This window comes from Bufo bufo, chromosome 1 (assembly GCF_905171765.1).
Source record: "Bufo bufo chromosome 1, aBufBuf1.1, whole genome shotgun sequence".
Lineage (NCBI taxonomy): Eukaryota > Metazoa > Chordata > Amphibia > Anura > Bufonidae > Bufo > Bufo bufo.
Window position 1 is genome coordinate 55,465,879 of NC_053389.1, and position 72,089 is coordinate 55,537,967.

The 72,089-nt window shown below is 43.0% G+C and overlaps 1 protein-coding gene across 1 annotated transcript; it reads left to right on the plus strand.

Annotated features, from left to right (window-relative positions):
- Positions 1–12,282: 12,282 nt before the first annotated feature.
- On the plus strand, positions 12,283–56,849 carry SHISA7 (shisa family member 7). Its single transcript, XM_040415535.1, has 5 exons — positions 12,283–12,842; positions 24,582–24,736; positions 47,600–47,659; positions 52,783–52,938; positions 56,263–56,849. The coding sequence occupies exons 1-5, from the start codon at positions 12,283–12,285 to the stop codon at positions 56,847–56,849; spliced, it is 1,518 nt and encodes a 505-aa protein (XP_040271469.1).
- The last annotated feature ends 15,240 nt before the right edge of the window (positions 56,850–72,089 follow it).

Consider the following 72,089-nt stretch of genomic DNA (forward strand, 5'->3'; position numbering starts at 1 on the left):
TAAGTCCCTTTTCTGAATTTCGGACTAACACTCCATTTACTACTATAGGACTGATGGAGTGGTGTGGACTGACATGGACACTACTGCTCCCTCCAGAGAGAAGACTCAGGTACCCCTCATTCTCAGGATTTCTGGGGACCCCAGAGGTTGGTCCTCCCACGAGCCAATATTTATCCCCCTATCCTATGGTTAGTTGATGGTTTACTGAGATAACCAATATCATTATTTGGATTTGCATTATTTAGCATATGTTGGTCTTCCAGACCTGGAAAATTGTATTTGTATACGCTAAATTCGGGACAAAAACGTGATATGAACCCAGCCTTAGTAAAGTCTTCTTACATCTCTTTATGTGTATTTTCTATAGTATTATTGCTATGTGCGTTATTTATAATACCTTCAGTGCGTGGGAGTGCTTTACCAGTGCTTAGCGATCAGCAATCTGGTCCTGATAAGGAAGTGACATATTTTGTTCTTTGCTCTCTGCTTGGTTGTGTAGCGTCAATATTCAGAAAGACCATCTTGGAGTGGGAATAAAGAGGTCTTCCCCAACAGACATCATACTCCAATTTGACTCCCTTGCGTGAGGTGAACGCATTGCACCCGCACTGAATCAGGACCCATTCATTTCTATGGGGCTGTTCACATGAGCGGTGATTTTCACGCATCACTTGTGCGTTGCGTGAAAATCGCAGCAAGCTCTATTTGGTACGTTTTTCACGCAACGCAGGCCCCATAGAAGTGAATGGGGCTGCGTGAAAATCGCAAGCATCCGCAAGCAAGTGCGGATGCGGTGCGATTTTCACGCACGGTTGCTAGGAGACGATCGGGATGGGGACCCGATGTTTATTATTTTCCCTTATAACATGGTTATAAGGGAAAAAAATAGCATTCCTAATACAGAATGCATAGTACAATAGCACTGGAGGGGTTAAAAAAAATAAAAAAAATAATTTAACTCACCTTAATCCACTTGCTCGCACAGCCCGGCTTCTCTTCTGTCTTCTTCTTTGCTGTGTACAGGAAAAGGACCTGTGGTGACGTCACTCCGGTCATCACATGGTCCATCACATGATCCATCACCATGTCAAAAGATCATGTGATGGACCATGTGATGACCGGAGTGACGTCACCACAGGTCCTTTTCCTGTACACAGCAAAGAAGAAGACAGAAGAGAAGCTGGGCTGTGCGAGCAAGTGGATTAAGGTGAGTTAAAAATTATTATTATTATTTTTTTTTTAACCCCTCCAGCGCTATTGTACTATGCATTCTGTATTCAGAATGCTATTATTTTCCCTTATAACCATGTTATAAGGGGAAATAATACAATCTACAGAACACCTAACCCAAGCCCAAACTTCTGTGAAGAAGTTCGGGTTTGGGTACCAAATATGCCGATTTTTCTCACGCGCGTGCAAAACGCATTACAATGTTTTGCACTCGCGCGGAAAAATCGCGCATGTTCCCGCAACGCACCCGCACCTTTTCCCGCAACGCCCGTGTGAAAGAGGCCTAAATGGTTAACTTGCACTGCATTACACAGATCACTGCAGCGCTGCCTCTGCCTGTATGGGTTCCACCGGTTCCGTCATTTGACCAATCACATAGTAAGGGCTCATGAACACAAACGTGTGCCGCCCGTTCCGTGCACACGGGCAATGTCCGTGTGGCTGGGGAAGACGGATGCAGACCGATTCAGCTTGAATGGTTCCGCGTTCCGTCAGCACCGCAAAAAAAATCAAACATGTTCTGATTTTTGGCGGTGCTCAGGCACGGGCCGAAATGCCAAGGAAAGCACTACACAGTGCTTTTGTGACCTTCCGCTCTGTGACTCTGCACCGTATCTTCCAGATTGCGGACCCATTCAAGTGAATGGGTCCGCATCCGTAATAAGGTGCGCACATGGTTGGTGCCCGTCTATTGCAGATCTGCGGTTTGCAGGCCGCAATATGGGCACCGGCCGACAACGGCCGTTTGAATGAGCCCTAGCCAAGAGCCCTGATACATTAACTGGCTTAGCGCTCATGCACACAAATGTATTTTTTGTCCGTGTCCGTTCCCTTTTTATTGCGGCCCATATGCGGGACCATTCACTTCAATGGGTCCGCAAAAAGAAAATGGAAATTACTCCGTGTGCAGTCTGTTTCCGTATGTCCGCATGTCCGTTCTGCAAAAAAATAGAACATGTCCTATTTTTGTCCATTTTGCGGACAAGCATAGGCATTGTTACAATGGATTGGCAAAAAAAATTGATACAATACGGATGTCACACGGACGTCATCCATATTTTTTGCGGATCCGTGGTTCGCAAACCGCAAAATACATATGGTCGTGTGCATGAGCCCTTTAGTGTGAATTCTCATGCTGCATGTTGCAGAAATTTCTGTTACAAAAATAAAATCAGTCCTCTTTTACATGAATGGCGTTGTCTGAGCATAAAGCGCATGGATTTCTCCGCAACCTCCATTCAGTAAATGAGACAGCTGCAGGAATTTTCACAACAAAACTGCAGTGTGCGAATATACCCGTATAATGCTGCTCTTCTAAGTAATATCCTCAATAAAAAAAAGCTAGCAAAACATTAATACCGTTCCCAGCCGGTAAATGAACCTACTGAAAACCTTTTGTGCCAAGTGGTGCGGGGAGAACAGATGCCTTTGTCAGGTCCTGATACTGAAGAGGTGACGGGTGGGTACATGTGCACACGGCTGGATGTGTCATTTAATTAGTTCTGGTGTGCACCATGATATTAGCATTAGGCCTCTTTCACACGACCGTATGGCTTTTTTCAGTGTTTTGCGGTCCGTTTTTCACGCATCCGTTGTTCCGTTTTTTTTGTTTCCGTTTCTGTTCCGTTTTTTCCGTATGACATATACAGTATACAGTAATTACATAGAAAAAATTGGGCTGGGCATAAAATTTTCAATAGATGGCTCCGCAAAAACGGAACGGATACGGAAGACATACGGATGCATTTCCGTATGTGTTCCTTTTTTTTTGCGGACCCATTGACTTGAATGGAGCCACGGAACGTGATTTGCGGGCAATAATAGGACATGTTCTATCTTTTAACGGAACGGAAATACGGAAACGGAATGCATACGGAGTACATTCAGTTTTTTTTTTTCGGAACCATATATGGGACGCAAAAAACGGCCCGTAAACGGGAAAAAAAAAACGTTCGTGTGAAAGAGGCCTTAGGGCTCATGCACACATTTTTTTTTTTTTCTGGTTCTGTTCCGTTTCTTTTTTTTCTTTGCAGCCCATTTGAGGAACCATTCACTTTAATAGTGCTGCAAAAAAACGGAAATTACGTGTCCATATGTCATGGCCGTTCCACAAAAAAATACATGTCCTGTTATTGTCAGCCTTACGGACAAGGATAGTACTGTTCTATTAGGGGCTGTCTGTTCCGTTCCGCAAAATGGGGAATGCACATGGACTGTATTTTTTGTGGATCCTTTTTTTTGCGGCCGTGTGCGTGAGCCCTTAAAGGGGCCTTCCCAGATTTTTCTGTCCCCCCTCCCTATGGGTATAGTGATGTATTTTCAGTCTCCATTACTGTTTGGCAATTAGATCATGTGACCACGGATGAGACCTGGGGGATCCCACAGCATCTGCCACGTGGACAGGAAGTCAGTTTCTCTATTCATCCCATAGAGTTGCTGTCATAGAAATGAACAGAGAAACTGACTTCCTGTCCACACCCTGGATGCTGTTGGATCCCGCGGGTCTCATCAGTGGTCACGTGATCAAACTGTCAAAAGTAATGGAGGCCGAAAACACATCAATAAATCCGTAGGTAAGGTTTTTAAACAATTTATATATTCCAGCACATTTACAAATAAGGGGGTACCAAAACACTTTTTGGAAGTATGGTAAACGGCATAATGGAAAAAAGTTGACATTTACCCTATTTAACTTCTCTTGGACCATATCTACAGTTTTCCGGCCCACTTCTCCTGTGTATAACCATACCAGAAACATGTACTTTGCCCAACCTAAATCCCCGCTATAATGCCCGAGAACAAGGCTATTGTGGCCTTAGGGTATATGTGGGCTCTGTAAATGGACACAACGCACCTGGGTACATTGGGTTCAGTTAGGAGCAAAATGTCCTATGCCATATTTTTTTGCCATCCTCAAAAAGTGGCATGGCTTAGTGAGAAAAGAGCTAAAGGCCTAGAATGTGACTTTTTGCATCAAAATGCTCTAAAATTTTTAGACAGGTAGTGTATAGATGTGCCAGATTTATAACACACCAGCTACCATGATAACGGTAACCTATTGGGGACATTTATCGAGATTGGCATCCCCACCCCCGCAGTCTTGATCTCTGTGCGCTGGAGTGAGATGCACCTAATTTATGAAGAGGCAGAAGAGTCATGAAGAGTCGCATCTCTGGCAGTCTGTGCACCAGAAACTGAAGTCTACTCCAGCTAGGCTGGCCCACAAGAGTACCAGAGGATCCTCTGGTGGGCCCCCAGGCTCTGATACCATAATGGGCCCCAGTGGTCCAAGGGAAAAAAAAATATTTGGAGCTGGCTTTGGAACTAATCACTTGCCTCTAGTCTATGACTTTGTTTCAGCACTTATTAGACTTTATTGATAATACGTGGTTTGGGTCCCGCGAAAAAACGCTTATGTACACAGACAAATTGAAATGAATGGGTCAGGATTCAGTGCGGGTGCTATACGTTTAGGGACCTAACTCCACTCAGGGTAATATGTTATCAGAGAATTGTTTAAATTATATTTAAATTTTCCATGACTATCTATATATATATATATTTTTAATTATCTGGCCACTAGGTCTACTAATATGCTGAGACTTCCTGTTCTGTTCAGGTAACTTTTCAGTAGCTATCACATTAGCATCACCGGCAGAATTACAATGACAAGTATCACCTTTGTATGGATAACCCAGGATACACCATTCACAATAGGTGATATTGCAGCTTATCTTCTCCCTCCTGACCTCTGCACAGGTCACAGATCAAGTCTAGAAAACTCTGCCATAGAAGTCAATGGGGTCCCCTCCTTTCCATTGTGTCTATAGCCAGGGGCGGATTGGTAACTAAAAGTCGCCCTGGATCAAAAATGGTAAAAGTGGCCCCATGTTGTAGGTAGGTCCAAACTGACAGAAGGTGGGACAACATAATTAGGCAGGGCCAGCAATACCATAGTGCACAGCAATATACCGCCCCAGCTGAACCAAATACCACAGTGCAGCACAAAATACGGCCACCTGCTGAACAGTTTTAAACTGTATCGCTGTCCTGAGGACATAGATACAGTTGAATTCAGGATGACACCTGCGGCTGCTGGCCAGGTGCATAGGAGAGAATCAGATCATTATGTACCCGGCTGATGGCCATGAGGGGGCTTGGGTGTCCCCCAAGGGATCGACCCCCAAGGAAATTTCCCTGTAGGGTCTATGGGCAATCTGCCCCTGGATTAGGATTAGAATTATTTTTTAAATATAGATAGGGACATTAAACATTTAAACAAAAATTAGAAAAAAAATGTTTCATAAAAAACTTGAATTAAACAATGAGTCATTTTCTGATGACACTTTGCCGTTACATTCCAGCATCACGTTTGGCCTTACACTATTGGAGACCTGTCCAATTTATCTTCCTATACCTCAGTCCAAAAGTACCCTGATCCTTTTCCTATAACCACAGAATACTTAGCTTTGCGCACTTTCTTATTTGCATTTTAATTCACACCTTTGCACACATGCTTTTCCTCTACGTTCTGTTTTCTCACATCGGTTCAGTTCTCGGTACACCATAGTCACATCGCTACACACTGTTTTGTTTTTTAAAGACATTTATTAACATGTTTTTATAGTTAAAGGGGTTGTCCAGCTTTTTTTAAACTGTTTTAAATTTCAACCCCAGCCTGCTGTAACTTAAAAAAACAAACTGCAAATGAACAAAGATGAGGGAAGGTCATACAGTTCACCACTAGGGATGAACGAACCTGAACCTCACCGAGTTGAGGGTAGTGAAGGACTTCCGTTAAGAGTCATTCCGTTTTGATCCGTCATAATAGAAGTCTATGGCCAAGCATAACGGATCGTTTTGGTTTCCGTTATGCAGGAAGGAAAACAAAGTCCTGCATAGAAGAAACCAGACGGATCCATTCTGCTTGGTCATAAACTTCTATTATGACAGATCAAAACGGAATGACTTAAAGGCTTCCGTTTTGCATTCCGTCATCGAATTCCATTATAACGGAATCCATAATGAAATTCTTTGACTACCCGAAGCCGGTGAGGATCGGGTTCGCTCATCCCTACTCACCACTAAACTACTCTGCAAGGTCCAAATCCTGGGAAGTCGACTTATTGTCCGCTGAGGCATGGCATCCCACTCTTCTTGAAGGGCATCCCTCAGGTCATTGAGGTTCTGGGGTACAGAGTTACGAGCCTCTACATGGCGACTCAGCTGATCCCATAGGTTTTCAATGGGATTCAAGTCTGGAGAAAGTGCAGGCCACCCCATTTGAGGTACCCCAGTCTCCAGCAGCCGTTCTCTAATGATGCAACCTCGATGAGCTGGCGCATTGTCGTCCATGAAGATGAAATTAGTCCTGTGTTGTTCATGCCGAGGCACAATGACTGGATTAATGATGTTATTCAAGTAGTCTGGGCTTGTCACTGCACCATTCAGTGTACCAAAGTGTAGGGCCGTTCTGTATTGACTAGACACACCTGCCCACACTGTAACACCACCACCACCACCACCACCAAAGGCAAACAGTGGCTGATGCATTGCACTCTCCTTGACTTCTCCAACATCGTTCATGGCCATCATTTCTGACCAGCGTGAATCGACTTTCATCAGTGAACAGCACTGAGGCCTACTGGTCCCTTGTCCAGAGTAGATGCTCCCTGGACCATGAAAGATGATGATGACGCCTGTGCCTGGTGGTTTGGTCAGGTACCGTTTCAGATCATCTAGCAAGCAGACCATTCTAATGTAAACGGTTTTGAATGGTCTGACGTGACACGTGGGTGCCTCTCACCTCCTTTAAATGTGCCTGGAGTTGTGTGGCATTCATCATCCGTTTCCACGGGGTATTGTTCACAATGAAACGGTCATCAGTGTGGGATGTGGCCAAAGGACATCCACTTCTATGCCTTTCAGTGAGTCTTCTAGTCTCTTTCTCTGTTGCAACCTGCTGTCACGGCGGGGAGTGGGGGAAACCCCCCACCGCGCGGTGTCAAAGGGTAAAGGGGATCAGCCTGGCCAAAAGGAGTAATAAGGGAGCAGGTCACCTCCTACCGTGTCCCTAATCCTCTCCCTGACTCCTCACTGTATGAGCGGACCCCGATGGTAGGACGACTCATACTCAGAATTCCTAGAAACCCTAAGTCGCCCTGGTAATCCCTCACTTAGGAGCAGGGGAGAGACAACCTGTTCATCCCAGTCATGGAGGAACAGGAGTCTCTATCTGAGGCCAGGCTGCAAGGAGAGGGGAACACATACAGCTATAGAGATGGCAGGTAAGCGAGACCAGTAACACATTTACCTGCCACAGACACACTGACTGGAACCCGTGCACAAGTGCTAGTGCCCACACCAACATTAAAAGGACACAGCACACACCACAAACCACACAGGAACCCAGGACATCCATAGCTGCAATAAACATGAGACACCATAAGAACATCAAACATCTATGACCACAAGGGTGGCCCTCACTGGACAGATGGAATATGAAGACCAGGAGGATAGCTCCAGCATACACCATGGTTGGAGTACCCCTCAGCTTCAGGCATCTAGCAGAGGCTAAATAGCCCAAGCAGCCTCACCCACACACACATAAACCCAGTGTTAACAAAAAACTAGGAAGGGAGTTAACCCTTCCAACACCAGACAAGGGAAGGAAGCCACTTAAAGGGGAAGTGCACACACAAGCATTGAAAGCTACACGTTGCCGCAGGCAACAACATGCGTGGCAACCATGTCACGGCAATCACCCAGAAGGCCGAGACACTTCCACTGCATGCACAAACAGCAACACGTTGCCGCGGGCAAGCGCAAGTGTAGCAACAGTGTCACAGCGCACACCATAGGCCGTGACACCTGCTTATGACAATCTGTGACAATCTAAGCTCAGTGGCGACTTCTGTCTGAGAACATCCAACTTGAAGCCTCGCAATGGCGAGGTAATGTTGATCATTTGTTATATGTTGTCTTGGTCTCATGATGTAAAAATCTGAGCATCATGATGAGGAGGACTGTTTAAATACTAATCGTAATTGAACCAGGAAATTTATTGGGCGATTACTGGATCAAATACCTGTTGTTAAGCTCCTTGTTAGAGAACAGCAAGTTGTGCAATGTATAGTCTTGTCAAAGGGCTTCCCACTGAAAAAAATTGCTAAAAAATGTGGTCTTTGGTTAGATAAGATTGCGGTCTGCTTATAGAGGGGCAGCTTCCATAGAGTTTAATGAAGGGTGGGAGTGGTAGTCTTCTTGAGAGGTTGGACTATTACAGCTAGAAAACATGTCATATGGTAGATGTTGGGGGGAGAGGAGGATTAATCAGGGTAGATTTCAACATGGTCAACAATTTGTACCCTTGGGAGATTAGCCACTGGCAGAGGACTGACAGAAATATGCACAGTCGGGTAATTGGGTATGCTTATGGTGGAGTTATAGTGAGATATAGCAGGCAGACAAAAGTTATTTCATGTGAATGGCCAGATGATTATCAGCTGTAGATAGATACTAGATGGTTTTATAGAAACATAAGAGACAAGGCCCAAACCAGGTACAATCATTTATAGTGCTTAATGGGTTACTAACTTTTTGAAAAAACTTTTGATATGTCATAGAGACATATCAAAAGTTTTGATCAGTTGGTTTTGAGTGCTGAGACCCCCACAGATGACTAGAACGAGGAGTCATTCTTATCCCAGGTGAGGACGGAATTGAGAAGGGCCTGTGGACTTCTAGGGAGCTCATCTCCTACAGCAAGAAAAGAAAGCACGATATGCAAGAGTTTCTTTCTCCTCATCCCAGCCATCGTGGGGGTCTCAGCACTCAAACCTCCACTGATCAAAACTTTTGATATGACTCTATAACATTTCAAAAGTTTTTTCAAAAGTTAGTGATGTTATAACTGCTTGCAATACTAACCTGCACTGAATGAACTAACATGTAATCCGTTAATCAGGCGCACATACACTGTGTTTAGGGTTTAGTATTAATGAAAAGTACATTAATTAACATATAATCAACCTGTATAGAGGATAGACACGGGGATGAGGTCTGTTCAGTTATGAACTCAGTTTAACCCCTTCACGACATCTGCTATACATGTATGGGTCTTGCTATAGGCACCCCTACTAATTAGCTGACTAAAATTTGCATGGCACGTCAATAATGTGTTCTATCTTCATACACGTTCACACAGTGTGCAGTCTGATATTCAGCATAAACCAGTCCTGTCTTCCAAATAAGAGGACTGTTTTCTGTAGTCTAACTTGTTTATTGGTCAACAGGATTGTGAATGGGTAAAACTACAAGAATACAAGAACTTGTATAAGTATAAGGCATAACAGGTATCAGCAGAAAGCATAGAACAGCATGTATTATAACATTACATTAACAGAGAAAGCACATGTCCAAAATGGCTGCCTATACATAAGATTGCATAGCTAACAAACAGTTACAACTCCTTCCCTGAGTAACACTACAACTACTTGAACAGCTCTGCATAACATACTGTCCCTGAAACAAAGGTATATGTCTTACCAGATATACTTGCAAAAGGATGGTGGAGTTTAAGGAGAAGATATGCAGGAGACAGCTCTGCTGATGTCCTGTAACATGGAGACTGGGCTTCTTTCCCAGAATGCTCTACACTCCCACAATGCCTTGCCCTTTCCAACAATACAATAATCTTTATTAACAGACAAACAAAGTGTAGTACATTTTTAAGACCGCTAGATGGTGCTATTACCAAACTAATAACTACAGCAATACAGCAGATGTCATCTGTAATGATACTGAAATTAATCTCCCTGTGCTGGGGCAGAACACCATGTCCCCTTCATTGTTTACCAGGCACTGCTTAGTAGTGGCTGTGCCTTGTACATACATACTTGCCAAAATTTTAGTTGGTAAAATTGGGTCGTATAAGTTCCACCACGGGAACGACAAACCTCATCAGTGACTGCTCATTTATGTGTGTGGTTTGCATTAGTGCCACCGTTTTTCAGCCTAGGACAGACTAAATTTGCCAGGACTACCTCTGAAAATCAGGACAGTTGGCAACTATGCTTTTATTGTAGCTTGCTGCAACTCCATTTCATTGAATTGAATGGGCCTGAGCTGCAATACCAGGCACATCCACTATGAAAAATATGGTGCTGTGGAGAGCAATGGACTCTTCAATCATCTGATCGGCGGAGTGCTGGACCCCGACCAATCTGATGTTGATGGTTTACGCTAAGGTTCGGCTATCAGTATTTTAGCACCTGAAAAAACACTTTTAGGTAAGCTGTGGAAAGTATTTTATATGGGTGTGCATCTAGTCCCTGAGGAGCTGGTGCAGAGGATGGGAGTAGTAGTGGCCCTGATTAGATGTTGTGTTACAGTGTACTCCTTCAGGTTATTACTCCCTCCGGATCAGTGCAATGGAGATGTAGTTTGAAGAATCAGGCCAGAAGTAAACATATAACAGTCTCTTTTTACTTAAAGGGGTTGTCTTACTTCAGCAAATGGCATTTATCATGTAGACAAAGTTAATACAAGGCACTTACTAATGTATTGTGATTGTCCATAGATTGATTCATTTTTCCATCACATTATACACTATTCATATCTATGGGTTACGACCACCCTGCGATCCAGCAGCAGTGGCCGTGCTTGCACACTATAAGAAAAAGCGCCTATGCGCACTCCAGAAATCTTGTCGCTTTTTCCTATATTGTGCAAGCACGACCACCGCTGCTGGAATGTAGGCCCCAGTCCTGGATACAAGCAGTGTATAATGCGATTAAAAAATTAATCAAGCCAGCAAAGGAGACAATATGGACAATCACAATACATTAGTAAATGCCTGGCATTAACTTTCTCTATTTGATAAATGCCATTTGCTGAAGTGAGACAACCTATTTAAAGCAAAATATAACTTTCTGTACATCCAGTGGCTCCACATACAAAGTGCAGTTTCTGGCACCAGTTGAGGAGGCATGGTGGCAGCTTGGATGACTGTATATTGACACTTGAGGGTATGTGTCCACTGTAAGGTTCAAACTTGAGCTTTACCTGGCCTAGTGGTGGTTTTGGTGATGGGTGTCTGAGCTGTAGTCCCTCACCTTGCAGCAGTGTCTGTAAAGTAGTATTTTGCTGATCATTCTGCAGTCTTGTATCTCTTCTGCTTTCTTGAGACTGAATTTTGTTAATCTCTCTGGAGAATCAAATGTCATTCCCAGGAGTAGGAGCTATGGTGCGTGCTTCCTCGTTGTTTTCTCTGTAGCTAGACAGGAACTCCACCTCTTGGCAAGAAGTCGGACTAGCCCACTACTAAGAACAGGGGAGGAATAGGGTTGTTTGCCCAGTTCCTGCCAAACTTTACCATCCATACTTCATCCATACCTCATCAAGTAACATGAAATACATATCATAACAGTACAAAACAATATACAATTCCAGATACCCCCAAGTCTGCGGTACTGCAGGTGAACCTAGAACAAATCTGTATGCAGGTTCCTCTTACTTGTGGCATTGGCAGACAGTCTAATCCTAGAAGAATATCCTAAAAATATTTTTTTGGTCATTCTACGCTATGGAAAATGATTTTTGCTCTTTAAAAACTTTCACTGTTGAAGAATGTAATTAGTAGATTTATTTCATCAACCTATTGTATTTCACCTCAGAAATATCAATTGACTCAAGATGTAAAATATGGGAACTGGTTTCACATAAATTTTAACAATATAAAAGGGTTTTTCCATCCAAAATTGCACTGGAAAGTTGAAACCCAAGAAAATCCATCTTGTCGTAATGTCTAATCTTTGCTTTTTGTCTTTTAGGTTTTCTTCAGAGCCATTTTTTGTAATGAAGACAACTTTTTATAAAGTTTACTAAAGCAAACTAAAAAGTCGAAAGCGAGTTCAATGTACATGGTCCTCCATCATTCGTCGTTTGAAGACTTCGAAAGCACTGCAGCCGAACAGCGAAGGCTCTTCTTCCACCCATCAAAAGAAAACTATATTTGTTACTGCCTCAGATTGCCATAACTTCTCATCTGCCATGTATCATCTGTTAACGGTGTTAATCAGTATTACTTTAGATGCTCTTGGGGTGCACTCAGCTCTCAGCCTCGGCGCTGACCAGAGTCGGAAGCAGATGAACCAAACACAAGCATTGCCGATGCTGCTTGCTCTTATGAAGCGTCCCCAGGCATCCCAGAATGCCTCTTCTTTGGCATTGAGCCTGAACATACCAGACATGTGTTATGGATACTATGATGTGATGGGGCAATACGATGCCACCTTTAATTGTACCACAGGTACATATCGTTACTGTTGTGGCACCTGCCATTATCGCTTTTGTTGTGAGCATCGTCACAAGCGCTTGGACCAAGACAGTTGTAAAAACTATAACAGCCCTTTCTGGGCACACACAACCCAGCCTATTACCACCAGTGCTAACAGCAAGCTGAACGATCACGGACTTGCAGACCAGACCAATAGCACCGTCTATGTCATCTGTGGTGTCATTAGTTTCACCCTAGCCGTGGGCATCGGAGCCAAGATTGCCTTTAACAAGGCATCCCGGCGCCCACGGGGGAGAGAGATTAATGTCCCCAGGTGAGTTCGGTAGAATTGTTTTCATCAACTAAGTACAAAATGTCAATCCAATGTTGGTTTATGGTTTGTAGCAGTATAATATTTGCCATATGTGAATTTACTCCAATGGGATTGTTGTATTAACGCAGAGTTAGGTATTGACCAGCTGAAGTTTTTTTTATCAGGCAGTGATATAAAAGTCACATATGTGGCCTCTAAACTGTAATTTAAATTCAGTAGCATATGCAAATGAGGGCTCGCAAGTACCCAGGGGCGGCGTTAACTTCGTAGGTGCCCAGGCAGCTCTGCCTTATCGTCGCTTCCCCCCACCCATTCTTTCCCTCTGACTGCCCATCTACTTACTTCTTGTCTCGCCGAGATCCCGCGCCTGGTACGGCATCACAGTAATTAATGCGCATGCGCCGGCTAACGGCGAGTTAGCCGGCGCATGCGCATTAATTACTGTGATGCCGCACCAGGAATGGGCATCGCAGTGCGCATGCGCCGGCCGACGGACTCAGCGCACAGGCGCGGGATCTCGGCGAGACAAGAAGTAAGTAGATGGGCGGTCAGAGGGAAAGAATGGGTGGGGGGAAGCGACGATAAGGCAGAGCTGCCTGGGCACCTACGAGGTTAACGCCGCCCCTGGACACTTGCGAGCCCTCATTTGCATATGCTACTGAGATGATTTTTGACGGTTTTGTAAGTCCACGATTGCTCATAAAGGTAACGTTTTTATCAACTGTAAGGATGCTAGAAAGCTATGGGAAGGGTTAAAAAGGTGAAACTGTGATGACAGACTCCCTTTAACTATAATAGGGTCCGGCCGAGGCCCGGGAGCAACCCTGCAAATATGCTGTGAATTAGCTGGACAAATATCTCTGCGAGCAGTGCTTTTTGTCTGGCCGATTCCCGGCTTTCTATGCCGGAACAGTCTGCCAGAAGGCTGTAACGGTAGTGTGAAACTAGCCTATCTTATTTTTCTTGGCTTGTAATACAGTCCTGATCAAAAGTTTAAGACTACTTGAAAAAAGGCAAAAAATCATATTTAGCATGGCTGGATCTTAACAAGGTTCCAAGTAGAGCTTCAACATGCAACAAGAAGAAATGGGAGTGAGATAAAACATTTTTTGAGCATTCAATTTAATGAAAACAACGAATAAACTGAAACAGGCTGTTTTTCAGCTGATCAAAAGTTTAGGACCACACCTCCAAAAAAAAAACTAAACCCCCCCAAAACAGAAATCCAACTTCCAAACATGAACTCAGTAATGAGTAGCTCCACCGTTATTGTTTATCACTTCAAGAATTCGTTTCGGCATGCTTGATGCAAGCGTTTCCATGAGGTGAGTGGGAACATTTCTCCAAATGGTGAAGACGGCCGCACGAAGGCCATCTACTGTCTGGAACTGTTGTCCATTTTTGTAAACTTCCCTTGCCATCCATCCCCAAAGGTTCTCAATTGGATTTAGATCAAGGGAACACGCAGGATGGGCCAAAAGAGTGATGTTATTCTCCAGGAAGAAGTCCCTTGTCCTGCGGGCATTGTGTACTGTAGCGTTGTCCTGTTGAAAAACCCAGTCGTTACCACACAGACGAGGGCCCTCAGTCATGAGGAATGCTCTCTGCAACATCTGGACATAGCCAGCGGCCGTTTGACGCTCCTGCACTTCCTGAAGCTCCATTGTTCCAATGAAGGAAAAAGCACCCCAGACCATTATGGCGCCCCCTCCACTGTGGCGCGTAGAAAACATCTCAGGTGGGATCTGCTTGTCATGCCAGTAACGTTGGAAACCATCAGGACCATCAAGGTAAAAAAAATTCTCATCAGAAAATAAAACTTTCTTCCACCTTTGAATGTCCCATGTTTGGTGCTCTCTTGCAAAGTCCAAATGAGCTGTTCTGTGGCGTTCAAGGAGACGAGGTCTTTGAAGACATTTTTTGTTTTTGAAGCCCTTCAGTCTCAGATGCTGTCCGATGGTTTTGGGGCTGCAGTCAGCACCAGTAAGGGCCTTAATTTGGGTCGAGGATCGTCCAGTGTCTTGATGGACAGCCAATTGGATCCTCCGGCTCAGTGCTAATGAAAGTTTTTTGGGTCTTCCACTTGACTTTTTTGTTCCATAACCCTCAGGATCATTTAAGAAATTCCAAATGACTGTCTTACTGCGTCCCACCTCAGCAGCGATGGCGCGCTGTGAGAGACCCTGCTTATGCAGTTCAACAACACGACCACGTTCAAAAAGGGAGAGTTTTTTTGCCTTTGCCATCACAACGTGTGACTACCTGACAGAAAATGACAATGAATCCACATCTTTGCACAGATTTGGCCTTTTAAAGGCATGTGGTCTTAAAATTTGGATCAGCTGAAAAACAGCCTGTTTCAGTTTAATCGTTATTTTCAATTAATTAAATGCTCAAAAAATGTTTTGTCTCACTCCCATCTCTTCTTGTTGCATGTTGAAGCTCTACTTGGAACCTTGTTAAGATCCAACAATGTAAAATATGATTTTTTGCCATTTTTCAAGTGGTCTTAAACTTTTGATCAGGACTGTATCTAGAGATGAGTAGGCAAGATATACTTTACATACAGATACCTTCTATGGCTAGCTTCATACTAGCGTTCACAGATCCGGAAGGCTGTACCGGTAGTGTGAAACAAGCCTATCTTCCCTTTCTTCTCGGCTTGCAATATCTAGAGATGAGTAGGCGAGATGCCCAACAAAGTTAGGGCACTGTTACACCGTTGAGGATCAGGCTAAGTATCAGAAACCAACGTTATACCTAGCCCATGTAAAACGTGCACACAATCACTTGACAGATGAGGAAAATCATTTGTAAAGTGATTGGATCTTGGATGTGACACCTAAAATAGTTGTTTGTTTTTAATGATTGTATTAATACAAGAAACTTGCTCATGTATTGTGATTGTCCATGTTGCCTCCTTTGCTGGCTGGATTAATTTTTCCATCACATTATACACTGCTTACTTCCATGGTTACAACCAACCTATGATCCAACAGTGACGATCATGCTTGCACACTATAGAAAAAAGCACTGGCCTCTCTGGTGACCGGGACCACAGTAGCGCACATAGGCTGGCTATTTTTCCTATATTATGCAAGCACGACCACCGCTCCTGGATTGCAGGGTGGTCATAACCCCGGGAAACAAGCAGTGTATAATGTGATGGAAAAATTAATGAAGCCAGCAAACGAGGCAATATGGACAATCGCAATACATTAGCATTTGCTGAAGTGAGGCAACCCCTTTAAGTCAAAGAACAAGTGTGCAGTCAGACAGGTCCAAAAACAATATATTGACCTAAGTTTCAAAATTATCAAAACTCCCTCAGCCTTCCCCACACAAATTTCAGACCATTCCGACCGATCTTTATCAATTGACCATTTGCACACACCAATTTAGATGGGCATCCTTAAGGTCCTTTTCTTGTGAGCAGATTTCTGCCCATGAACGAGTGCCGACTGGTGGTATAGCATGTCAGTCGGTGCTTGTTAAAGGTGTGTTCACATGGGCCGATACCCTGCCCTAAACGAGTGCTAATCAACGATATAACAAGTCAATAGGTGCTCATTTAAAGTGCCTTCACACCAGGCAATGCCAACTGAAAGAAGGATGAGACTGTTAATATAGTGATTTCACCCCATGCACATTCCCTCTTCACACGGGAAGGTTTGCTGTCAACCAGCAAGCATTTTTAGGGCATGTTCACATCAGCGCTAGTTATTTCCATTGTTCTTCTCTGTTAGAGGAGCAGAACAACTAAAATAATGTAAATTCTGGCACAGAACTGACAGGAACAGTGCCAAACAGACCCCATTGACCGTAATAGGGTCCATTCGGTTTCTGTTCGGGTGCCCCCCTTTTTGGACGTGAAAAAAAGTCCTGGATGCATGACTTTTTTGTCCACTCTTTTTAGTGGAATCTACGACAGAGGCACCGACTGGAGCTTCCCATGCCCTTGTGCCAGCGTCGGACTGTTGATCCTTGGGCCCACCAGAGGAAATGATTCTAAGGGCCAACCTTCTGCGTATAGACCCTAATAGCAAATGATTAGCCTCAAAGGCAGCTCCAAATGTTTTTTTCTTTATCCTGGACCTTCGGAGCCCATTATGGTATCAGAGCCTGGGAGGATCCTCTGGTGCTCTGGTGGGCCAGTCCGACACTGCCTTATGCCTACACAAAAGAGCCAATGAGTCGACAAACAAATGTCTGATCAGTAAAGTATTTAGCTGGTCCATTGATCAGCTGAACAAACGTTCATCTGAATGTCCATTTTCGATCATAGGCTCATATTAAAGACTCTAGAGTGCCGTATACCTGTGGTGGTCAATGTATGAGGACGAATGTAAACAGGCCCTTAACCTAAGGCTAGTTTCACATCTGCGGCTGTGCTGTCTGACAGGTTACTCAGGCAGAGAATGCTGGGAATCGACTGGACAGAAACTACTGCATGGAGCGTTTTTTGTCTGACCAAATCCCGACGCACTTGCCAGGGAGTGGCTAGATCTCCAAAAGATTCCATTGTAGTCAATGGAGTCCAATGGGCAGGTGGCACTATCCAGGAATGTCATATCAGGAGAACTCCGGCAGAACAGCTTTCTGGAGAGCACAGCCACATATTTGAAACTAGCCTAAGCTTGTTTTTATCAGAGCTGGTCATCTCACGTCACTCATCTCAGGATATCTGAAGCCTAGAGGAAAGGTAAGGGAGGACACAGCCGTATGTCACAAAGTGCCTGTCCTCTATTGTCCCCTTCCCCCTAAACTAGCTAAACATACTGTCAAAAGGTTGACTAAAGATTCATAAGCAGGTTAAATCATCTCGAAAAATGTGGATTCAACCAATATGTACATAAAAGAGGTTATAGAAAATGGTTTTATATACTGGCATGCAACTGTAAGAACTGGACCGATTAGATGGTGCCATACTGTAAGAGCTAGAAGATCTTTCTAGTTCCATCAACTTTTCTAGTATTGTTGTATTTAGTGATGAGCGATGTTTTCAAAAATTCAATTTGGCCGTTTCACCAAACTTAGGCAAGAGATTCGATTAGTTACGAATTACTTCGTAACGAATCGCATTCCATTTTAGGGAGGGGGTGCAATGACGGGGAACGGCGATCACACCGCCCCCGTCATTTTCACCCCTCAGATGCCACGTTCAACGCTGATTGCGGCATCTAAGAGACACATTCAGCCTATTAGAGGGTTAAAACAAAAAAATACATACTCACCTAATCCAATCGATCGCGGATAGGCCGTTGCGGCCATCTTGATTGAAGAAAGCAATGACGTGACGCCTCTCAGCGATTAAATGGATTAGGTGAGTATGTATTTTTTGCTTTTACCGCCATTTCAGAAAACATTGATTCATTAGCACGAAGTGCCAAGAAATTTGGATTCATGGCAAATTAAATTTTTCCTGAAATTTGAATCGAATTCCACTTTGTTAACTTCGATTCGCTCAATACTAGTTGTATTATCTAAAATATGAAACAGGAAGTCAGAAACAATATAGCGGCACTCACCAGCAAGTCAGATGAAATGTGTCCTCACCAAAGACCGCCGTCACCTTGAGCTCTGAGCCTCACGCTTCCTCATTTTATGGATTATTGAAATAAATGGACATTCTAGGGATCGGTGAGTGCCGCTATATTGTTTCTGTCTTCTTGTTTCATAGTCTCAGATCCTGTTTTTTTTTTCTGCTGAGCACCACCTGTAGTTCTTATGGCGGAGCTCCGTTTACATACCTGACTCCACCTGTTTGTTGAATTCTTCTGCGTGATCCTCTTCAAAGGGACTTTCCAGGGCATTTTTTTTTTTAAAAATGTCAAAAGATATTTTATATTATATCATAGACATATTCATAAGGCACCATCTGATCTAAGGAACGCCTCTGATCTACGCATACATGGAAGATATGGTCATTTCATTATGTCATGTGACTACATGGATGAGCTACGACAAGCAAAGCACATGGAAATTGTTGCCTCCATAAAATAGGATGCATTCTGAGGCCTCTTTCACACATCCGTGATGACAACCATGACAAGATGGTCTGTGGTTTATTCGTGAAGATGTCCGTAAATATCTGCGTTTAGTCCATGTGTCCATTTTTTGCCCTCCGTGTATTCCATGGACACCGCTAGAGTAAAAATTTACTTCCAGAGAATCTCCTACTAATGGTCCATGAAACCCACTGACAGAACACGGATGGTATCCATGTTGTGTCGAGGGCTTTTATGGACTCATAGACTTCAATAGGCATGTTTGATCTGCATCACCGATCGTCAGTGGAAAATCACTGATGACTGAATAAACACATTGTATACAATGGGTACATGTGCTGTCAATGGAGAACACGGACAGCACACGTCCATGATTCACTGACATGCGAAAGAGGTCTTCGGGGTAGATATATTGGTACATGTGCAGCGAACCAGGTTCACAGGGGCAACACGTGAGGCTACGGTGGGTCGATGGGGGTAGTAGTTGTTTGTACTCACAATTAGCAGAGCCTCCCTGGGCCGTGATGGGGAAGACAGCACTAAATCCTCCGGGGCACTCTCTATTGCAGGAAACACCAGCCAGATGGAAGTTGAAGTGCCCTTGATGGTATAGGTGTTTAAGGTGCTTTGGTGGCTGGCCCCTGTGTTCATGACGCCAGCACCGTAAGGTGCAAATGTTGAGGGTAGTAGAAAGCATGAGTCAGTTGTAGTAAAACAGTGGAACTTTTACTTGAATCAAATGTCTCAGGACCGTTGGTACAGTTCATCAGTACAGTGCACTTGTATGGCATAAAGGATAATTCAGTAATTAGTTTAGCTGTAATCCTTACAACAGGTCTGGCAATTGTCAGTTGAGGAGTTTTCTTAATGCTGTTACTTTACAGGCAAGACAAAAGTTCTCTTTTTAGATATTTCTACTTTAAGTCCACTCTCTACCACTCAGGTACTGAATATAATGGTTTCCTTACTTTATATTAAGCAATCCAATAAGGGAGTAGGCAAACTCTCTGCTACATTATTTTATGCAGGATGTTCTCCTGAAATATCCAAGTTCACTATGTCCCAGAAGGCATTTAGTGAAAAAGGATTATTCTGCTCACTAATCATCCAGTTGTGTCCAGGTATCTTTAAGTTCCTCCCGGTCACTGGTGCTTGTGAGGTCAGCTCTAATCTTCACTAGATGTACAGTACAGACCAAAAGTTTGGACACACCTTCTTATTCAAAGAGTTTTCTTTATTTTCATGACTATGAAAATTGTAGATCCACACTGAAGGCATCAAAACTATGAATTAACACATGTGGAATTATATACATAACAAACAAGTGTGAAACAACTGAAAATATGTCATATTCTAGGTTCTTTAAAGTAGCCACCTTTTGCTTTGATTACTGCTTTGCACACTCTTGGCATTCTCTTGATGAGCTTCAAGAGGTAGTCCCCTGAAATGGTTTTCACTTCACAGGTGTGCCCTGTCAGGTTTAATAAGTTGGATTTCTTGCCTTATAAATGGGGTTGGGACCATCAGTTGCGTTGAGGAGAAGTCAGGTGGATACACAGCTGATAGTCAGTGGCGTACCTACCATATAGGCAGACCACGCAGCTGCTATGGGGCCGTGAGGAAGGGGGGGCCCTGCAGTGGAGGAGAGTCCCCGCCCCTGTCTATCTTCCTAACTGTCTCCCGTCTGCTGGCCCCGCCTCCTAGCTCCGCCTCCTGCCTGTTAGCTCCGCCCCCGCCTGATTCCTCTGGATTGCCACAACCAGTAATGAAGTAAGTGACGACTTGTAGGTGAGGACAGTGCAGAGGTGTATGTGTGTGGAAGGGGGCAAGGTCACTCAGCTTTCCCAGGCTATTCCTCTGCACATAGGCCATTCAGAACAGGAGGGAAGCTGGGTGTCACTACATTATGTAATGTGACTCAGCTTTCCTGATGTCCTGCATGGCACAAGTGCAGAGGCAGGAGAAGATATGAGGGTTGTGTTACTCAGCTTTCTCATGTCTCTCCACATGTGCCATGCAGGAGAGCAGAAAAGCTGGGTGCTATTACATCATGTAATGTCACTCAGATTTCCTGCTATCCTGCAAGGTATAAAAGCAGATAATAAGAACATGGAAAGGCGGGGGGGGGGGGGGGGGGTCACTCAGCTTTCCCAAAGACTCATGTCTCTGCACATGTGTTATGCAGGATAGCGAGTAATGTCACTGTATCCCAGCTGTCCTGCATGACACAGAGGATGGGGGAAGGGGGACACTCACTTCATCAAACTTTTCTCATGTCTTTTCTCATGTGCATGTGCCATGCTGGACAGCAGGAAAGTTGGGTGGTATTACATCATGTAAGGCCCCAGATTTTTGTCAATATATGCTGAACACTGCTGGAACCTACCGGATCCCATTCACTATAATGGGTCTGTTGGCTTCCAGCGTGAGTACTGCTGCACAAGATGGGGCAGGGGAGAAGTTAGGGAGGGTAGTGAGAGGAGCCAGGGCGCATAGTGGGAGGGACTAGGAACGGGCATGGGGGCCCAATCTAAATTCTTGCTATGGGGCCCAATGATTTCTGTGTACGCCCCTGCTGATAGTCCTACTGAATAGACTGTTAGAATTTGTATTATAGCAAGAAAAAAGAAGATAAGTAAAGAAAAACGAGTGGCCATCATTACTTTAAGAAATTAAGGTCAGTCAGTCAGCCGAAAAATTGGGAAAACTTTGAAAATAAGGGCTATTTGGCCATGAAGGAGAGTGATGGGGTGCTGCGCCAGATGACCTGGCCTCCACAGTCACCGGACCTGAACCCAATCGAGATGGTTTGGGGTGAGCTGGACCGCAGAGTGAAGGCAAAAGGGCCAACAAGTGCTAAGCATATCTGGGAACTCCTTCAAGACTGTTGGAAGACCATTTCAGGGGACTACCTCTTGAAGCTCATCAAAAGAATGCCAAGAGTGTGCAAAGCAGTAATCAAAGCAAAAGGTGGCTACTTTGAAGAACCTAGAATATGACATATTTTCAGTTGTTTCACACTTGTTTGTTATGTATATAATTCCACATGTGTTAATTCATAGTTTTGATGCCTTCATAGTCATGAAAATAAAGAAAACTCTTTGAATGAGAAGGTGTGTCCAAACTTTTGGTCTGTACTGTATATAGACTCACTTGTCTGTGCTGGGCTGCTGTGACTACTTGGTCTGTCCTCTCCAGGCTTGATCAGGGCCCAGAGGAAAGAAAGGCAGCTACATCTTGGACTGAGCCTGCTCTGCTCCTCCATACACTACCTTCCTGTAGCAAACCCCAAGCTATATACATATCATGTGGCGCCAGCACCACCTAGGGGCGAATAGATGTAATGACAATGCCAGCCTGAACTTAGGAATTACAATACATTAAATACATATACAGAAATTTAAGGTGACCACTTATACACACATAAGTGGGACACTGCACATGTTTACTATCCATCTTTTTAACGCATGACATTTTCTGAAGAAGAAAAAAGTAATGGAAAGTCCCTTTAAATATATAACAGATGTTTAACCATATATGCTTTACCTCCTAGTGAAATGTTGCAGATCATGTGGACAGCTGAACATGAGGTTCAAGAGCCTATGTCAGCCTGATCAACCCAATTAAACCAGGCATACTGCCTGGTAGGGCTCATTATGCTGATTAAACAATGCCTTTCCTTTGTCTGTATGTTACAGCTGCAGAAATGTCTGTGCTTTTATACATATGCAGATGAGCACTTGGAGCACCAGGAGGTGGGGCTGAATCTTTGGAGCACTGCTTTTGTAACACTCCCTGTGCTCTGCACACTCCCGCCTCTCCTTGATTGACAGGGCTAGATATCGGCATGCTGAGGGCAATGCTGTGTCCTAGAAGATTTTGACAACTGCAGTGTAAGACAATACCGGCTAAGTAGATGGGATATTTAAAAATCTCATCTTCACAACAGTTATTGACCTGCTGTGCGGATTTTTAAATCCACAGCATGTCAATTGATTGTGCACATTGTCAGCATAGATTTTACCCTTGGCAATGCAGAGAGTGAGATCTAGGGGAAATCCTCAACAAAAAATATAAGAAGTACGTGTGGATTTGGGCGCAGAAATGTAGCGAAATCTGCATGGAAAATCTGCATAAATTAAACTGCCGTGTGCATGTACTCTTATACTTCCATAGTTATTCAATATGTTATTTATTTTGCAAATGTACAACAATTTTTTTAAAGAAACTATGTAAATCTTATGCTGAAACATACATGTTTTAGGGGGTAAAACATGCCGTAAGTGTTTTGAATTATACTGCCATACCTCCTTTCAAATAAAGGAAGGAGGGACATAGGCATTTGGCACACTGAGCATCTTGTGACAATTTTAATGCAGCTTTTCAAGGTGATTCAGCATACTTGTAAAAGCCAAATGGCCCAAATAAAGAGTCCTCACTCAATAACCGTAAATACCACTGCCCGCTCCTATAGGCTGTCACATAATGAAAGTTTTCCTTATACCTTACAATGATAGAGGCCACACATATGTATAATTTTATGCTCCTGACCACCACCAACCGTGAACATCCTCATAATTGTGAACATCAGAACAAATTCCTCTTATTTTGCGGCTGAGGATAATTGGCAAGTATGCTATTACTGTATTATGAATACTGAATTTACTGAGATCCAATAATCCACAGACCCTCAAGAGCAGCAATACAAAAGCAGAATTTTAAGCAGATGTGTTGAGAACAGTCAAAATAGCTCTAGTAAAAAAAGCTACACCTTGGCTGCCATTTTGAGATATTTGTCTAAAAAAAAAAATTGCTAAAGATTAAGATTTGGCTGGAATCTAATTCGATTGATTCACTCATCTCTAGTTGCATTTTTCTCAACTTTTATATTTTAGGTTAAATGTAATTTAATATTCGATTTTTTTTTGCCATTTTTTAAATGAAAATGTTTTTTAAAATGTGTTATCTTTTTTTTACAGGTCATTAGGATTGCTGCAGTTCCATATATCTTATTTTTTACTATTTTTCTAATCAAATTTTTTTTGGGGGGGAGAATTTTATTAAATGTATTACATTTTATTAAACATTATTCCACTTTTTTTTGTCCCCCTAGGCCTGTGATGGCTAAACTACAACTCCCAAAATGCACACTTGCTTGGCTGTTCTCAGAATTCCATAGAAATAAATGGAGCATGCTGGGAGTCGTAGTTTCACCACAGCTGGAGTGTTGGAGGTTAGCTATCACTGCCCTAGGGGATGAGAACCTGTGATCTCCTGATCACTTACCTAATGTTTTGGAATACATACATATAGTACGCACATAGTACTCCAAAACATTATTGCCCAAAACTGACAGTCGAACTACTAGACATGGTCCAATAGGCAGACCTGGAGGCCACAGCTGTCACATAAAACCTATTGGCAGCCTTCGATCATGTTGCAGGATGCCAATGGGTTCATCTTCCTCTGTTATATTGCCATGACTGTGGTTAACAAAGCCAATTGGATATACACTTGCCATTGCAGGCATGGACACTTTGGTGAATAGGCAAACCTATGATGGGCCCTTTGTAAGGTTCAAATAAAGATTTGCAGGACACATATGTGGCACATAACGCAATACAACTTCTAGCAAACTTTCAGCGGTCTCTGAAGGTCGGTGATTCAGGGTAGTGGACGTGATTAAGTAACATTTGTTGTGATTTTTTTTTTATTAATATCATTGTTCCAGAGCTCTAGTGGACATTCTGCGACACCAGTCCATTCAGGGGAGCCACGGAGAGAGAAATAACAGCATTGCTGTGAGTTCAGGAATACATGATAATGGACCATCACGTCCTCCAAAAAACCTCTATAACCCAGTAAAGTCTTCGAAGAGCAACCATGGTGAGCAACCTGTAATATCTTTCCTGTATGGTAAGGGTACGGCCACACGGCAAAGCCATACCACGCTTGGGGAGCATGGCTACATCCTAGACACAACATCTGGCTGTACCCTAATATAGCAGTATACCATAAAAACACAATGGGGCAGATTTACTAATCCTATCTAAAAATACAAAGTATAATCAGAAATGTGGCGCATGGCTAGACACTTCTGTCTAACGTTACACCAACTAGTGGTTGGCTTACTTTGTGCCAAAATTTTATACCAAAATTTTGATGCGAGTAGTCACAATTTTAGCTGTACCCTCTTTCTGGGAAGCCACACGCTCACCCCTACGTAGCCACATCCCCCTGGTTGACCAAGGCACGATGGATTACTCTTTTTGGTGCATTTGCTTCGTAAATAGGTCTAAAACTTGTTGCAACATTATGGGCCAAATTTTAGGAACAATCACATTAGCCAATGCACTACTGAGAAGAAGAAGGCTGAAAGCTCAAAACATTGTAACCCCCTCCTGTCCACCCCACATAAATGAACATACTAATAGCATGGTTCCTGTGCCAGAAGAACTTTTATTTATGTGCTGTCCTTCATGGCATGCAGTGTCATCGCCAGGTTCAAGCTGTCATGCCTGATCTGGTACTGGCTTGTCTGGGGTTCTTAGAGCTATATGTAATCTTAACTCCCTTAATAACCAGGCCTGAAAAGGCTTTAAAGGGTCACTGAATTTTCATAACAATTTTGACATGTCACAGAGATGTAGGAAAGGTTTTGATGGATGAAGACCTGAGTGCTGAGACCCCCAACAATCCCTAGAAGAGACAAGAGAAGCACTCGCATATCATACTGTCTCTCCTCTCTGCAAGAGATGGAAGCGAGACGGGCTCACAGACTTTCTTTTGGATCAGTCTTTCTCTCCAGCAGCTTGGCGAGACAGTCTGATATGTGAGCGCTTCTCTTTCCTTGTTCTAGGGATCGGTGGGGGTCTCAGGACTAAGACCCCCACCTCATGAAAACTTTTCATATGTCTCTATGACATATCAAAATTTATATGAAAACTCTGTGACCCTTTAAAGACCAGACCCTTTTTTCACAATTTAGTGCACTTTTTATTTTTTGGACTACCAAAATAAGTTTTGCAACACTTTTTAGTGTCACCTAGGGCTTTTTATTAATGTTTTTAGATAATTTTCTTTTTGGAAAACTGCAAAAAAAAAATGTTTTTTTTTCAAACTATAGCTCTTTATTCTTTAAATATGTAAACTGACACCAAAACAGGGGCGTAACTACCATAACGGCAGACCATGCAACTGCTTTGGGGCCCAGAGCAAGAGGGGCCCAGTCTTAGTTAGGATTATCTTCTACTGGAGGTGAAAACTTGGTCATGACTCTACCCTTTAGGTAGAACAACTTTTAGCAAATGAGCCAGTGGAAAAATGGCTCAAGGGTGATTGAAAAGGGTTAAGACAGAAACCCTTCTGTCCTGTGTGGGGGGCCTGGTTTGATCCTTGCTATGGGGCCCCTCCTTTTCAATGTATGCCACTGCACCAAAATAAATTATTAAAATGGGTTCCTTATTTTGTGTCGGTCGCTTTGATATGTATAATATGAATCGTTTTGCATGCATGGGTCGATTGTAGTGACGGTTTTAGTAGGCGTGGGCATATTTCTGCTTTATTTTTTTCTATTATTTGTATTCTATTGGCGGATAATAACACTTTTTTTTGTATTTTGTACTTTTTCACAATAACTGAGCCACCCTAAGGAGCTAGAGTTACATGGGAAATTAGGGGGCTTTTTTCACAGGCACAACTGATCAGGGTCTGCTAAGACCCAGCAGCTCTGCTATACCCAAGACACCCACAGCAATCACATGATCTCTGGATTCAAAATATGGCGTGACCCAGCCGCTTCCTCTGTTCACTGAATAGCATTCATTCAGCGCTGCATCAAGCAAAGAAGAAGGCAGAAGCGGTAATAAACCACTTCTGTCTTCTCTTTGAGGTCAGAAACAGCCGGGGACACAACTTTCTTCTGCTAGGTTTAATGAGAAGGCGCTTTAATCCTGCCTGTACATGTACAGTGCTTCAAATTAAAAACCCAGCACCAACAATGTACATGTATGACACTTGGTCATTCTAAGTTTAAAGGGGTTGACCACAGTCTTTTTTTTATATTTTCTCCCCTTCCCACCCAACTGGACCTGTAAAGTGAACTATACTTCCTTGCTCTCTGCTGCTCTGTTCCAGCTCCATGGCTCCAGTGGCACTGCACTTCCAGTCCTAGCATGTAAACGGATGGGGTCACTTGCACCTCTGCAGCCAATGACTGCCCTCAGCGGTGATGTGTCCTCAAGCAACACTTGGGGACACGTCCCCTCTGAGACCAGTCATTGGCTGCAGCAGTTCATGGGACCCCATCCATGTATGAAGTTTACAGTACCTGCGGGGACTGGAAGTGCAGTGACTATAGTACAGGACCCACAGTGACAGAACTATGCGGCTGTTAGCTGGTAAGTATAGTTCCCTTTACAGGTCCCACTGGGGGAGGGGGGGCTGAAAAAAATCATTATACGTTTCAGATTCTTTTTCACAGCATGTGGATGACATTTCTAAAAACGTCTACTTTGCTGCTACGTAAAATGTCATGGATTCGCCATGCACAAATCTGTCCCCTGTGGATGTATCCTAAAAGCAGCAGAACACCCAAACAAAAGCTGCTGCTTTGGTGACCCTGATGTCTAATCATCACTATTTCATTTTTCCAGCTTCCAATACATCAACTTCAAGGACTGATTGTTTGCTGCCTAATACACCCCCCTGCTTGACAGGTGCCATTGTCACGGGAGAATCAGCGCCATTCAGTGCACCCGTCAGTGGTTTTAATCTTATGGCTGATTTCTAGCCTCCTATTTGACGTATCGACGGTACTCGTCAGTTCCCAGCTATTCATATACGGTATATTGTTGTGACACCAGACGGTTTAGATGTAAAAGATCCTTCTGCCCTGACATATTTTACACAATAACGGCAGAATGTGTTCATAGTGGGAAATTTTACAAAACTATGAATGAGCGGCACATAATTGTTTCCGTATGTTCAGGAATTGACAGAAGGTGCGAAGCTTCATATTTTCATAAATCTCAAAAAATGCACATATTATAAGAATGGCTCCTATTGAAAAGTGTGTTATTATTTTGTATAGATTTTGAATTCAATATTCATATCTCCCTTTACATTTTTTATGGTTCATGATCTTATTTGCTTTGGGTGCAGCTGCCTGGCACTGAAGTGATCCATCTACATGCAGTGTTCTTAATATTGAGCTATGTCATTTTTCCTACATGACATAGCTCAATATTGTCTGCAAATATTAGAACTTTTCCTGGAGTTTAATATTGATGGCCTCAGGATAGGTCACCAGTATCAGATTGGTGGGGGTCTGTCTGACTACCGTCACCCCCAGTGATAAGCTGTTTGCTGGCCTCTTTGGAGATTCAACTGAATGGTCCTGGGCTGCAATACCACCTGATTGGTGGGGATGCTGAGTGTCAGACCCCAACCTCACATATTGATCACCTATCCTAAGGATAGGCCACCAGTATCAAACTTCTGGAAAACTCATTTAAGGTGACCATGCACATTAGATGAACATCGGCTGAACCCACCAATTTTGGCAGCACCGGCCAACCATCTAATCTGTACTGGAGGATCCCGGCTGTCGCCGAATGGCTGATATTAAGGGAAAGAAAGGAGAGGCATACTGGATTTCACACCCCTTAAGGACTAGGCAAAAAAAAAATTCGCTTTCTTTTCTACCTTCCTGCCTTGTAAGAGCCATAACGTTTTTACTTTTAAGTTTACATAGCCAAATAAGGGCTTTTCTTACGGGACAGGTAGTATTTTTTAATGCAACCATTTAATTTGCCATATGAAAATAGGTGAAACTAAAAAAAAATACAAGTCTGACATGTTTTTTGGGGGGCTTTGATTGTTAGGGCCTTCACTGTGTACTAAAAATGACATTACGACCCTACTGTGCAGGTCAGTACAATTATAATGATACCAAATTTATATAGTTCTTATCTTTTTTTATCAAGTTTTATTCAACTTTTGGAGGGGGCAAGGTGACCAAAAACAGTGAATTGGGCAATTTTATTTATTTTCCGTTATGGTGTTTAACAGGCAGGATTTAATGCTGCGCTAATTCCAATGACATTTACTTTTTTAGTTCAATTTTTTTAATATAAAATTGGGAAGGGGGAGGAGGTTTAAATTTTTTATATGTTTCTGTTTTTCTTATATTTTTTAAAAACACATTTTGCAATTTTTTTCTACGTTAACTAGTAGTCCCTTTATTTGATCTCTTATAGCATAGACTGCAAGCAATAGTATACGGTACTTTTGCACTCTACGGGATTTCTACTACATTCCCATTAAGTCCTGCTGCAGACAGGCATAACAGGCAGGTTGTTATGACTGGTCTGGGAGCCTTCAAAAAGTCCCAGGCTGCCATAGCAGCCACACATACCCCTGTGATTTTGCACTGGGGTCCAATCGGAGGACAGAGAGAGTCTCCTCCCTCTATCTTACTGCCCATATGCTGCTATTGACCATGGCATCGGAGGGGCTAACTGACCAGGATGGGAGTTATCTCTGATCTTAGTCATTGTGGCTGCATATTAGTTGTATTATACAGCTGACACTGCTGCCTATGAACCACACTCCGCTCTCTAACCCACATATTACCCTGCATACAGATGCCATTTGGTGTTAAGCCGTTAAAGCGGATAAGCTGCCACCAGAAGTGTCTAGCAGCAGTTGATGCCTTCCCTCATTACTGAGCCAACCTGGCATGTTTAGTACTCTGCAGTAGAAATGAGCGAATCGATTCTATACAAATCCAATTCTTTACAAATAAAAAAAAAATCTTCTTACAAATTTGAAGTTTTGGCAATTCGCTTTGGATGAATTGCGCAAAAAGGCACCTGCCATTTTGCTTTTAAAATGCAGTCACTAATCAGGGAAACATTTCAGGGAAAAGCCAGTCAGTCGCCTGCCCTGACCTTAGTCTGTTTCTTGGATTGCCCTACTGCCACCTGCCCTGACTTTGGACTTGTCTCTCAGATACGCTTATATGCTGCCTGCCCGACCTTGGCCTGTCTTCCGACTATGCTTACTATGCAAGGTTAACACACATGCTTTATGAGACATGTTATCTAAACTTAATGCAACTAAATGCGTTGTTTCACGACGGGGAGTGGGGGAAACCCCCCACCGTGCCTCGGCATTCGCTGCAACGCAGGAAAGCAGGGAACAGGGTGCAGGACACCTCCTACCGCGACCCTGAAGATCTCCCTAAACTCCTAATACATGAGCCATCTCAGAAGGTAAGGGGGCTCATGCTCTCCAACCTAGAACCCTAGGTATCCCTGCTATGCCCTAAGCCTGAACACAGGGCAGAGACCACCCATTCATCCAGCACAACAGATGAATGGTGTCTCCAGAAGCCCAGCAGCTGGCCACCAACTAGACAGGGTTCACAGCCGAACGACAGGTAAGTAACAAAAGGCAACAGACAACCTAGGTTACCAGAACTTACCTGCCACCGACGAGATGGACCGGAAACGCACTGTCTAGATGTTTGCTTAAACCCCTCCGGGAAAGCAGCCCCCTTTCGGAGGAAACACACTACAACACAATAACCTCCATGCAAGGCCCACACCATAACAACATACACCAGGTGGGAGAGGGAAAACAGAAACACGCCAGAGGGGACACACAGACAGAGCAAGGGAAACAATATAATAAATAAGGGTGGCTCACACAGACTAAGACATTCAGCCAGGGAGCAGAGCTCCTACACAGACTGACAAAATCAAACTGACCACAGGCTCCAACACACCAACATATAAGGAGGCCTGAGGTCACACCCACTACACCTTAACCCCGTGCACACCAAAGCAGGGAAAGGAAACATCCTTAAAGGGAAAGCGCACACACATACATATCAACAAGGTGCCACAAGCAACCAGCGAAAGTGTCACGGCACACACCACGGGCCGTGACATTAAGCAATTGCTTTTCAATGGCTTTTGTTTCAAGATAACGCGATTAGTTAAGAAATTTGAGTTAAGAGTGTGTGTGTTACCCCTGCTACATCTGTACCTCTGTGGGTCAGCCACCAACAAAACCAGTACTATCTCAAGAGGTAGCGGTCTGGTGGCTCCTCTGCAGCGAAGTCCAGATCCCTGTATAGGGGTTAAAGGGTGAATACCCAAGGACAGCCAGGATAACGCCTTTAGGGTTAGCTCCATGTTTTTAACCCCTTTAAGACCAGGCCTATTTTCATTTATACATTTTTGATTTTTCCTCCTCATGTTCCAAAAGCCATAGCTTTTTTATTTTTCCATTCACATAGCTATATGAGGGCTTATTTTTTGCAAGACAAGATGCATTTTTTAATCCCACCATCTAATTTACCATGTCTTGTATTAGAAAAAAGGAAAACAATTATTTGTGTCAAAATTGAAAAAAAAAAGGAATTCCACCAAGGTTTTGGGGGTTTTGACATCACAGCGTTCACTATGCACTAAAAATGACCTGACGTTCTTATTTTGCGGCTCAATACGAATGCGGCGATACCAAACTTGAACTGTTTTTTGTTTTACTACTTTAAAAAAAATTAAAACCTTTAGAAAAATCTACATTTTCTTTGCATCGCTATATTCTGACAGCCATAACTTTTTTATATTTGGGTCTAAAGAGCTTTATAAGGGCTTGTTTTTTGTGTAACGAACTGTAGTTTTCATTGATGCCATTTTTGTAGTATATACAACATTTTGATCACCGTAATTACATTTTTTGGGGGGACAAAATGACAAATCGCATGTTTTAATTTTTTTGTCTGTTACTGCATTCACCGCACAATAAGTTTTTAAAAATATTTTAATAGTTCAGACATTTTCGGCCGCGGTGATACCCAATATGTTTATTTTTTTTATTGTTTATGTATTTTTATATGTAAAATTGGGAAAGAGGGGTGATTCAAACTTTTAATATATTGGTGTTTTTTTACTTTTTTTTTACATCAGTTAGTCCCCATAGGGGCCTTATACATAGGGTCTTTTGATCCCCTCTCCTATTCACCATAATAGAGATCTATTATGGTGAATAGGATTTTTACACACTCCATTCTGCGCTATGCCTCGTGCATAGCTCAGTATGGAGAAAGCCATGGCAGGCCTGGATCGCTTCAGCAGCATCCAGGTTGCCATGGCAACCGATTGGAGCCCCGCGATTTCACTGCGGGGGCTCCGATCGGAAGGAAGATGAAGCCGCATCACTTCACAGGTGCCTTGATCGAGGCACCTGAGGGGTTAAATGGCAGGGGCGGCGCGATCGCCGTTTCCTGTCAGTGCGGCCGGATGCTGGCTGTAGCATACAGCTGGCAGATCGCACGTATGGAGCGGGCTCACTGCAGAGGCTCCCTCCATACATCCCCTGGCACGCAATGGAGTAACTGAAAGGGTTAAACATGCTGTTTGTTAACACCATCAGCCATGCCTTTACCCATAGCTACATATTTTACTGTCACTCTGACACTATTAAAGAGATTGAAAGGGGAGAGAAAGAGAAAGTGCAGAAAAAAAAAATACAAGAGCGAAAAAACTTTATCCTAGGAGACTTCCTAGTGTCATATACCAATTTATAGGCCAGCTGGAGCACTTTTGATTCAGGTACAATTGATTTGGACACCAATTTAATATTCTGACTGATTCATTAATCTCTTAATCTCTGTACGCCCCGTGTAGTTCCAATCACCGCCGTGCGGCGGGCGGTAATCGGAACAAGGTGCCTGCTCAAATCAATCAGCAGGCACCTTGGTACAATGCCCAGGGGGGACCTGTGAACCCCCCATGTCGGCGATCGCAGCTAACCGCAGGTCAATTGCTGCGTTTCCGGGTTATTCGGGTCTCTGGTGACCCGATAACCCGGAATAAGACGGTGATCGGTGGTGTGATAATACACCACCAATCACCATCCTTAGATCCTGAGAGGTGGCAGTCACGTCACCTCTCAGGATCGCTTCTGATTGGCTGGATGGGCAGGTGGGCGGGCGGGCGGAGCGGCAGATTTGAATTGCCGGAGCTCCTCTCCCCGCTCATAAACGTCTGTGGAGCAGGGAGAGAGAGGAGCCTCCGGCTGCAAAACCCATCAAGTAGGTTTTTTGTGCCAACAGGCACAAAACAGCATATTAGGGACAGTGAGGGAGAGGTAGATTAGGCAGGGAGAGTTAGGGGAATTTTTTTTATTTTATTGTGGTTTAGCACCCGGATCGGGTGTCTGGGGTCCACAGCACTCAGCTGTGTGACCCTAGACCCCCCAGGGGTGCTGCAGCTTGCCCCCCCCCTGCCCCACACACAAATATTTTGGGGTGCAAGTGTTTTTTTTTTGCATGCGCTGACTGTGGACGGCACTTGTAGCGTCTGGCCACTGTTAGCGCATCGCCCACCCCACCGCTGATCAGCTTTGTACCGCTGATCAGCGCGTTTGAATATTTTTATTTATTTTTTTACACTTTTTGGGGCTTTCAATTTTTTTAGTTATCTTTATATATGTTTTTCTGTTAGGTGTAGGGCAAAGTATGCGAACACCCATCCCCCACACACACGCACACTGAATAAAGCTTTCCACTCACGCACACACACACACACACACACTCCCCTATGACCCGCCAGAAGTTTATCGGCCAAGGAGGCATATACCCAGCTTGCCTCCGACTCCGAGAGCCCCAGTGAGGACGAGGATGACCCAACTTTCCTCTTGTCATCTGCGTCCTCCTCCTCATCATCTAGTGATGATGAGGAGCCCCCAAGGAGGCGGAGACGCCACCAGGCGGAGCAAGGAGACCGCCATGCCAAGGTCCCTGTGGCCCACACTAGTACGAGCAGCTCTCGGGCTCGTACCAGTTTTCCGGCCCACCAAATAAGTCCAACTGAGCCCCCTACCAGTGAACTTGTCTGGTGTACCCCCAGAGGATTTTGAGCCCGTGATTCCTGATTTTGTTGGCCAAGCAGGAATCCAGATTCCCACAGTGGACTTCACTGAATATGACCACTTTGTGAATCTGATGGTGGAGCAAACGAACTTGTACGCCCAACAGTTCATTGCTCAACACCCGGGCTCTTTTTTGGCTAGGGCCGGTGGCTGGACTCCGGTCAGTGCAGCCGAGATGAGGACGTTTTGGGGACTCGTGCTGCACATGGGCCTAGTCAAAAAACCCAGTGTCAGGCATTACTGGAGTGGGGACGTCCTCTACCAGACCCCACTTTACAGTATGGCCATGACACGTACCCGGTTTGAGGCCATTCGGAAATGCCTGCATTATGCAGATAATGCAGCATTTCCCCCCTTCCTCGAGGTGATCCTGCCTATGGCCGCCTGTACAAAATCAGGCCGGTCATCGATCTCTTCGGAGCCAAATTTTTGGAGACCTATGTACCTGGAAGGGAGGTCGCGGTTGATGAGTCTCTCATTGCTTTCAAGGGGAGACTCATTTTCCACCAGTATTTTCCCTCTAAGCTGGAGAGGTATGGTGTGAAGCTGTACAAACTTTGTGAGAGTACATTACAAGTTTTGTGTGTACGAGGGGTGAGATTCCCGTACTGAAACCCCAGAATATCCCCCCACTCCGGGTGTTAGCGGGAAACTTGTGTGGGACCTTATGCACCCACTGCTAGATAAGGGTAACCACCTGTACGTGGATAACTTTTATACTAGTATCCCCTTGTTCCAGTCCCTCACCGCCAGATCCATGTCCGCTTGTGGGACCGTGTGGAAAAATCAACGCGGCCTCCCTACTGACCCCCTCCAGGTACCTATCCCCAGGGGTGAGACCCGAGCCCTAACCAGTGGAAACCTGTTGCTGGTCAGATATAAGGACAAGAGGGATGTCCTTGTACTGTCTACAATTCACGGTAACGGCATCACCCCTGTCCCTGTGCGAGGTACCGCGGCAACGGTCCTCAAGCCCGATTGTATAGTCGGCTACAATCGGAATATGGGAGGAGTTGATCTCTCTGATCAAGTCTTCAAGCCATATAACGCCATGCGCAAAACCCGGGCATGGTATAAAAAAGTTGTGGTCTACTTGGTGCAGGTTGCCATGTACAACTCTTTTGTATTGTTCCAGTGCGCTGGCAACACAGGGAAATTCCTGCAGTTCTATGAGGCAGTCCTCAAGACCCTGATCTTTTCTGACCGGGAAAGAGCAGGCCGGAGTACCTCGGGAACTGGAGTGCAGAGTGTGTCACAGAAAGGGGATACGGAAGGACACCACCACTCAGTGTGACACGTGCCCCGATCATCCGGGCCTCTACAGTCGTGGCCAAAAGTTTTGAGAATGACACAAATATTAGTTTTCACAAAGTTTGCTGCTAAACTGCTTTTAGATCTTTGTTTCAGTTGTTTCTGTGATTTTGTGAAATATAATTACACGCACTTCATACGTTTCAAAGGCTTTTATCGACAATTACATGACATTTATGCAAAGACTCAGTATTTGCAGTGTTGGCCCTTCTTTTTCAGGACCTCTGCAATTCGACTGGGCATGCTCTCAATCAACTTCTGGGCCAATTCCTGACTGATAGCAACCTATTCTTTCATAATCACTTCTTGGAGTTTGTCAGAATTAGTGGATTTTTGTTTCTCCACCCGCCTCTTGAGGATTGACCACAAGTTCTCAATGGGATTAAGATCTGGGGAGTTTCCAGGCCATGGACCCAAAATGTCAACGTTTTGGTCCCCGAGCCACTTAGTTATCACTTTTGCCTTATGGCACGGTGCTTCATCGTGCTGGAAAAGGCATTGTTCTTCACCAAACTGTTGTTGGATTGTTGGAAGAAGTTGCTGTTGGAGGGTGTTTTGGTACCATTCTTTATTCATGGCTGTGTTTTTGGGCAAAATATTGAGTGAGCCCACTCCCTTGGATGAGAAGCAACCCCACACATGAATGGTCTCAGGATGCTTTACTGTTGGCATGACACAGGACTGATGGTAGCACTCACCTTTTCTTCTCCGGACAAGCCTTTTTCCAGATGCCCCAAACAATCGTAAAGAGGCTTCATCAGAGAATATGACTTTGCCCCAATCCTCAGCAGTCCATTCACTATACTTTCTGCAGAAGATCAATCTGTCCCTGATGTTTTTTTTGGAGAGAAGTGGCTTCTTTGCTGCCCTTCTTGACACCAGGCCATCTTCCAAAAGTCTTCGCCTCACTGTGCGTGCAGATGCGCTCACACCTGCCTGCTGCCATTCCTGAGCAAGCTCTGCACTGGTGGCACTCCGATCCCGCAGCTGAATCCTCTTTAGGAGACGATCCTGGCGCTTGCTGGACTTTCTTGGACGCCCTGAAGCCTTCTTAACAAGAATTGAACCTCTTTCCTTGAAGTTATTGATGATCCTATAAATTGTTGATTGAGGTGCAATCTTAGTAGCCACAATATCCTTGCCTGTGAAGCCATTTTTATGCAACGCAATGATGGCTGCACGCGTTTTTTTGCAGGTCACCATGGTTAACAATGGAAGAACAATGATTTCAAGCATCGAGGGTGATCGAGGGTGGCTTTTAACATGTCAAGTCTGCCATTTTAAACCAATCAGCCTGACATAATGATCTCCAGCCTTGTGCTCGTCAACATTCTCACCTGAGTTAACAAGACAATTACTGAAATGATCTCAGCAGGTCCTTTAATGACAGAAATGAAATGCAGTGGAAAGTTTTTTTTTGGTCTAAGTTAATTTTCATGGCAAAGAATATTCTAGAATGGGGTCATTTTTGGGTGGTTTCTATTATGTAAGCCTCGCAAAGTGACTTCAGACCTGAACTGGTCCTTAACCACCTCAGCCCCCAGTGCTTAAACACCCTGAAAGACCAGGCCACTTTTTACACTTCTGACCTACACTACTTTCACCATTTATTGCTCGGTCATGCAACTTACCACCCAAATGAATTTTACCTCCTTTTCTTCTCACTAATAGAGCTTTCATTTGGTGGTATTTCATTGCTGCTGACATTTTTACTTTTTTTGTTATTAATCGAAATTTAACGATTTTTTTTGCAAAAAAATGACATTTTTCACTTTCAGTTGTAAAATTTTGCAAAAAAAACAAGATCCATATATAAATTTTGCTCTAAATTTATTGTTCTACATGTCTTTGATAAAAAAAAAAATGTTTGGGTAAAAAAAAAATGGTTTGGGTAAAAGTTATAGCGTTTACAAACTATGGTACAAAAATGTGAATTTCCGCTTTTTGAAGCAGCTCTGACTTTCTGAGCACCTGTCATGTTTCCTGAGGTTCTACAATGCCCAGACAGTACAAACACCCCACAAATGACCCCATTTCGGAAAGCACACACCCTAAGGTACTCGCTGATGGGCATAGTGAGTTCATAGAACTTTTTATTTTTTGTCACAAGTTAGCGGAAAATGATGATTTTTTATTTTTTTTTCTTACAAAGTCTCATATTCCACTAACTTGTGACAAAAAATAAAAACTTCCATGAACTCACTATGCCCATCACGAAATACCTTGGGGTCTCTTCTTTCCAAAATGGGGTCACTTGTGGGGTAGTTATACTGCCCTGGCATTCTAGGGGCCCAAATGTGTGGTAAGGAGTTTGAAATCAAATTCTGTAAAAAATGACGAGTGAAATCCGAAAGGTGCTCTTTGGAATATGGGCCCCTTTGCCCACCTAGGCTGCAAAAAAGTGTCACACATCTGGTATCTCCGTATTCAGTAGAAGTTGGGGAATGTGTTTTGGGGTGTCTTTTTACATATACCCATGCTGGGTGAGAGAAATATCTTGGTCAAATGCCAACTTTGTATAAAAAAATGGGAAAAGTTGTCTTTTGCCAAGATATTTCTCTCACCCAGCATGGGTATATGTAAAATGACACCCCAAAACACATTCCCCAACTTCTACTGAATACGGAGATACCAGATGTGTGACACTTTTTTGCAGCCTAGGTGGGCAAGGGAGCCCACATTCCAAAGAGCACCTTTCGGATTTCACTCGTCATTTTTTACAGAATTTGATTTCAAACTCCTTACCACACATTTGGGCCCCTAGAATGCCAGGGCAGTATAACTACCCCACAAGTGACCCCATTTTGGAAAGAAGAGACCCCAAGGTATTCACTGATGGGCATGGCGAGTTCATGGAAGTTTTTATTTTTTGTCACAAGTTAGTGGAATATGAGACTTTGTATGAAAAAAATAAATAAATAAAAAATCATCATTTTCCACTAACTTGTGACAAAAAATAAAAAATTCTAGGAACTCGCCATGCCCCTCACGGAATACCTTGGGGTGTCTTCTTTCCAAAATGGGGTCACTTGTGGGGTAGTTATACTGCCCTGGCATTCTAGGGGCCCAAATGTGTGGTAAGGAGTTTGAAATCAAATTCTGTAAAAAATGACGAGTGAAATCCGAAAGGTGCTCTTTGGAATATGGGCCCCTTTGCCCACCTAGGCTGCAAAAAAGTGTCACACATCTGGTATCTCCGTATTCAGTAGAAGTTGGGGAATGTGTTTTGGGGTGTCATTTTACATATACCCATGCTGGGTGAGAGAAATATCTTGGCAAAAGACAACTTTTCCCATTTTTTTATACAAAGTTGGCATTTGACCAAGATATTTATCTCACCCAGCATGGGTATATGTAAAAAGACACCCCAAAACACATTCCCCAACTTCTACTGAATACGGAGATACCAGATGTGTGACACTTTTTTGCAGCCTAGGTGGGCAAAGGGGCCCATATTCCAAAGAGCACCTTTCGGATTTCACTCGTCATTTTTTACAGAATTTGATTTCAAAGTCCTTACCACACATTTGGGCCCCTAGAATGCCAGGGCAGTATAACTACCCCACAAGTGACCCCATTTTGGAAAGAAGAGACCCCAAGGTATTCGCTGATGGGCATAGTGAGTTCATGGAAGTTTTTATTTTTTGTCACAAGTTAGTGGAATATGAGACTTTGTATGTAAAAAAAAAAAAAAAAAAATCATCATTTTCCACTAACTTGTGACAAAAAATAAAAAATTCTAGGAACTCGCCATGCCCCTCACGGAATACCTTGGGGTGTCTTCTTTCCAAAATAGGGTCACTTGTGGGGTAGTTATACTGCCCTGGCATTTTCCAGGGGCCCTAATGTGTGGTAAGTAGGTAAATGACCTGTGAAATCCGAAAGGTGCTCTTTGGAATGTGGGCCCCTTTGCCCACCTAGGCTGCAAAAAAGTGTCACACATCTGGTATCGCCGTACTCGGGAGAAGTTGGGGAATGTGTTTTGTGGTGTCATTTTACATATACCCATGCTGGGTGAGAGAAATATCTTGGCAAAAGACAACTTTTCCCATTTTTTTATACAAAGTTGGCATTTGACCAAGATATTTATCTCACCCAGCATGGGTATATGTAAAATGACACCCCAAAACACATTCACCAACTTCTACTGAATACGGAGATACCACATGTGTGACACTTTTTTGCAGCCTAGGTGGGCAAAGGGGCCCAAATTCCTTTTAGGAGGGCATTTTTAGACATTTGGATACCAGACTTCTTCTCACGCTTTGGGGCCCCTAAAATGCCAGGGCAGTATAAATACCCCACATGTGACCCCATTTTGGAAAGAAGACACCCCAAGGTATTCAATGAGGGGCATGGCGAGTTCATTGAAAAAAAAATTTTTTGGCACAAGTTAGCGGAAATTGATTTTTTTGATTTTGTTCTCACAAAGTCTCCCTTTCCGCTAACTTGGGACAAAAATTTCAATCTTTCATGGACTCAATATGCCCCTCAGCGAATACCTTGGGGTGTCTTCTTTCCAAAATGGTGTTATTTGTGGGGTGTTTGTACTGCCCTGGCATTTGAGGGTCTCCGCAATCATTACATGTATGCCCAGCATTAGGAGTTTCTGCTATTCTCCTTATATTGAGCATACAGGTAATGAGATTTTTTTTTTCCGTTCAGCCGCTGGGCTGAAAGAAAAAAATGAACGGCACAGATTTCTTCATTCGCATCGATCAATGTGGATGAAAAAATCTCTGCCAAAAAAAGAAAAAGGAGGGGAAAGGCGTCTGCCAGGACATAGGAGCTCCGCCCAACATCCATACCCACTTAGCTCGTATGCCCTGGCAAACCAGATTTCTCCATTCACATCAATCGATGTGGATGAATAAATCATTGCCGGGATTTTTTTTTTTATATATACAAAGTGTTTGCCAAAGCATATGAACACCGCCACCTCCTCAGCTCATATGCCTCGGCAAACGTATCTTTTACTGCAGAGGAGAAATCTCGTCTTGCAGCGCCGCATACACCGACTTGCGTGTAATCTGACAGCAGCGCGATGCTTCTGTCAGAATGCACATCAGTGCTGCAGCTAGTCGATCGGTTGGTCCACCTGAAAGGAAAAAAAAAAAAAAAAAAAAAAGAAAAAACCAGGCCGCAAAGCAATAACTTTATTAACTTTAGAACAGAACATATTAACTTTTTTTAACTTTTTTACTTACCGGTAATTTTTTTTTTGTTTAGTTTTTTTTACCTTTATAGAACAAACCTCTCCTTCCCCATGGGACAATGTGCAAAGCGCAAATCGCCCAAAGATGTGGCGAAGTACGTTATGCACTTTATCCCAGGTGAAAGGAGAGGTTTGCAGCAGCTGTGAGTGAAGGGGCCCTAATAGCCCTGTGTGCCTGTCCTGGTGAGATGTGATCCCTATGCTAGGTGTACCTGTGTGTGGTACTTCCGGAAACACTCTCCATAGCATAGGGCAGGGTGGTCAGCACAGTCAGGACAGAAATAGCGGGTGTCACGCCTTATTCCACTCCTGCTACAGACACGACATCTTTTTCGGGGTGACGGTTGGGTTGAGGTACCAGGAACGACACTGGGGAAATGTCGCTCGTGTAGACGGCTAACTACACTGGTGGATGGGGCCACGGAACCTTCTGGATACAGGAGGTTCTCGATGATCTCTTCCTGGAATTTGAGGAAGGATCGTGTTCTCCCAGCCTTACTGTAGAGAACAAAACTATTGTACAGCGCCAATTGAATCAAATATACAGACACCTTCTTATACCAGCGTCTGGTTCTGCGGGAAACTAAATACGGAGACAACATCTGGTCATTGAAGTCCACCCCTCCCATGAGCGCATTATAGTCGTGGACACAGAGGGGCTTTTCAATGACACGGGTTGCTCGCTCAATTTGGATTGTCGTGTCTGCGTGAATGGAGGAGAGCATGTAAACGTCACGCTTGTCTCTCCATTTCACCGCGAGCAGTTCTTCGTTACACAAGGCAGCCCTCTGCCCCCTTGCAAGACGGGTGGTTACAAGCCGTTGGGGGAAGCCCACGCGACTAGTTCGCGCGGTGCCACAGGCACAAATCCGTTCTAGAAACAAATGCCTAAAGAGGGCCACACTTGTGTAGAAATTGTCCACATAAAGATGGTACCCCTTGCCGAATAAGGGTGACACCAAGTCCCAGACTGTCTTCCCACTGCTCCCCAGGTAGTCAGGGCAACCGACCGGCTCCAGGGTCTGATCTTTTCCCTCATAGATCCGAAATTTGTGGGTATAGCCTGTGGCCCTTTCACAGAGCTTATACAATTTGACCCCATACCGGGCACGCTTGCTTGGGATGTATTGTTTGAAGCCAAGGCGCCCGGTAAAATGTATTAGGGACTCGTCTACGCAGATGTTTTGCTCAGGGGTATACAAATCTGCAAATTTCAGGTTGAAATGGTCTATGAGGGGCCGAATTTTGTGGAGCCGGTCAAAAGCAGGGTGGCCTCTGGGACGGGAGGTGGTGTTGTCGCTAAAATGCAGAAAACGGAGGATGGTCTCAAATCGTGTCCTGGACATAGCAGCAGAGAACATGGGCATGTGATGAATTGGGTGCGTTGACCAATATGACCGCAATTCATGCTTTTTTGTCAGGCCCATGTTGAGGAGAAGGCCCAGAAAAATTTTAAGTTCGGAAACTTGGACTGGTTTCCACCGGAAAGGCTGGGCATAATAGCTTCCCGGGTTTGCGGTTATAAATTGTGTGGCATACCGGTTTGTCTCTGCCACAACTAAGTCCAAGAGCTCCGCAGTCAAGAACAGCTCAAAAAATCCCAGGGCCGAACCGATTTGAGCCGTCTCAACCCGAACTCCAGACTGGGCGGTGAAAGGGGGAACTACTGGTGCGGCTGAAGTTGGTGACTGCCAATCAGGATTTGCCAGCACCTCAGGGACTCTAGGGGCTCTACGGGCCTGTCTGTGCGGTGGCTGCGACGGGGTAACTATTGCACGTGCCACCGTACCAGCTTCAACTGCCCTTCTGGTGCTCGCTACTTCACCAGGTTGTACAGCAGTGCTGGTACTAGGTCCAGGAAGGGCTGCGCTGCTGGTGTATGCCTCACCACGTGATCCGGCAGCGACAGCCCCACTCTGCTGCTCTTGAAGCGGATCCTGCGTAACCTGTGGTCTAGCGACACGGGGCCTGGTACGCCTGGTGCTATCAGGGACCTCCACCTCCTCGTCCGAACTTTGGGTCAGAGAGCCACTGCTTTCTACAGGTTCATATTCTGACCCGCTAGATTCATCAGATGAGGGTTCCCACTCCTCATCCGACTGGGTCAGAATCCTGTAGGCCTCTTCAGAAGAATACCCCCTGTTTGACATTTTGGACTACTAAATTTAGGGGTATTCCCTGAGACTACCCAAGAAAAAAAGCAAACCTGTCTTACAAAGGGGAGGCTAGCGAAGTACCGGAGGCTGCTGCGGTTGATAAAAAATATCAAAACTGATTTTTTTATCGCCGCAGTGCGTGTAAAATGAATGTGCAGTGATCAAAAAATATATATTTTTTGTCACTGCGGTGGGGCGGGCGTGGGTGAACGCACGTGTGGGCGACCGATCAGGCCTGATCGGGCAAACACTGCGTTTTGGGTGGAGGGCGAGCTAAGGTGACACTAATACAATTATAGATCTGACCGTGATCAGTTTTGATCACTTACAGATACTATAAAAGTACAAATGCTGATTAGCGATACGCTAAACAGCGAATAAAAGTGACTGCGGTGCGGTGGGGTGGGCGCTAACTGACGCTAACTACCTAACCAAGGGGCCTAAACTATCCCTAAAACCTAACAGCCAATACCAGTGAAAAAAAAAAAGTGACAGTTTACACTGATCACTTTTTTTCCTTTCACTAGTGATTGACAGGGGCGATCAAAGGGGTGATCAAAGGGTTAATTGGGGTGCAGGTGGGTGATCTGGGGCTAAGGTGTAGTGTTGGTGCTACTCACAGTTCAGTCTGCTCCTGTGCTGGATCCAACCGACGAAAAGGACCAGCACAGGAGCAGACAAGCCATATAACAGATCATATTTACTAATATGATCTGTTATATGACTTTGGATTGGATTTTTTGAAAATCGCCAGCCTGCCAGCCAATGATCGTTGCTGGCAGGCTGGTGACGAAATACTTCTTTTAATTTTGCCGGCCCGCGATGCGCATGCGCGGGCCGGCTTGGAGCGAAATCTCGCGTCTCGCGAGATGACGCGTATATGGGTGACTCTGCGCAGCGCTGCCACCTCCGGAACGCGATCCTGCGTTAGGCGGTCCGGAGGTGGTTAAACAGTGGGTTTTTGAAAATTGCTGAAAAATTTCAAGATTTGCCAAAATGATCTAAACATGAAGTAGACATATGGGGAATGTAAAGTAATAGCTATTTTTGGAGGTATTACTATGTATTATAGAAGTAGAGAAATTGAAACGTGGAAATTTGCTAATTTTTCCAATTTTTTTTCCATTATTTTTTTATAAATAAAAATGATTTTTTTTTACTCCATTTTACCAGTGTCATGAAGTACAATATGTGACGAAAAAACAATCTCAAAATGGCCTGGATAAGTAAAAGCGTTTTAAAGTTATTCACACATAAAGAGACACTGGTCAGATTTGCAAAAAATGGCCTGGTACTTAAGGTGAAAATGAGCCTGGTACTTAAGGGGTTAAAATCAGATCCAAAACTAATTTCAATAAATGTGCTCATTTCTAGTTTGCACTATAACTACGTATACACATTGAAATAAGAAGAGGACCTAACACTGACCCCTGTAACCCAACCTGAGATTGGTCCCCTCTGCAGTTCCACACATTTGTCCCAGTCCTAGCATTCACAATTTATGTACCAACCTTACATTATCAAATGTAAATTCTTCTGAATTTAAATAGAGATACACGAACGGTTCTCTGTAGGGTGCTGTTTCAAGCTAGACTCCTTATACTTAAGAAATGGATAGGGGTAGATCCTCCGACAGTGGGACAGTGGAGAAAAGTAGTTGATAATCTGATTAAGGAAGAACGGGCGATGGAGGGCCATATTAAAAAAGTTACAAGTATTGATGAAGTTTGGAAAAACTGGTTACTTTAGGGTTGGATTGCTGAAAAACTTTATATATATGTATATATATATATATATATATTTTATTTTTATTTTTTTTCTAACGTCCCGCCTCCCCCCCTACCCAAGGGTGGTGGGTGGGTAAAAGGGGATTAAAAATAATTCTGTATGTATAGAAAAACCAGTTGGTTTTGGACAAAATGAAAATGTAACTATTTCCTGCGGATACTGAAATATATGATTGTTGAGTTGATATGTTTAAATGGAAAAGAAGGAAATAAAAAAAATTTTTTTAAAAAAAAGTAAATTCTTCAACATTTACAGCCTTGGGTATCATGGACACCACCATATTTTGGATTCATGTTGCATAGATAAGGTGTCCATAGCCTTCCGTAGGACCATACAGTTCCTCTGTCTGCTTCCGAATTTATATGCAATGAGTGATATCTATGACTCAAACCACAATAAAATCTACATGTGGATTTCCTTCTGGATTTTGGTGCATTGTATGTATTAAGACTGTGGGAGAATAGACACATAACCTTGTAGATAATGTCATGTAAAATTTAGGTATAATAATAAAAAATTAAAAAGATATGTAAAATGATCTGATAGTTGATACATTTCAGTAACTAATTGCAATAATTGCAATGTGTAAACACTGACACCCTGTGGCCATTGGTGGAGTTTCCAGATATTTTTAAACTCTAGTCTTTAAAATATAGCGGTCTCACAAATATATTTGCATGTGATCAAAAACCAACAAAAAACATATTTCACTCATTTCAGGTTAGTGTTTATTCCATTTTTGCTCCATTGACCAAATCTAAATTCAGAATAGGGTAGGTAGAGATTAGAGATGAGCGAACTTCTGTTTTAGAAGTTCAAGTTGGGGTTTGGGCTGCCTCTAAAGGCATTTCGTTATGCATTCTGTCCTTAAATTGTGTTTTGGTCTGTGGTCACGGGATCCATAACGCAATTCTGCGGTAACCCCAACCCAAACGCGAACTTCTAAAACAGAAGATCGCTCATCCCTAGTAAAGATACCACCTAAATATGAACTGGCCCATGGTCAATATACAATTCTAGCCCCCATTGCTGAACAATCAGACCACTTTGAGATTGTGCCAATAGGCCCATAGTGACATCATTAGGCCCCTTTCAGATGAGCAAGTTCCATGCATCGGACTCACAATGTGAGTATGTGTGGCAGCTCCCGTCCTGACCTCCCAGCACTGACGGGTCGCATAGCATTATATTGATTTATAATGCTATGTAACCCTTAGAGTTCTGGAATGTATTGGATAAGGCCTCATGCAGACGACCGTTGTGTGCATCAGCGGCCGTTGTTCCGTTTTCCGTGTTTTTCTGCGGACCCATTGACTTTCAATGGGTCCGTGGAAAAATCGGAAAATGCACCGTTTTTCGTCCGTGTTTCCTGTCTGTGAAAAAAATATGACCTGTCCTTTTTTTTTTCACGAACAACGGTTCGCGGACCCATTCAAGTCAATGGGTCCGTTAAAAACCACGGATGCACACAAGATTGTCATCCGCGTCCGTGATCCGTGTCCGTTTTTTTTCAATCATTTTAAAGGCAAACTTGACTTAGAATGTTTTTTCACTTTTCATGTCCGTGGATCCTCCAAAAATCAAGGAAGACCCACGGAAGAAAAAACGGACACGGATCACGGAACTACGGAACCCGTTTTTGCGGACCGCAAAAAAACCCAGATGCGTGCATGAGGCCTAACACTGACATAATGCGACCTGGTCAGTGCTGGGAGGTCAGGACGGGAGCTGCCACATACTCACACTGCGAGTCCGAAATAGGGCCTTAAAGTTATAGTTTGGTTCTCCCTCACCCAGAGCAAGGATTGTGACAAAATATTACTCTGGATTCAATGTCCCTTCAGTCTAGGCATCACATAGAAATTAGGGGGCAGATGAGGAACTTTGACAGTAAGTACATTTTGCTGAGTTTTTGTGTTCCCAAATATAGGGCGAATTTTCAATCCCAGTATTCCATAATTCCAGCTTAAAAAAAAAAAAAAAAAAATTAAAAATAGGACATTGTGACTTTTGGGCTAATTTGCCCAAAAATTTGCAACATTTTAGATTTTTCACACCACTCACTCCAGTTTTGACAATTGGGTGGGAAAGTGACCTGGTTAGTCTGTCGAGCTGATTTAAACCAGATTTATAAACTGCGACTTTTTAAATATTCACAAAAATTGTCTAAAACTTAGGCCCCGTTCACATTTCCGTGTCAGTGTCAAGTCTGTGAAAAAAGCGTACGTGTTTCAACTGTGAGGGATCAGTAGTTGGTCCGTGTGTCCTTTTTTTACCATCCGTGTGTCATCCGTAATTCACTGACGTTGCTCAGCTGAAAATTAATTTCCAAAGAATCTCCTATTAGTCTTCAGTAAAAAACTCACGCAAAACACGGACACAACACGGATGTGTGTCAGTGATTTTCAAGGATCCATAGACTTCAATGGTTGCGCTTGGTCCATTCACTTCGATCGGACGGCCCCTTCCTGTTCAACTGAATAGGAAAGAGTCGTTCCAATGATGTGAATGGGACGGCCGACTTGAAATTACACTGCTCACCGCTGCAGTTGCGAAGGCGAGCTGGTAAACAGTGAAGAGAAGGCAGCGCTCGTACAAGCTCTGTGTGTTCTTCAAACAGCTGATCATCGGGGGTGCCAGGAGTTGGCCCCCGCTGATCTGATATTCATGACCTATCCTGAGGATAGGTCATCAATATAAAAAAAAGTGTACAACCCCTTTAAAGGGAACCTGTCATCGGGATTTTGGGTATAGAGCTGAGGACATGGGTTGCTAGATGGCCGCTAGCACATCCGCAATACCCAGTCCCCATAGCTCTGTGTGCTTTTATTGTGTAAAAAAACCAATTTGATACATATGCAAATTAACCTGAGATGAGTCCTGTCCCTGACTCATCTCGGGGACGGGACTCATCTCGGGGACGGGACTCATCTCGGGGACGGGACTCATCTCGGGGACGGGACTCATCTCAGGTTAATTTGCATATGTATCAAATCGGTTTTTTTACACAATAAAAGCACACAGAGCTATGGGGACTGGGTATTGCGGATGTGCTAGCGGCCATCTAGCAGCCCATGTCCTCAGCTCTATACACAAAATCCCGGTGACAGGTTCCCTTTAAGACTGTTGAATGCAACCTCCGTTTTAGTAAATCTGCTCCTGTCTTCATTACAATTCATTTATTATTAGTTAAAAGTGCATGTGGAATCATGACACTAGATTGGTAAAAGCCTGGACATAAAGTAATTGCAATTACAAATGCCACACACATAAACAATAAGAATATTGGACTTGAATACATTGTCGAATTGCATATATTTATCTTTTTTCTAGATAATATGCACCATAATTTCATCCTCACTGTTAACAGCCCAAAGCATGCAGCCACATTAGGTAAGTTATACATTTATCAGTCAAAATTATGTCTGCTTTAAGTGCACCTGCTGGATAGGGTTGACCCTGCTGATTAAAATGATACCTGTCTTGTGGAAATCGCCAAGAAAAAAGACAGGTACTGATTGTAAGGCCTCATGCACGCGACCGTTTGTTTGGGTCGGCATCCGAGCCGCCGTTTTGGCGGCTTGGATGTGGACCTATTCACTTCAATGGGGCCGCAAAAGATGCAGACAGCACTCCGTGTGCTGTCCGCATCTGTGGCTCTGTTCCGCGGCCCAGCAAAAAAAAATATAACATGTCCTATTCTTGTCCGCGCTTTGCGGACAAGAATAGGCATTATATTGACGGCCGCCTGTTCCATTCTGCAAATTGCGGAAGGCACACGGGCGGCTTCCGTTTTTTGCAGATCCGCGGTTTGCGGACCGCAAAAAACGGCACGGTCGTGTGCATGAGGCCTAACTGAGGTCTTCAGTGTACTGAGGGGACGTGGTCAGCAGTGAAAAGCTGAGGAGTTGACGTGCACCAAGTGACTAGGTCCCACCCATCAGTGCACTGAGGTATTGATTTGCATAAAGTGTTTTCTGTTTTTTTTTGCAGGAACCCTGCATCCAATTTTCACAAGACAGGTATCATTACAATCAGAAGACACAACCCTACCAGGCAGTATGACTGGTTTAATAAGGTTGATACTGCTGACAGGTGCTCTTTAAGGATAGATGTTTTCAGCTTCAAATATATCATAAGATTTAAATCTCTGACTCTACCATCTGGGACAAAACAGCATATACTAAAATACAGCTTTGCCATGATTCTGACTTAGCCGTTGTGAAGGCATTGCTCTTCTAGTTTCTAGTGAATATTAAGAAACATATAAAAGTATTCTAATCAAGAATAGTAAAAAAAACACATGGATGGTCTACGTTGCTCATCAATTGCAACGTAGACCATCAAAAATAGCATTGTGAAATTTGTAATTATGTTTTTTTATTGTAGAGTTTTTCTCAAATCATACACTGAGGCCCGCAGTCATAAAATGTAAAAAATATACCGCTTTGTAAGATATGTTGATTACCTGTTTTTCCCAAAGGGCTCATTCAGACGAGCAGTGTAAGGCTACTTTCACACTAGCATTTCTATTTTCCGGTATTGAGATCCGTCATAGGATCTCAATACCGGAGGAAAACGTTTCCGTTTTGTCCCCATTTTGTCCCCCATTTAATGTCAATCTATGTAGCATCAGCATGTCATTTGTTTTTCACATTGACCAAAAAAACTGAAGACTACCCAGGGGTGGGATTCAAATTTTTAACAACAGATTCCCTACTTAACGGTGGACACGCGGCGTCACGACACATGTTTACATATAAATACGCCATATATGTGCAACACACATGCACATAAACAATCATATACATGGTACACATACATAAATACACCATATATACACTACACACACATACCACCCAACTAAGGAGCTAAACTATCAGCGGCGCGCAAGGCAAAGGAAGTGAACACCAGAGCACCGGATCGGGACTCAGCCAGTAACACAGTTCTCCGATCCAGTTGTAATTTTAACAACCGGATCTGGAGAACTGAAGGGAACTGGCTGAATCCCATGCCTGAGACTACCCATCCAGAGTCTCCTGGGAACCATCAGTGCAAAACAGACCGCTCGTGGTCCTTTTCAAAAGGGATCATTGTAAAAATGGACCAGAACTGAGAATGCTTAACGTACTGATGGTTCGTGTGAATTGGCGCATTGATATTTATGTGTCTGTGTACTGTTCTAAACTAGGACTAGACACAGACATGATAATCACTGGTCTGAATGAGCATTTAGTCTTATTTCACTCATAAATGAATTTTATACTGGAGTATAGGATCCTGACTACAAAGTCTCCTATGTAGTCAGGTTCTATCAGTAGAAGAAACAGTTAGGCTCCACAGTACAGAGAGTGTGTTCCAGAGCTGATCCTGCAGATACATCTATTCTCAGAAACCACACATCAGACAGCAGTGACTGAAAAGAACCTTCTCAGCACGAAGGACTAACAAAACATTGCTGTCTATAGTGATCAGAGGGGGCAGTAAAAATTGAGCTACCTCAGTATAGGAGAGCAGGGGCAGACCTACCATATCTGCATATTAACCTATGCAGCTGCACAGAGGCCCAGAAGGTTGGAGAGGCACTGTCACATTAAAAGTTGCTTTCTGCTATAAGAACCTGTTCACACCGTCATCAAGGATTTCATCCTCTGGACCTCATTGAATTATATTGGGTTCAGTCTAGGTTCCATCAGGGTGTCTGTCATTTTGGTGGGAAGAATAGCTATGTATGCTGTGCTATTCTTCCCGTCATTTCTGACAGAAGAAGAAGGAGCAGAAGAGGCAACAGCATCCATCATCCATTTAGAGGAGGACTGGCCATAGACCCTACAGGGAAATTTCCTGGTGGGCCGATGCCCAGAGGACAGCCTAAGCTCTACTTACGCTGCCGGCCAGGTACATAATGATCTGATGCTCTCAGCAATTAATGCCGGCTGCAGGTGCCCTACTGATTCAACTCCTCAGGACGGTGATACCGTTGACCACTTCAGCAGGCGCGGCAGTATTTTGTGCTGCCCTGTTTTTTTCCAGGGCCACTTTAAGTTTCCAGTCCGCCCCTGCATCCATTAGACTTCTTTACTGATCCAGCAACATACAGGAAAATGCAAGATTTTGAGCCCTTACAACGGTTGGGTTATTCCTCAATCTAGAAGAAGGTCCAGCCATTGTAAGAGATCGAAATGTTGCCGTTTCCTGTATGTTGATGGATCAATAAAGGAGGCAAATGGATGGTGGATTCTATCGCCTGTTATGCTTCTTGGATTGACTAATAGAATTGAGGACCATCCTTCTTTGGCATAAGTGAATCCAGGCTCTCCTTAGTGATATGCTGCTGTCCTTTACAATTTTGTTGGTATATCTGAAAGAATTGTCGACAGAGGTTCCTGACCGTAGTCCGAACCTAGTGACTTACTGAGATAATGACTTTGATTTTTAGTTATTAGTGGATTGTTAGAGAGACATTACAAAGTACACTATAATAAGCTGTTTGAGAGCAAGGGGCCCTTTGCTGTCTGTGTCCTCCCCATAGGAGCGAACCATCTCACACAGCAAGGGAAAGATGGAGAGTCTGTAGTATGTGACATAATGTAGTATTTTCTGAGGATACCAAAGGAAGGTAGGAGAATGCTTCACCAAGTATTAAAGGAAACACTCTCTCTTGGCTAGTCCAAGGAGAAAGAGAAAAGTTATCAAGTGTGGCTAGGTTCAAGCCACTTCCTTTTCCGTGCTTCAGGCAGGTGACTAGAGGTGAGAGCTGCTAAAACCCTTTCCTTGATCACTCTCTCTTGGCTGTAATTTAAATTTCTTTCCAAAAAAACTATGTGAAAAGTCAGAGCAACATTAAAAAGTTAAGATTGAGCAAGAAAAGCATATTTTTGGATGGTTGTGTGTAATTTGGAACTTAAAGAGCATTTGTCACCATGACCAACCTTACTAAACCAAGCATAAGTAAGGTTGGTCATGGTGAATAAAATGAGCCCTCTATTGCTGCAACTGGATGTTCCATTGCAAGATAATTATTACATTAATTATGCAAATTAGGTGATCGAAGCACCAAGGGGCTGGCCTCCACTCAAGGCCTGATTGACAAGGCCTCACTGTTTCGATGCCTGGCCTTGAAATCTCATTCGTGTGCAGGCAAGATCTTATCGACACATGCACACATGTTATCGACACATGATCTCAGGAGGCTCTCCCCGTTGAGGTCCGCATTGCGCAAGTGGCAATAGTAGCATAGGCGCTTGTGCAGTGCAGATTTCTGAGATTTCACCCTGAGATCTGCACTGCTCATTTGCCGATGACATCAGTCTAATTCCTGGAAAAGAAGAATCTCTGCTTCGCTTCTAGGTCAGCTAAGCCAAGTGTCTTCCAGGAGGAGACTGACGACCAATCAGGCCATGAGGAGGAAAGGCAAAGGGTGAGAGGAGAAAGTGCTAGGCCAGCCCTCTGGTGTTCTGTTCACCTAATTTGCATAAAAATTACAATAATAATTATGCTGTAATGGAACATCCGTTTGCTCAATTTATTCACCATGATCAACCCTATCAGGGAGTATGCCTGGTTTATTAGGATTGACAATGGTGATAGATGCTCTTAATACGTTTTAGAAATTTGGGGAATTCAATTGGTTTAATTGCGATACCTTTTTTATTTAAGATGCTATATCAAGATGTCATATTTGTGAAATAATGCTTTGTAACTGTACATTCAATTTTAAAAAAAATTAAACCGGATGAATTTCAACCACATAAACTGGCCCTATAATAAAGTACAAAAGTACTAAAATATGGCAATCTGGAAAATGAAACCTTACTACTTTTTAAAAAATGTCTTATCTTATCTTTGTTATTTCTTAGAGAGTCGCTCTCCTCTTGAATATAGTGGATTCATAATTATGAGTTAAATTTATTCTTACCTAGCGGTGATTAGCCATATGGCACAATGTTTTTGACCCTTTGTTCTAATTGACCACTGAACCCTATCCATATAATATCCTGCCATCACAAAAACAGGGTCCCGAACAGGCAGTCGCGATGATGTCATTGCAATGCGACTGTCTGCGCCTCTCTACAGCCTCATATGCTTCAGGCCTAGTGGCCCATAAGAGAGAAATGTGGGGAAAGGAGACATTGGCTCCTGTACCCCACCGCAGTATTCATACTCGGGGCACAGGGAAAAACATCCGGTACCCCAGCCCTATATGTTTTGGCCTGGGGACTCAAGGATCATTGATGGGCATTTTGGGCTTAAATGGCCACACCAGGAACCACAGGCCCCTAAATGCTCTATTGTAATCTGCTATTCATTCTTGTGACTGTTGGGGGTTCCACCATTGGGGATAGGAAGTGTTGATCTTGGGATGTTCACCTTAACAGCCACAATATAAAGGCATATACTGTAGGTGGGAGTGTAAGGTTTATAATATGCATGTTTTTTCTAACATTAGCCTTTTCTTCTAATTTCTGAACTTACCTTTGCGCTCCTTACATTGATGTATCTGCTCTTTTTTCTAGACTACCGGATTAACAATATTCAACTTCCAACTTCTTCCACAAAATATAATACCATGTCCTTCTCTCGTTCCTTTCATAACCTCTCTCACTTACCACCTTCTTATGAATCTGCCATTAAGTCTGACATCAGCAGATATTCTTCTCTCAAGAGGATAGGTATGTGTTCAACTAGACTTTACAGAATTTTAGCACATTAAAGGGACTCTGTCACCACTTTCTAACCCCCCCTTTTCAAAGTATTGTTATCTGCATGGCGCCCCTGTGATTATAAATGTGTTGTTAGAAGTTAAATTCGCCGTCTCCTTTTGATAAAAAGAGCTTTTATCTAACCTGTCAATCTTCTTGATAAGGTGCCCAGGGCGTTTCTTTTCGTCTCAATCTGCCGCCCGCCGCCGCCACCGTTGGTGCCCAGCTCCTCCCCTCATGCTTTCAGCGCCGCCTGAATGTAATCAAATACGCCTCCGGCTCTCTCTCAGTGCCCCCTCCTCCTTTTCAAAGATCCCGCGCGTGCGCACAGGGCTGTGCCTGATGCGCCCGTGCGGACATTTACAATCAGCCTCATTGAGCGAAGTGCGCATGCGCGCACTTCGCTCAACCTCCTCATCAGACGAGCACTGCAGCCGGCTGGCTGCAGTGCTCGTCTGATGAGGAGGTTGAGCGAAGTGCGCGCATGCGCACTTCGCTCAATGAGGCTGATTGTAAATGTCCGCACGGGCGCATCAGGCACAGCCCTGTGCGCACGCGCGGGATCTTTGAAAAGGAGGAGGGGGCACTGAGAGAGAGCCGGAGGCGTATTTGATTACATTCAGGCGGCGCTGAAAGCATGAGGGGAGGAGCTGGGCACCAACGGTGGCGGCGGCGGGCGGCAGATTGAGACGAAAAGAAACGCCCTGGGCACCTTATCAAGAAGATTGACAGGTTAGATAAAAGCTCTTTTTATCAAAAGGAGACGGCGAATTTAACTTCTAACAACACATTTATAATCTCAGGGGCGCCATGCAGATAACAATACTTTGAAAAGGGGGGGTTAGAAAGTGGTGACAGAGTCCCTTTAAGAATTTGCCCAACATGATCATTGTGTGTTTTAGCAGGTTTTAGGTGTTTTTGCCCATATAATGTGTTTTTACCACCTGGTGTTTTTTTATCTCTTTTTTTTGCATTCCTGGCATTTTTTTAAAGGAGTATGTGCCCCTTGTGATGTCACTACCTCTGTAGAGCTGTACGAGAAAAAAAACATTGGTAAATAAAAAAAAACTGCAAAAATGCCATTAAAAAACAGCAACACACATTACACATGGGTTTTTTGAAGGTGCAAATAAAACGGAGGTCTATGGAAGAAATAAATCAAGAAATGAGAGAAAAATGCCACAGCCAGAGCATCCCATGATTTGAAAAAAAAGCCACTGTCACACAAAACGCACCCCAAGAGTGAAAAAAAAACACTACAAGAAAATGGGCTTAATATTTCTTATAGACTTCCATGTGCCAAAAGTGACAAAAAACTGCAGTAAAAAAAAGCACCAAAACCCACCAGCCTTACTAATTTGTTTTACTGACTCGTTACTTGGTAAGTCTCTAATGGTAGTTGTTTGATTTAGTCAACAGGTTAAATAAAAAGTGTATGCAAAACAGTAAAAAAATTAAAAAAAATATGAAGGAGCATAAAAGCGTTATAAAAAAGGTTGTCCGGTTTCAGTAGGAAATTCACCTGAAATAAAGAATTGAGCATTACTTCCCTGACAGATCCCACACTTCGGTTTTTCCTGTCGGGCTATATTTACTGGCAATCTTTGCAGCCAGTCACTAGTCTCAGTGGTTGACATGATGTCACTATTACAACCGGTTAAATATATCCTAGTCGGAAGAACTGGAGAGCAGAATCTGTCAGGGAAGTAAAACTCTGTCCTTTCTTCTCAAGAGAGAGAAGCCATCATCAAAGGTGTTAGACAATAGCCTATTTCCCTCTCCCCTTTGAACACATAATGCTCAGCCAAACCATGCCTCCATATGTATAGGAAGTAGACTGGGAGTAGATGTTGGCCGAACAAGAATTTGACCATATAGTCAAATTTGGCACAAAACAATTTCCACACCGCGGTTTGAAGAGTATTATCTTCCTCCAGTACAAGATATGGAAACCTGGTTTCTTTGGAGCTTGGAGAGTCCTATCACAGAATACAAGGCTAGGAATGAGGGCCCTTTAACAGTGTCCCAGGATTGGGGCAATTATTGGGAACAAATGTTCATACATACATTCGTTCCAGTTAACTGGCTTGTAGTTTGTCAGCATCACATCGCCCTTTGTAAACTGGGATATGCTGCCAACAATATACAAAATTAATGGGAGCTGAACTGCAGGAAGCCGACACAGCTAATACACTTCGAAGGGATCTGTTTTTCCATCTCCAAAGCATTAGCCGAGAAAACACCTTTAATATTTGAAATGTACAGGGTGGGCCATTTATATGGATACACCTTAATAAAATGGGAATGGTTGGTGATATTAACTTCCTGTTTGTGGCACATTAGTATATGTGAGGGGGGAAACTTTTCAAGATGGGTGGTGACCATGGCGGCCATTTTTAAGTCAGCCATTTTGAATCCAACTTTTGTTTTTTCAATAGGAAAAGGGTCATTTGACACATCAAACTTATTGGGAATTTCACAAGAAAAACAATGGTGTGCTTGGTTTTAACGTAACTTTATTCTTTCATGAGTTATTTACAAGTTTCTGACCACTTACAAAATGTGTTCAATGTGCTGCCCATTGTGTTGGATTGTCAATGCAACCCTTTTCTCCCACTCCTCACACACTGATAGCAACACCGCAGGAGAAATGCTAGCACAGGCTTCGAGTATCCGTAGCTTCAGGTGCTGCACATCTCGTATCATCTGAAGGCAATCGTCTATGCTGTGAAGATACGAGATGTGCAGCACCTGAAACTACGGATACTGGAAGCCTGTGCTAGCATTTCTCCTGCGGTGTTGCTATCAGTGTGTGAAGAGTGGGAGAAGAGGGTTGCATTGACAATCCAACACAATGGGCAGCACATTGAACACATTTTGTAAGTGGTCAGAAACTTGTAAATAACTCATGAAAAAATAAAGTTACGTTAAAACCAAGCACACTATTGTTTTTCTTGTGAAATTCCCAATAAGTTTGATGTGTCACATGACCCTCTTCCTATTGAAAAAAAAAAAGTTGGATTCAAAATGGCCGACTTTAAAATGGCCGCCATGGTCACCACCCATCTTGAAAAGTTTCCCCCCTCACATATACTAATGTGCCACAAACAGGAAGTTAATATCACCAACCATTCCCATTTTATTAAGGTGTATCCATATAAATGGCCCACCCTGTATATTAAGCTAATGGCCTTGTCTCCAAGTAATTAATCAAATGAAATGCCTTAGATATTCTACAGGAAATTCTAAGTTTATATGGCTAACTTTATATTCTTTTGCATTATTTTCCTGAAGCAGAGAAAGACATGGATGAATTTTACTTAAAGCGGAAACACCTAGCAGAATTAACGCGTGGTACTCTCCCCCTTCATGTCATTAAGATGAACTACGAACGTGATGGCTACATGGAACAATCACAGGCACCAAGACGTGTCATGTCCCAGGAGCACATCCTTTCAGACAATCACTATCCTGCTCATCATGATTATACCATCCCCAGAGATCGCCTCATCTCTCAAGAACGTCTTCTTTCTCGAGATGTCTTACACTCACAGGAGCATCTTCTGTCTCCTGAAAGAATCCACCATCGTGGGCCAACACCGTTCCACGAAATGCGTCTTGGGCACCAGAAAGCCCTTTCTCACACCAATGTTTGTGTTAGCACACCAATGCTAGATCGACACCACATGATCAAAATGAATTCGCACCCAACTTCTTCCAATTCTCCCAAGACGACATGGGATATGGCTAACCACACTGCCAATCGGCGGCAAGCATTTGCTACAAAGCGTCAAAACACCATCGAACAACTCCAGTTCATTCCTGGCCCTCTACCCAACCAACATCTGCGTACTGGGAGCAAGAATGAGGTTACAGTCTAAGCTGCTTATTTTTACTGTTTCCTTTTTCTATATTAGGTAACAAGGCAGATGATTTTGTTATGTGGCTTCCTTACAATTTTCTTATTGCTTACTTTGTAATCAGCTCTTAAAACGTTGAGAAGAGCGCTCCAGTTTCCTGGAGTAATGGGAAGAGCAGGTCTTTTTTTTTTTTTTTTAAGGTTTTATTTAATCGCTTTATCGTATGAAGCTGCCTCCACCGCCAAGTTGATGGAACAGTCATTGGCATTAAAGGATGTCAAGGGTGATGGTGTTAAAAAGCAAGATGAAAACACAGCACCTTATTTGGCTAGATGTTACTTCGAAAGCTCAAGGAAAGACTTGAGGAATGGGTAAAGGAAAAGGAGAAGAGAGTCTCAATCTTTTTTTATTGAGCGTTGGCCAGTCAAAAGATTATTATTGAGATGACTATAACTGGCATCTGCATTTGGTAAGGGTCAGGTCAAAAATATTTGATCTCACCGAAGAGGAAAAAAACAAAAAACAAAATCGGTTGCACAGTATCGTTTCTACGTAGGATGACCACGGTGATGTCTCAGAGTAGCACTACTAAGACTTTTATGGATATATGCTTGATTTCCAAACTTGATTACATCATTTTCGCAAAAGAAGGAACTCAGTCATATACAACCCAATATAACTGTTATTGCAGGCGGTTCCGTACAGCACAAACTGTGTCGGTTAATCTGTCCAACGCTAATACAACTTTTTTTTCACAATGTAAGCAGCTACAATGAACTCTGTCCAATTTTGTTGCTTTTGCCTTCAATAAAAGTTAAGAACTACACTGAAAAAGCTTGCTTAGGTCTACAAGAACAACATTTAGACCCTCCTGAACTATATAGTTTGATTTGCTCAATAGCTGCATCGTCTATTATAAAAAATAAAAAAAATCCTGCATCGAAAGAAAGCCATCCGGTTCCTTACATTGTGGTATCAACGCGTCACATGATTTGGTCATTTTATTAAGAAAAAAAAAAGGATCGTGCCATAAAGAAATCTTTATTTTATTATTATATTTTTTACCTCAATGACGTCACGCTATTTCAGACTTGTTTCTTAACTTTTTATCTCCATGCCATCACTGACATTGCTGGCAACCTGACCTGTAAAGTTCCCCCTTTCCCACTTTATACACTTCCATGGAGTTCTCTCAAACGCAAATGGCCTTAACTGTTTCAATAATATCTCCCCTCAGGCAGTACGATTATACCAGTTCCAGATTTGTGTATTCTGCCAGCTACAAACTTATAGATATGCCATGTGTGACAATTCTTTTTTTTTTTGCCATAGTACCAATTCAAGATGTCAAACAAGCTATAATATCCAGTTTGCCGTAAACGGTTATTCACGTGATTTATTGGGGATTCACTAACTGTCCTGATCGACATTCATTTAAATGGAAGTGTCACATGCACAAGTCACATCTTGCTGCTAAAACCATTAATGAAATACCGAATCCATGTACAGTATAATAACATATACCCTACTGTTATCTAATGGTAACCAAACTCCACTGACTGGTGAAGGCAAGAATCTTATGTGTAGCATGATCATAGACAAAGGACTGTCTTTGAAACTAGTCATCACCTATTTATGATGCTTTAGATAGGAGAAAAAAAATCTTCCCTAGATTATCACAGGAATTGTCTTTATTTTTCCAGTGAGCTGAAAATCTTTTTTAGCATTGCCAATAGCATCGTTGAGTGCTTTTTTTGCTACGAGGGGTCCTATATACCTCCTTTTTGTAACTTGATAACTGTAAGTTCCACGCTATTGTTGTAGAAGTTGAAATATTGATCTTTACGACCTGTTGCACAAAAGTAAACCAAACCATGGCCTGGGTCTTCAACATTTAAAGGAACACTAAAGCTGGCCATACACATTAGTCAGAAGTTAGTTGATGGTTGGACAACCAATCACCTGTTGACCGATTTTTTCGCAGACACGGCCATACACATTTTAGTCCAGATTGGCCGTTACAGTTGTTCAAATTTCCCATACATGTTCAGTGAAAAAGGGCGATGGATAAAAGATCATTATGGGAACGTTCTTTCAAAGAAAGATCTTTCATTCACAAATGATCGTTCTTTTGAGCTAAAGATCTTTCGTCCGATTATCGGACAAAAATATTAAATACGGCCAACTTCTTTTCAAACGATAACGGTCTGTCTTCTGTTGGCTAAAACAATTGTTCGTTTGTATAATTTCAACCAACACGGGTTCGTTTTGGTTGATATCGTCCATTTTGATCAACTTTTAGACTAATGTGTATGGCCACCTTAAATCATGAAATAAAGGTTGTAAGTAAACGGGAGATCATCTTGCCTCCGCATTTTCTGCATGTCTTGTAGAAAGAAGACAGAGAGGGTTAACATGGGGGTTAATCTTCTGCTGCTGTTTTATTTTCAGCTGGGGAAAGGCTAAGCGGTGTGGCTTAATTATCTTTTTGCTCTACTGAAGACAAGGCACAGTAAGGAGGCTGCTGCTCCAGCCAGTTGTCATACAGCCCTACAAAGGACAGTGTAATATGAGATTAAGTAGGATCAAAGGAAATGAAAAGATGAAGGGAGGAATTGCTGGGATTTTTTTTATATTCTGTGCATCTTCTTTGTTTAGTGCTCCTTGAAGCTTTTGGGAGATTTCACAATGTTGATGACCTCTGATAGAGTGTAGAGCGTGTGTGAGGAAACAGGTTACTTCTTAGAGCTCATGGGTAATGTGAGTAAAGGTAGTCATACACACTTGACCAACATTGGCCAAATCTGCCAATTTCGGCAGGGCTGGTTTACTAGGTTATATGTATTAGATATTTGTCTAACGTTTATTCACCAGATATCGGGGAAAAGAAGGAATGGGCATGCTGAACTTCAACATACCCCATCCTTTGCTCTCAGGGATATAAGTCATCAGCAGAAGTGTCTGGCAGTATCTTAGTCCCCTTTCCCCATCGAGAACACACACACTTCAAACTGATCATGTATGTGCATGGGTAAGCCGAGAGGAAAAGCTACTCTTTCAGTCAACAGTGATCGAAGGTGTATGGCCACCTCTACCTACTAACAAAACACGAACATGGAAAAGTGAACACACAGTGCCAAAGGGAATATGTTGCTTTGTTCAAGTGTATCTAACAAATGGCAATGCACGCTAGCTCATTGCACCATCATCACAACTGTACCTTTGTAAGAGAAAGCACAGGTTCCAAACGTCAGAAAAAGAAGTTTGATTGATATGTAAATTAGACCCGCAAAGTGTCCAGCAGGACGGGGGGGGTGGATTATTAGTTGTAGGAGTCCACGCCCGCCTCCTGCAAGAGCCCAAGCCCTGTTCTAGACGAGTTCCCAGTGCTGGCCCTTGAGCCATTATTTTCACCCCCTCCTTTCTGATGTCACAATCGGGCCACAACTCCGCATGCCTGATCCTGTTGCGTCTCTGCGAAATCTTATGAGGTGACAGATTCCCTTTGAGCACTTGTAAGAATGCATTTACAGTGTATCACACCCTGCACTCCAGAATTCTGGCTTTAAAAAGTCTCAAAATAGGGGTTTCACAACTTTTTGGACTTACTTTGACAAAAATATGTGGCATTTTTACATCACTCACTCCAGTTTTGAAAAAGTGGGTGGGAAAACAGGCATGACTAGACAGCTAGGTTAAATACTTTCATTCCAGATTTATTACTGTGATTTTTTTAAAAAGTTTCACACTAACGCTGGGTTCACACCTAAGCGTACTGTATGGAGCGCTGTGTATGCGTGATTTTATCGGGCGTTCCTATTCGCGGCCGGCAACAAGCAAACGCCCATTGTCGAGCGTTCCCGGAAGTCTATGTACGGGAATGCATGACCATACGCCCCAAAGAAGCTCCTGTACTTCTTGGGGCGTAGGGCGTTTTACAGCGCGTTCGTACGCGCTGTAAAACGCTCAGGTGAGAACCATGCCCATAGGGGATCATTGGTTCTTGCCTGTTGAGCGTTTTACAGCGCGTAGGAACGCGCTGTAAAACGCTCAGGTGTGAACCCAGCGTTAGGGTGCATTCACACAACCCTATGTATTCTGCGCTCCGCAAAAAATACGGATGACATCTGTGTTGCATCCCTTTTTTTTTTTTAGCACCCATTGTAAAAATGCCTATTCTTGTCTGCAAAACGGACAAGAATAGGACATGTTCTATCTTTCTTGTGGAGATGCGGAATGGACCTACAGATGCGGACAGCACATGGTGTGCTGTCCACATTTTTTGCAGACCCGTTGAAATGAATGGGTCTGTATCCGTTTTGCAAAAAAATGCAGATCGAATACGGAGCAAAAATATAGTAGTGTGAATGTGGCCTTACTCGAGTAGGGGGTGTAAAAAAACTGGAGTAGCAAAGTACAGCAACACAGACTCCTGCAAAACGGACTTCAAATATTAACCTCATGATAAATTCCCCCCCAATGTGCCCTACAAAAAGTCTAATTATACAGAAACGTTTAGTTGGCCCCACAAGGAAAATAATCGGATATAGCCACAACTATGACCAACTATGTAAGATCATGCAGATTTACCAGAATATGCTTGTTTGAGTCTAAACTTTCAGTATATGTTCACCTCTATAAACCTACATCATGTAGCATGACCTAAGGAACTCCTTCGACTGCCCCATTTAACCGCCCACCTATAGTCATTAGAATTCTAAGAAAAACGATGTTATCATGACAAGCTAAAACGGCAGCAAAAAGTAATGTAGTCAGCACGCAGACGGGTAATAAGCTCCTAAAGAGTAACGTACAGCTAACAATCGGAGAAGCACCATGGACAGCTTTGTCCAAATAGGTCACTTATTGGTACATCAGGTGATTTCAAAAAAATCTAAAATACATTTTTAAGAAAATTTCTTTATGAAAGTCTTTATTAATTCATTAAAGTAGGTAAATTAATTGCTATTGGCTACTGCTGGATCTGCAGAGGGAAGCATACTTTACTGCTCTATGTCGCTGGGTTCTGGCTCCTTCGACACCCGCCCACCGCAGCACTCTGCTCCCGTCATGTCATCATCCAGTTTGATGACAGCTGCAGCCAATCACTGGCCACAACAGTGATGCGTTCCTCTTATGTCATATCAATGTGTCACTACACGCAATGGAGACGTTTGACTACTGCAGCAACAGTATGGGACCAAAGGAGCTGGAACCCAGTGGCAGAGAGCAGGTAAGAATGCTTCCCTTTGGCCACGGGTTGTGGGGTGTCTTCCCAAAAGGCCCCCAAAGATATAAAACCCCTTTAAGGTGGCCATCATAAGACTCAGACCGGTCGAACCCCCCTGACCATGTAATGTGTATTATTGGATGATGTTGTTTCAGCAGATACAGTTGCAAGAAAAAGTATGTGAACCCTTTGGAATTATATGGATTTCTGCACAAATTGGTCATAAAATGTGATCTGATCTTCATCTAAGTCACAACAATAGACAATCACAGTCTGCTTAAACTAATAACACACAAAGAATTAAATGTTACCATGTTTTTATTGAACACACCATGTAAACATTCACAGTGCAGGTGGAAAAAGTATGTGAACCCCTAGACTAATGACATCTCCAAGAGCTAATTCGAGTGAGGTGTCAGCCAACTGGAGTCCAATCAATGAGATGAGATTGGAGGTGTTGGTTACAGCTGCCCTGCCCTATAAAAAACACACACCAGTTCTGGGTTTGCTTTTCACAAGAAGCATTGCCTGATGTGAATGATGCCTCGCACAAAAGAGCTCTCAGAAGACCTACGATTAAGAATTGTTGACTTGCATAAAGCTGGAAAGGGTTATAAAAGTATCTCCAAAAGCCTTGCTGTTCATCAGTCCACGGTAAGACAAATTGTCTATAAATGGAGAAAGTTCAGCACTGCTGCTACTCTCCCATATAATCCATATAATTCCAAAGGGTTCACATACTTTTTCCTGCAACTGTATAAGAGGGAAAAAAAGGATTCAACATGTTCAATCCTTTCTTTCATAAGAATATAGCCACCACTATAGGTGTCCGACAGTGGCTTATTCTCCTCTCCCCAAATCTGCAGACAGCCATACACGTCAAGCAGAGTGGCCACTGTTGGAAAATTGCAGTACTATATGCCTGCCATTTAAATGAACGACCAACTATGTAAGATAATTAAAAAACTAAGAATTGTAGGTAGGTGATCATTAATGGACCTGCCTATAACTATGTATCAGGCCTCTCATTTTGACTGACAGGGCCAGAGGAGAAGACTCTACCTGGCCTTGTAATCAAGAAGGAGAGGGAGGGGCTGTCATTGGAAGTGGGAGGAGCAAGGGTGCACCGAGTGTCTTTGTTCCACCTTCAGTGCACTGAACTGCTCATTTGCATATCGGTTAAAAGTACTTTTTTTTACAGAATGAAGCAAGGGATCGCTAAGTGGAGGATATCATTACATTCAGCTGAGCTAGTCCTACAAGACATTTAAAGAAGTACATTTGTCCACCATGTAATGTATGGATGGACTGGGTATACTGATTCCAGTCTTTCATAAAAGCTCTCCTCGCTGGCTCCCTAATAGATTGCTACTCTGTTCTCAGAAACAGGAGACACAGCAATGCCTCCAGGGCACATAACTGTATCCATACATGCTTGAATTTTCAGTTGTAGTAAAATGATCCCATAAAGTATTTATAAAAATGATCAAAATCGAATTACCAATTAAATTGCAGCAAGACACGCTTAGGTTACTTTCTAATCTTGACAGTACATGTGCTGTATAAGCAGAGCCCGGTCAGAGAACTGATGAAAGTACTTTGCCGATGCCGCCATTGGACGTTTTTTTGCTTTAGATCTATTTGTAAAATGCTATATTTTGGGAGTGAACATACTGTGTGTATTTCCGACTCCTCCAAAGAAAATTCTCGTTAATCACTACAGTCTGAATAAAAAAAAATTCATGGCAACCGCCTATCAAGCTTAGGCTACTTTCACACTAGGCTGTTCCCTGCTGGATCTCTTTCCATTCCGGCATTGCCTGGAAGCTCCGTCCAACCCCTTGTAATGGGAACTGGCGGAAATCCAGTCGCAACCTGGCAAACGTGCCGAGAGTGGATCAGAAGAAAACCGATGCACGTCTCCAGATGGAGACGTTCAAGCTTCTGGCAATGCCGGAATACAAAGTTTCCTGTCGGGTAGCTACACCCCGTAGACACATCCAGTCCCACCAGCAGTACCCCTTATGACTAGACTGTTGTAAAAATAAAACACATTCGCCCCATATTTACAGCCATGAAGCAGCAACGCCCAAGTATACAGTAACCGCAATAAATGCATATTGATAGCAAAAATTCACAAATTTCCCAACATGGCTACAGACATCCCATCTTCAAGAGACTCATTATCAAGTGAAACCGGGTCATTTCAGGTCACGTTTGATAATCACCCTTTTTTTTGTACCCAATAAACATGTTCGCTCTTCGGTTGTCATCGGTTTGCTTAACCCTAAAAAATGTAATGCATCCTCCATTAATACAGCAGTCCTATTCTGTTTTGAGAACAATAGGCATTTTTACAATGCGGCCCGCGCAAAATGTGGAATGCACACTTGCCTCATCCGTATTTAGTGCATCCCTGATTTACGGACCGCAAAATGGATAGGGTTGTGTGAATGTAGCGTTATGCTGAAGTTTCCCCCCCCCAATGCTGTATATCATTTTGCTCAGCTTCTCCTGCTCTGTAATCTGCTGCCTGCATGTTCCAGGTGACAGGTTTCCTTTAAGATGTCCATCTGTAGCTAATGTGTATAGCCCCCTACGATGACATTAAAAAGGGTTGTCCCATTTTCTGTATTTATGACCTATTTTCATTCATTTCAATGGGAAGGAGAAGTTACACTCAGTCTGCTCCTTCCCATTGAAGTGAATGGGATGGAGGAGCAGCAATTACACCTTCTCGTCGCCTAGTTCAATTAAATGGGGATGGGCGTGATACCAAGCACAGACGCTCTTCAATGTATGGCGCTGTGCTTGGTAATCTGTGAGAAGGCAGTGGCACTCGGAGTGTCTTCTCAAAACAGCTGATCAGTGGGGGTCCCAGGTGTCAGACCCCCATCGATCAGATACTGATAACCTTTCCAAATCTTGGAAAACACTTTAAACCATACATTTAGCCAGTAAATATTTAGAACTTACAGTATGGTCAACATTAGTATGAGAAAAGTGGCGTTCAATCTGCAGGCAACAGGTTTTAGAGCAAAATGGGCTGATCAGATTGATATATATATATTGGAAAAGTTTAGTAGAACTAGTGATTTATTCCTTTATACCTCTGCTCTTTCCAGGCCCTGCTCAGAAAGGCTGTCAATCCCTGATTAGGACCGCCCACTGGACTCCTAAGCCCAGGATGAGCAGAGCTTTATATGAATAAATTCTAAGATGTATTGAGTCGTTTCCCTCCAATATTACTATCAATCTGCTCAGCTCGTCCTGCTCTATACCTGCAGATTGGACTGCATCTTTTTCAACGTGCTGGCTCGCTTTAAATGTAATTTTCAATACTGGTATTGGTATATATAATACTGTACATGTACTTTCCATGGTCCTACATAAGACTTTGATTTTTGAGGAACCTTTTTATGTATTTTTTTGCATTTCGTAAACCTTATCTTAACATGCGTGTGAATAGATTTACACTACTTTTCACTCAAGTCTACCAAATGTGAAAGGATGAATAGGTATTTGTAAGTTTTTTTACATTTAGGAAAAGTCACAGTGTCAGGTTAAATCCCACACAGCAGCAGATACCTGGCCTGCCCTAAAATGAGCCTGAATAATGCCTAATATCTAACACGGACTTGGGGGATCAATGTCTTTTGTGATAAGTAATGGAGAATTTCTCTTGTAGATATAGGGAGGGTTTTTTATACTTAGAATTTTGAGCAGTAATTGTCATACAGATTTGTCAATGAAGTATATTGGTCCGAAGCCTAATCTTTCTACGACGGCTAGTCACATTTCCTGATAATCCCTTCTGCTACTGTATTTTGAACTGATACTTCATTTTATAATACAGATGATTTCTGGCTTCTTACGCCTAATATTGTTGTGGGTGTACCCCGGTGGAGATGGTCTTATTGCTTAGAAACCTCTGGGTGGTAATAGTTTATGCTTTATAGGCTGTGTTCTGTTTTCTCCCGGAGGTGTTTGTGATATTGCTACGCACACACGCAGTAGATGCACTTACGCTAACCGGCATAACTCAACTAAATAACGGGTTCACAGATTGTGTAAGGAACCTTCTTCTGTTACCTCCCGGTCACAATTAGCTGTATGGGCTGGTTTGGGTAACTTTATTTTGCACTACATACACTTACTGAACCATAAAAACTTGGCCAGATTTATCATTACACTTACATCTTACTCCACTTTTACATATGTCCAAAGTCACTTTAATACTGTGATAAATGTGGTTTGACGGTAGCAGTTTGTCCTTCAGTAAGCGGCTTTACAAAAGTCGCACATCTTTATGAAAAAGTCGCATGTTCTATTAAAAAGTCGCATAAGATAAGCATGGTCCTCACTGGAGTGAAATTGCGCAATTTTTTGCGACTTTTTAAATTGTCGCAATAGTAAATCTGTCTAGAGATTTATTTACATAAGAAAACACGCCCACTTTCAGAAAACTGGCAAGCATAGCGCTGAGCCAATTAAAGTCGCAATTTTTTTCCGCAGTTTTAACGATTGCGCAAAAATTTGCAACTTTTTCACTCCATTATTTTGACTTGAGCTAATGATAAATCTGGCCCTCAGTGTGCTTCCAGAAAATCTAGAATAATATACATATAATCTATTCTTCTACAGCTGGACAGCAAAGATTTATCGATCCACGATCAGTACTTGAGTATTAGTTACAATTTTAATAACCCATTTGTTCAATGCTCCATTACTTTTCCAATTCAACTATATACTTCATCTTCATTTTTACATTATAGATTGTAGACTGACTGTAAAGAGGACCCGTCCCCGCTCCTGACATGTCTATTTTAGTAACTACTTGCATTCCCCGTGTGATATTAATTCTGGAGCATGACTCTATGTTGTGCCATTCCTTTATTATTCCTGCTTGAAGTTGTGAATTAATTGCTAGCAGTTTACAGTAAAGGTCCAGCTGGGTGTTATCAGTTGGGGGGTGTCCCTGTACAGTCTGACATTGACGGCACCCGATTGGCTAGTGTCCAACTGGCAAAACCCTTCTGGATCTTCATTGCAAACTGCTAGTAATTTATTCATAACTTCTAACAGGAATAAAAATGGAATGGTACATCAAAGAGACATAATAATAGATGCTCCAGAATTGTTATTACATGGGGAATGCAAGTAGTTACTAAAACAGACATGTCAGGAGAGGGGACGGGTCCTCTGTCGGCAGATTTGTACCTATGACACTGGCTGACCTCTTGCATGTGCGCTTTGCAGCTGAAGGCATCTGTGTTGGTCCCATGTTCGTATGCGCCCGCATTGCTGAGAAAAAATGATGTTTTACTATATGCAAATGAGCCTCTAGGAGCAACGGGGGCGTTACCATTACACCTAGAGGCTCTGCTCTCTCTGTAACTGCCGCACCCTTTCCACTTTAATTTACAGGGCCGGGCAATGTAAACATCATCACATTGGGTCCTGTCAAAGCACGGCAGTTGCAGAGAGGTGTAACGGCAACGCCCCTGTTGCTCCTAGAGGCTTATTTGCATATGTTAAAAAATCTTTTTTCTAAGCAATGTGGGCACCTATGAACATGGGACCACCACAGATGTCGTCAGCTGCCAAGTGCACATGCAACAGGTCAGCCAGTGTCATAGGTACAAATCTGCTGACAGATGCCCTTCAAGGCTATGTAAACCTTTGGAGGCAATGATTGCATTTTATTCATTTCTGGCAAAAAAAAAAAAAATCCAATTGGCCTTTATTAAAAAAATATTGAGCCATTCTGGCAGAAAGGGTTAACTGTTTTATCTAGCTGTGTGACTGGTACTTTCACATCTAATAACTCTTATCTCTAAACTACTGAGAGGTCATAAACACTTATTTAACCCACATTCTTATCAGTTAAGAACTGAGCTATAATGAGTGCTTATAAGGTCAGAGAACAGAGATAAGGAGCTTATCATCTCCCCAGATGTCGGAAAAGACAGAAAATCCACAGGCTGCTACTACAGCATCTCAGCTCTGTACACAAAAAGGGCTCCATATTTTTTAATAAAGACTAATTGAAAAAATTATTTTAGATCAAAATAAGTACAATACCAAGCTTTTACCAGCGAATGGGGATAGAACATAAAAGACTGCTTTATATAACCTGTGCACTACATACTATATTCATTGCCTACACATCGACATTACATTTTCTTACCAGTATGTTGCAGAAGCTTTTTTTCTTCTTCTTCCTACGTGTTGTGTGTGCGTGTGTTGGAGCCTGCCTATAGTGGGCAGACCTCTGTAAATCTTGTAAGGGCTAATAAATGCTACACAAACCTTTTTGCTGCCAATCGGCACCTGCATAGAAGATTGTGTGGGTTGCCACTCAATGTATAAAGTGTTCTTTTTTGTCCCTATGATTTTTTTAACTTTTTTTTTTTTTCATTCTTTCAAAACATGTTTGGAATGTCAAATACATATAAATATATATATATATATCTGCGTGAAAATAAAAAATGTAGTTACCTTCATTTTACTGATGCATATAGAAAATAATTTTGTAAAAATATTTTGGATTTTTTTTTTTTTTACAAAAAGCATAGCACAGATTTGGAAGATTCTTTTTTTATTTGATTGATTTGGTTTTCCTCTGTTATTTTTCCCAACCGGTAATAAGAGATTGAACTTGTGACATTCAGTTTTTTTTCGAGCAAGCCGTTTAACACAGATCCTTAAGAAGTTAAAGCCTCCATCGTAAGCGTTTGATGTTTAAAGTAAGGGTCTATTTTTTTTCACGCTTGCATGCAACTACTGTATATCAAGGTACTCTAGAACTTGTTGTGCTTCCCTCAATGCCATTGTCTGACAGCGATATCAATAGACAAAAGTTTGTGTTTCGACCATCCCAAAATTCACCAAAAGGCGACATTCGATTCCACGAACAGACCAGCAGTACAGTAATATTCTGCAATATTGTGTCTGCACGTGTGAATGTTGCATGACGCTGTACAATGGACTGCAAACACCAAACCTTTAACCTTTTTGTTGCAAGCGCAAGGCTAAGGTTCACATCCAGAAGAATGTATAGAATCTTAGCTTTGATCAAAAGCTATTTTGTAATTCTAACTGGGATGTCACAAAACGTAGAAGATTTTTGCTACTATGTCAACAAAAAGGTTAAGAGAATTTCCACTCTTTTCTAAATTTCTGCTTCTAATCACATTATTTTTTTTATTTGATTTTTTTTCCCCTTATTCTTGAAAATGAGCCATGTTGTCTTAAAAGAAACAATCCCATGTCAAATAATACTGTTTGCTGTAATCAATCACATTAAAAGCATTTTACCTTTATGACAGACTCTTCTCGGTTCATTGGCCTATGTATGCGTTCTTCCTGTGGATAAAGATGAGCATCTTGACTTGAGTCAAACACCTTGAATACGGCCAGGTGATGATCCACTTGTTGCTTCACGTTGGCTACATGCAGAATTTCTGTAGCTTTGAAGTGACAGCTGCAGTCCACAGGAGCACTGTGAGCTGCATGCAACGTACAGTGTTTCTCTGGGCTGCAGCTGTAGGATAAAAGACTGTATTATATAAAGGCTCCATGTAGGTAGGGCACATGCACACAGGCACTGAGCATGTGCATCACTGCACAGTCTAGGTGCACAGCCGTACATGCTCAGTTAGGCAACACTTGTGCAAAGATATTCTCCTCTAGAAACCATGCTTCTAAAAGAGAATACCTCTGTACATGAGGAGTCCAACTGAGTTACGATTAATAACATTTTGTTCGAAACGCGTCAACTGCCGGTGGAGGGTCTATACCTGTGAGTTATTGCTATGTAAAGGAATAAAGTGCATTTGAAGATTTAAAGTGCTGGATTTACTCTTTTGGATTTTCATGAATGGCCCTATCCGTGCACAGGAGTTCTTATGAGGAGGTGAACTGGTCGATTTTCATTTATGTCACTAATTTTCTGTCAGATTCATAGAGCGAGAACAAAATCTCTGCGCATGAGCCTTAAAGGGGTATTCCCATCTTAGACATTGGGGGCATACGGCTAGTTCTATACTTAGAACGTAGCTGCAAAATGCAGGAGGGCGCATCGCGGACAACCAAGCTGTGGGAGCTGCTCGTGCTTGTCAACGGATGAAACAATCTTCTCCACTGAAATTTAGGGAACTCTCTTGCCTCTCACTGTTGTGGGCATTGAGGTACCTTTCTAGGACTGGTTGTTAGCCCATTTACCAGAGAAGCGCTGCACAAAGTAAATTAACAAGGCAGCACAACTTGTGGTTTTATAAATACTGATATGAACCACATAAGCCTCATTGCCCGTAGGCCCATACGCTAACAGAAAATGAAGGAACAACACCTGGAAAACTTAGTGATTGAGCTGAGATTGACAAAGTATAAACTGCTAGTGGTGCTTGGTCAATGATCACACAAGGTGGTGCCCCCTTTATTTTGGGTTCTGCAGCAGGGTATATGTTGAGGAAGGGTCACATTAATATTGGGTGGCATGTTCTCTTGCTGTGATACAGGTGGCCACTCTGGCATGGTGCGGTCATACAGATACTGCATATCCTCCTGTAATATGTCATTCTAAGATCTTTCTCAGAACTGTTGTTCAGCCAAGGTGGTTGCTGGCTGCTGTACATGAGAGATCTGTTGCCCATCCGGTCCCAGACATTCTCAATGTGGGAGAGATCTGGCAATCAAGCTGGCCAGGGGAGCTGCTTATTATCCTGAAGAGCACATTATGTGTGGGCAGATGTTATAAAGCAGTAGGACTGGTTCCACAATGTCCTACTCATACTGAAGGCTGGTCAACGTTCCCTTCACGAATACCAAATGGGAACGGCCATGGTAGCTAATGACACATCTTGTGTGTTTCCGGACTATGCAGGATGGCAGTAGGCACTCTCCACTCTAATGTGGCAATCGCAAATCGAAAGTGCCGCAATTGCCCTAAGGAGTCATGTATGACACACTGAGGTCTCCTAGGACTGTATCTGACCCATTTCAACGCCAAGACAGCAAGTAATGACAAAGTGACATATATATATATGGGTGGTAGTGGGTGCTAACAAACAGCTTCTTTAAAAAACACACTTCACTGTCAGATTTGTTATGCTGTTTAAAATAAAAAAACAGTCCAAAAATGGTCCCTCTTTGGGAATACATGCCTGCCGGTGTTTATACAACAAATATGGTATCGGAAGAAACAATGGTTTGTTTAAAAGTGTCACCCACACTATGCAGCCCTCACTGAGACAGCTCTGCTGATTTAAAGGCTATGTACACCCTCAGAAGCAATTTTGATGTTTGCATTTTACTCATTTTGGGCTAAAAATCATATTTTCAAATGGCCTTTATTAAAAAATATTGAGCCGTTCTGTCAGAAAGGGTTAACTGTTTTTCTAACTGTGTGACTGGTACTTTCACTTTGTGCCGGTCATCTAACAAACCTGATTTCTAAATTACTAAACGGTCATAAACTTTTATTTAAGCCACATTCTTATCAGAAAGCCTACTATCACACTGGCGTTTTGGCTTTCTGTTTGCGAGATCCGTTCAGGGCTCTCACAAGCGGTCCAAAATGGATCAGTTTGCATTTTAATGCATTCTGAATGGAAAAGGATCCGCTAAGAATTCATCAGTTCAGTCTCCATTCCGCTTTGGAGACGGATACCAAAACGCCGTTTTGGTTTCCGTCTGATGAAACTGAGCCAAACGGATCCTGGCACACGATGTGAGTCAATGGGGACGGATCCGTTTTTACTGACACAATAGAAAACTGATCCGTCCTCTATTCACTTTCTATGGTGTTCAAGACGGATCCGTCTTGGCTATGTTAAAGATAATACAAACGGATCCGTTCTGAATGGATGAAAACGGTTGTATTATCTGAACGGATCTGTCCATGACGGATCCACACAAAATGCGAGTGTGAAAGTAGCCTAAGATAAAGTTTGAGCTTCAATGAGTGTTTATATTGTCAGAGATCAGAGATAAGGAGCCCGTCAGCTCCCTGAATGACGGAAAAGACA

Coding starts and splice junctions, on each gene's coding strand:
- SHISA7 (XM_040415535.1), top strand. CDS start 12,283: ATGTATCATCTGTTAACGGTGTTAATCAGTATTACTTTAGATGCTCTT. Junction 12,843..24,581: donor AGAGAGATTAATGTCCCCAG/GTGAGTTCGGTA, acceptor TCATTGTTCCAG/AGCTCTAGTGGACATTCTGC. Junction 47,660..52,782: donor AAAGCATGCAGCCACATTAG/GTAAGTTATACA, acceptor TCTTTTTTCTAG/ACTACCGGATTAACAATATT.